The sequence below is a fragment of the Cannabis sativa genome, chromosome 1 (genome assembly GCF_029168945.1).
Source record: "Cannabis sativa cultivar Pink pepper isolate KNU-18-1 chromosome 1, ASM2916894v1, whole genome shotgun sequence".
NCBI classification, from domain to species: domain Eukaryota; kingdom Viridiplantae; phylum Streptophyta; class Magnoliopsida; order Rosales; family Cannabaceae; genus Cannabis; species Cannabis sativa.
The window spans coordinates 7,865,848-7,937,936 of record NC_083601.1 but is presented as its reverse complement, the minus strand read 5'-3'; the positions used below and the strand labels follow the sequence as shown (position 1 = coordinate 7,937,936).

The 72,089-nt window shown below is 34.1% G+C and overlaps 3 protein-coding genes across 3 annotated transcripts; 1 reads left to right on the top strand and 2 right to left on the bottom strand.

Annotated features, from left to right (window-relative positions):
* Positions 1-29,002: 29,002 nt before the first annotated feature.
* On the top strand, positions 29,003-31,156 carry LOC133034811 (probable calcium-binding protein CML10). The gene is made up of 2 exons (XM_061110231.1): positions 29,003-29,009; positions 30,828-31,156. Exons 1-2 carry the CDS (start codon positions 29,003-29,005, stop codon positions 31,154-31,156), a joined length of 336 nt encoding a protein of 111 aa, XP_060966214.1.
* A 12,852-nt stretch (positions 31,157-44,008) lies between these two features.
* On the bottom strand, positions 44,009-47,053 carry LOC133034781 (uncharacterized). Its single transcript, XM_061110188.1, has 10 exons — positions 46,906-47,053; positions 46,601-46,819; positions 46,430-46,522; positions 46,236-46,346; positions 46,019-46,131; positions 45,410-45,941; positions 44,879-45,147; positions 44,566-44,757; positions 44,363-44,464; positions 44,009-44,283 (listed from the first exon to the last, which is right to left on the bottom strand). The coding sequence occupies exons 2-10, from the start codon at positions 46,757-46,759 to the stop codon at positions 44,091-44,093; spliced, it is 1,764 nt and encodes a 587-aa protein (XP_060966171.1). The 5' UTR covers positions 46,760-46,819; positions 46,906-47,053; the 3' UTR covers positions 44,009-44,090.
* LOC133034742 (uncharacterized) lies at positions 47,051-48,562 on the bottom strand. Its single transcript, XM_061110127.1, has 2 exons — positions 47,359-48,562; positions 47,051-47,282 (listed from the first exon to the last, which is right to left on the bottom strand). Exons 1-2 carry the CDS (start codon positions 48,492-48,494, stop codon positions 47,051-47,053), a joined length of 1,368 nt encoding a protein of 455 aa, XP_060966110.1. The 5' UTR covers positions 48,495-48,562.
* Between the last annotated feature and the right edge of the window lie 23,527 nt (positions 48,563-72,089).

Below are 72,089 nucleotides of genomic sequence, written 5' to 3'. Positions count from 1 at the left end.
TTCTTTGACATAGTTCACGGTACCTTGTTGTAGTGGGAGAGTTTCTAGGAACTCAACTTCTTATGACTTGGAAGACACTAGTGATTAAAATCCATTGTGAGTTTAAACAAGTAATGGATTGTCAAGATAAGAAACTAAGAAGAAAGCCAAGAGAACTATGGTTTGATCCATTCACATGGAGTAACCTAAAGTTTTCTATTACAAGGACATGAAAGGAAGTTTTCGTTCATAAGTCTATTCAATGGACTTAACAAAACTTCCTGTTCCTAGTATTATAGGTTTGAGTTTATCTAAACCTATGGCTTGTGGTATACCTGGTAATTACTTACTCTAATGCAAGCATGAGATGCTGATGCATTTTATTTCCTATGGAAATCTATAGAAGCTTCACAACTTCTTAAATATAGATTTTATTTATCTAAGGAAAAGTATCAACTATTCGAGAAAAGATAAAGCCAGGAAAGAATTTCTTAAATCAACAGTGAGAGGTCTCAGATATGCTTTTGTATGCCTTAGACCAGACACCTGCTGTTGAGTGAGAGTAATGAGTAGGTATCAGATTAATCTAGGAGAGGAACATTGGAAGACAATCAAGTAAATCTTAAGATTAAGAAGAGGAACTGTATGTTAGTCAATAAGGGTGGTTTTGAAACTCTTAGACTACACCACATCAGATTTCGAGACTTGCATGTGTGCTAGAAAGTCTGCTGATGAGATTGTGATTACTTTGGGGGTGGAGTAGCGATTTTGGAGAAGTGTAAAAACCTATCTGAAATCTCTTGGTCTACCAGAGAGAGACTGAATGTTAAAAGTTGCAGGAAAGATACTTATTCAGTCTAAGGAAAGTTCTATACATTTGTGGCACTGTTCCAACTTGCCTTAACTACTAGGGTTACTTCCTGAATAACCAAAGAGTAGTGGCCCAAAAGTATAGAATCCAGTATCCCAAGAAAGTAGACATATAGAGAGGAATTTCACATTATCATGGATTTTATGATTAAGGAAGAGTAATGGTAGAGAAGAGGTTGTGTTTAATTCAACCTGTCAGATCCTATTATGAGGAGTTTACTACTATTACACTTGATTTGTATATCAAGGTGTTAATGATTATTTGAAATGTACTTTTTGTTTTATATTAGTGCAAGTGGGGGTTTGTTGGGTTTTATGCCCTAAATAAAACTCATTTCATATAATCAGATTTACTTATTAATAAAGATCATAAATAACATTTTATGTTGCATGGTTCACATGATTTATTTCATGATTATATGTATATAATGTATGAATTCTTTTTAAGTCCAGAACATATGTGTTGGTTAATGATTATAGTGTTGTCAGCACAGTGGAATATAATCTTTATTATATGTTCAAAAGTTTATTCCCTGATTTGTCAGAACATTGGATTTAGACTGACATGGTATAATCAGCGATACGTATTCTTACACCTTGGAAAAGTGTTATGTCCTTTCCAGGACATTGGCAAAGTTTACCAGTATCGGATGTATGGAGTATACATCGGAAGGGACCGATATTGAATTTTGATTAGATATATTAAAATTTACCGTAATATCTGTTCAATTCAATATCACCTGTTGATCCTAGATCACATGATCGAAATCCTGATATGGTTAGGCTTAATCTCAAGAGTGTTATTCGTGTTCTTTGATTTGTTAGTTAAGCCTAATTTATGGTCAGGGCAATACATACATTTTGGGAACACGGTAGTGCAATTGAGTGGGAGCGCTAACATAAATATGGAATCTATAGCTTCTATTTGGCAAATAGAAGTAAAGGATGATTTCCTTCGAGCTTAACCAAACGAAGATAAATGGTGGAGATCTCATTTCACTTAGGTGAAATATCATTTATACAGGGTTAAGTGTTTTAAGGATAAAATACATTGTAGGGTGTTACGGTAATTTAATCCCTTTACAATGTAAATCATCTATATAGAGGATCATTGATCATATTAGGGTTATAACAATGGATAACTAATGACGTGTCTATATCGTGGAACATATAGAGCGTTCTATATGACTGAGAGTGCATTTCCAAGTTCTAAGTGTGGATTCAATGAGGAATTAATAAGTTAGGGAATTTACTTGGTAAATTCGGTTCGACTTATTGAAAGCTCGGTTATATAGACCCATGGTCCCCATACTAGTTGAGACCATACTGCTTGTAAGACTCAGTTAATTGATTTTAATTAATCAATTAAAATTCTAAAAGTTAGACTATGTCTACTTTATGAATTTTCACTAAGCAAGGGCGAAATTGTAAAGAAAAGAGATTTTAGGTTTATTTATTAATTAAGAGACTTTATATGTAACGCCCTAATAATTAGGCACGCTACCCATAATACTTATAAAACCCTAATCCCCTAACCAGGATTACTAATTAAAATAGCGCAGAATTTAAACTTTTATATTAAACAGACTGAAAATAAAATTGTAATATATTTAAACTTTTCAAAATAGTTGGGATCCCAAAAATATTTACAAACTTATTACAAGTTCTTTCTTACTAGCCGACCTAAGCGGCAAAACAGAATACAAAAGTCAACACTGTTAGACCCATAACCCGCTTGGTCTGAAGTGGCATGAACATGTACATTCTTCGCCCTGCTCTTGAAACTCATGGCTGATCAGCTAATGCCTTACCCTTTCCTGCACAGTAGAGCACCCGTGAGCCAAGCCCAACAAGACAGCATAAATCATAACAAATATATTATGCTCATTCACATATGTCTGTATAGCACAGACCTGATCATTATTTCATCATGCCCATTTATGTCTACGTGGCGTAGACCTATGTGTTGCGCTCACACATCTAATTAAATCTACATGACGTAGACCCACGTGTTACTCTCACACGTCAAAATACATTAAGGCCTTAGAAGCGGTTCATCTCGGTTATGAGTACCGAGTCCAACCTGATTATGCCTTGAGCACATAATCCTTAAATCTCATTTCAATTAACATGGCATGACATTTATACACATATATCACTAGGGTAATAACCCTAGGCTATTAGACCGTTCCTAATCCCGGTTACTAAAACATTCATGCATATCATTCTCAACATAAGCGCCACTGCGCATACTCTACGTGCTAATCACTGTCTTACCTGTTGTCCCGCAATAGTAGAGATTCCAAATCCCCGGGTGCTCCTGACCAGGTGCCGGTAATCCTAGTCACACACAATACGAGATTTTCACAAATAGGGTTAACCCCTGATTTCACATTCATAAAATAAATTAATGGCATTTCAAATACAGATAATAACATAGAGCTCAAAAAGAGCTTTCCAACGGTATAAAGAACGTCCCAAACAGAGTCCCGAGTCAAAAGTTATGGCCAAAACAAAATTGAGAAAAACAGAATTTCTCACTGCCAAATCCAGTCGCGACGGCCGAAAATCCCGTCGCGACGACTGGGTTTAGAACACCCCAAAACTCCATTTTTAAGGTCTTAAACATGCTAATTTTCCATAACTTCGAACCTCAATCATACCATACCCAAAATTAACTTCTTACAGTTAAAAATCATCACAACAAACATCAATTCTAACATTAATCAACAACACCCAACCAAAGCTCCAAAGCTTGAGCAAAATCAACAAAATTCCATACCCAAAAGCTTGAATACCATGTCCAAACTCAAGCTTAGCAACAACAATAAACTTCAAAGCTTAAAACAGATTATAAACACCAATCAAAACCTAAAATTCTCTCTAGAACTCACCACAAAACAACATACTCCATTCTACTAACACAATCAAGCATAGCTTAGCTTATATGAACATAATTACACCCACATGCATTCAAGAACAAACACAATAGCATAAAACATATATCAAGTTTCACCTAACTCAGAATTTATTAAAGAGAAGATCAAAGTATTACCCAAATTCCAAGCCTACAAAGCTTTAACAAAATCCCTCCAAGATTTCCACCAAATTGAAGTAAGATTCAAGGTTAATTTTTCAAGAATTAAAATGGTTGAAAAGATGAAATATAGAGAGGATGAGGGAGGGTCGGTTAGGGCTGAGTAAAACCAGAAAAAAATGAATTTCATTTACTCACAATTCATTTTGTTAGAAATACTCAAATAGGCAAAATGACAAAAATGCCCTCTTGGGCCAAATAAAAGCTTATGCACAAAAACAAGGGCAATAAAGTCATTTCCATCACCAATTACATCTAAATAAATTTTAGATTATTCACTCAACCATAAAATGCCAAATAATCAATCCAATTTACATTTCGGGCCCGAACCCGGTTCGGCCCGAAATTCCCGGGTGTGACTATACCGCGCTAACCTGTCAGAACACACCTGAAAAGACAACACAGGCATACTATATAATAATATAGTTCTATTAAGCACGTAATTAATTTAATCTCAACAATTTACCCTTCTCGGGTCATAATTACCAAAATGCCCCTGGCTCACCAACGGGGTCTTTAATATATTAAAATTCATATAAAATCACGTATATTAAATTATATAATAATATAATTTCCTCAATTATACATAATTATCTAGTTAGGGTTTTGCTAATCCATTTCTTAATTCTGGGTATTACATTATATGTCTAAATTAATAAATATATTAAATGACAATATTATTTGATAATTATTTCCAAGTTATTAAATAATTAGAATTGACATTTAAATGGTTAAATTGGAGAATTGGCATTTTTGAGAAAATAGGAATGGAAAATAACAAAATGGGAAAGTTGCAAAGTGAGGCCCAATACCCTTTGTATGGCCGGCCTTATGCATGAGAAATACCATTTGTAGTTTCCATTATTTTAATGCCATACAATTCTAACCTAAACCTAGAGGGTTTTCTATAAATAGAAAGTGTTGGCTTGAGGAAACTAAGACACACATCTTTGATCACTTTGTTTCTCTCAAAAAAAGCCTCACACGCCTCTCTCTCTTTTCTTCTCTCTAAATTTCGAAACTTTGAGTGAATGAGTAGTGCCCACACACATCAAGTGGTATCTCAATCATAGTATGTAAGACTATGGTATTTCTGCATCAAAGAAGGAGAAAAGAAGATCCAGGTTCAGATCTTGGTGATGCTCTGCTACAGAAAGGAATCAAGGGCTAGAGATCTGAACGGAAGGAGTCATAATATTCCGCTGCACCCACTGTAAGGTTTTCTAACTTTATATGTGTTTATTTTCATTGTTTTAGAATTCATATTAGGTTGTTAATCCAACATACTTGTTAGTAAATCTGGATCCTGGTAAAATAATTTCCAACAATAGAATACATAGAAACTGGGGGAAAATAAATCATATTAATACCATAAAGCAATATCAAACAATATCCATCTAACCCTAATCAAGTGTTTAGCTACACATGTTCATGGAAGTAAAATCACACATATTAACTTTAAGAAAGAGAAGAAGATCCTCTACAGAATGCCTCCAGTATTGACTTCTGTCTCTGAAATTCGTACTCTTTATACCCTCTAAATTGCTTGCCTCAAATCAACTCCAATTCACCCTTTATATAGGCTTTCAGGGACTAAAAAGATATAAAAACTCACATGTTAAATGCTTATTCCAATTAGGAAACCACCAAATCCTAGTGAGAGAAAAATACGATTTTTGAGCAATTTAGGGGGGCGGGCCGCGGCTCCACAAGTGTTGGGCCGCGGCCCGTGTTGGAATTTCACCAGATGGCTTCGTTTCTACGGTGATTTTTCTCCTGCGTCGACTGATAGTATTTTGGCCATAACTCTCTTGATATAATCTCAGAATTGGATGATTCAAGATGTTTCGGAAAGATAAAAGAGAGATCTAGAACTTTTATGTTTTGTACTTTTTCAAAATCTAATCAGAAGATAGTCGAATTCAGGCTTGAAGTTTCAGCTTTATTTTCTTGCACAATTTTCTCTATTTTATATATCATCTTTTTGTGAGATTTTTTTTTTATCTCTTTTCCATCTTATTCGTTTGATATTTTTTAATCTTGTTCTATTTTAAATCTTAAAAAATAAAAGATAACAAGCGTGAAAATGCTCCAAACACGATTAAAACTAAATTAAAAATATACTAAATTTTATCTAAAATTAATACTCAAAATAACCTAATAAATTCCCCCAAACTAAGATTTTACTCGTCCTCGAGTAAAACACTAAATAAACATTAAACAAGTCAATATCCAAAACATGGGTAATTTTTAAGTAGTTTCAATAACATGATTACCATAGAATGCAATTAACTAACAATTAAACCACTTTATGCATGACAATTACAATAATCAATCCACTAACCCAAAATTCAATATGCTTGCAATACTTACTATTCTCCACTAATATAGATTAATGCACAACTAAGAATCAGAAGGTCTTTCTAGGCTTGTAATGTTAGGCTTAGGGTAAAGGTAGTTAAAATGGTCATTTAGGCTTTATTATACCCCAAGCTTCTCCAATCATGTCACCCAAAATATTTTTCACACAATCCCAATACCCCTTTTTCTAATTACATGAGAGATGTATTTTATTCAATAAGGTTGCAACAATTTTATATTTATCTTTTTTTTTTTATTTGACATTGGTTGTTAGATTTTTCTTTCTTTTCTCTTTTTTTTTTTTTTTCAAGTTGTTGCCAATCAATTTTTTTTTTTTTTTTATATTCTCTCAATTTTCACACCTTTTTTTCACACATACAACAAACTTCCCATCCAAATTACCCCAAACTAAAGATTTACTTATAGTATAATTAGGGTTAAATTGTAGATATTCGTGGGATTATCTTTTTAGGATCAATATGTACGTAGAACAAAGGATAGGTTAAGGCTCAAAAAAGGGTAACTAAGTGTTGCGATATTTAGCACACGCAAGTGTACGTATCGTTTCAAGTATTAGACTCACCAAGAGTGAGGTCGATCCCACAGGGAGTGGAGTTAAGTACGTTAAAATTAAACTTTCACTTCTTTTTGATTAAATAAAAGATAGGAAAAATAATGAAGTATAAGAAAAATAGTTGGAAGCAACGATTCGAGAAAATTGATAGTTAATAAACTAGGGTGTTGATTTCAATTGTTTTTATTGAATATGGCTTAATATGATTATTTCCTAATATTAATTCCTATGCAATAGCAGGCTTACTAAGGTAATTTATAGTCTTCTCAGATATATAAACCTCAATTACATGTAAACTTTCTACTCTCGTGATAAATTTAACATGCAACAGGCATTAAACACAGAAACCCTATAAGCTATCTAAACCATATAGGTACTCTCGTCCTATATCGAAATTCAGTTCTATTCTACTATAGCATATTTGACACTCACTTCTCAGATCTCGCATCAAAATCATAGACAGTTAATTGGTGATCAGGCAATTAAAAGTAATTAAGCACAAATAAAATAGAATACATAGAAATTAGGGGGAAAATAAATCATACTAAAACCATAAACAATGTCAAATAATATCCATCTAACCCTAATAAAGTGTTTAGTTACTCATGTTCATTGTAGCACAATTACACATATTAACTTAAGAAAAGAGATGAAAATAGAGAAGAGAAGAAGAGAAGAATGCTGAAAAACCCTGAACAGTATGTCTCCAGTATTGCAGCTGATCTCTCTACTCTGTATCTGAACTCTCACTTCTTCTCTCTGAAATTGCTTGCTGAAATCAACTCTCTTCTTCCCTTTATATAGGCATTGAAGGCCTAAAAATATGGAAAAAAACGCAATATTTAAATTCCCACTCGAATTTAAATTTTTGGGAAACCTCAAACGAGATATTTTTTTTCTGCTGCATTGACTGATAGTATTTTGGCCATAACTCTCTCAATATTGCTCGGAATTAGACGATTCAAGATGTTCCGGAAAGATAAAAGAGAGATCTAGAACTTTCATGTTTTAAATTTTTCCAAAATCTAAACATAACATCGTCGAATTCAGGCTTGAAGTTTCAGCTTGCACAATTTTCTCTATTTTAAATATCATGATATTTTTATCTTTTTTCCCATTTTTTTCTCTGATATTTTTCTAATCTTCTTCTATTTTAAATCTGCAAAAATAAAAGATAACAAGCGTAAAAATGCTCCAAACACGATTAAAACTCAATTAAAAATATACTAAACTTAATCTAAAATTAATACTAAAAATAACCTAACAAATTCCCCCAAACTAAGCTTTTACTCGTCCTCGAGTAAAACAATAAATAAACATTAAAGAAGTCCATATCCAAAACATAAGTAATTTTCAAGTAGCTTCAATAACATGATTATGAAAAAAAAAATTTGCTTATGCATATAATCCAGAATTTCAGTTCAATTATACCCTTGACAGATTTCAATTTATTTTCATTTAGCTCATAAAACTATATAATGCAATTAACTAACAATTAAACCACTTTATGCATGACAATTACAATCATCAATCCACTATCCCAAAAGTCCATATGCTTGCAATACTTACTACTCTCCACTAATATAGATTAATGCACAACTAAGAATCAGAAGGTCTTTCTAGGCTTGTAATGTTAGGCTTAGGGTAAAGGTAGTTGAAATGGTCATTTAGGCTTGTCTATACCATAAGCTTCTCCAATCATGTCTCCCAAAATATTTTTCACACAATCCCAATACCCCTTTTTCTAATTACTTGAGAGATATTTAGTTTTTTTTTTCAACAAAATTGTAACAACTTTATATTTATTTATTTTTTCTAGATTTGACACTGATTGTCAGATTTTTCTTTTCTTTTCTTTTTTTCAAGTTGTTTCCAATCAATTTTTTTTATATTCTCTCAATTTTCACACCTTTTCCACACACATATAACAAACTTCCCATCTAAATTCTCCCAAACTAAAGATCTACTTATGGTATGATTAGGGTCAAATTGTTGATATTCATGGGTTTATCTTTTTATGCTCAATATGTGTAGAACAAAGAATAGGTTAAGGCTCAAAAAAGGTAACTAGGATAAAAACTACAAGGATGGCTTGAAAGGCACAATCGATCCAAAAATTGCCTAAATCACTTTCCTAGTCATGCATAATTTATTATTTCGCCTCAAATAGCAAGCAAGCAAGTTCTAGAATTTACCAAACAACTTTCCACATTCCACAATCAGCATACATAAAATAATTCAATTACTAGCAAATTACCTAATATGATTCCATGTTCTTTCAAGTATAAAATTGAAATTAGTTAAGAATGTAATATCGCCAAGCACACGGATTTTTCGAAAAATAAATAAACTTTTCAAATCATGCTATCTACCTACTTTCAAATCAACTCACATTAAGCAAATTGACTCACAACAATAAAAATTAAAAATTAAAAGACATAAAACTTAAAAACTCAAAATAAAAATTAAGTCACTCCTCCCCCCAAACTAAAGTGACACATTGTCCCCAATGTGACATTAAGGAAAAAGGAAAGGAAAACTTACCTGGGTGCCACATCAATAAGCGATTGACGCCCATAATAAGCGTCATGCAAGACAACTTGAAAATTGTTATTGTACTTGCCTTCAAGCTTGGCAAGCGATGAGTTTGAATCAAAGTCAGCACCAACAACATAAAACTTTGGATGATGAGCTTGGGGAGAAGCCTTTTGTAGCTTGTAGAGGATATAATATGGTGTTGATGACATGTATGGATCCATTGGTGGTTTATTAGTCAATATCATCGATGAAGTCGAATCAATGATGCCATGTTCTTTCTCATCCTCCAATGTCACAGTATCTACACTTTCATCCAACAACCCTTCTTCTTGTTGCTCACTCTCCACTTGGCTATCCATATCCTTGCTTGTGATTTCATATTCAATGAGTTCTTCTTCACAAGGATCTTGATCTTCAATTGTAGGCTCATTATCTTCCTTGTATTCAACTAATGACTCTTCTTCATTGTAGCAAGAACTCTCATAACTTTCATTATTGGAGTTATTACATTCTGAATCATGAGCCACTAAATTATCACATAAGGATCTCACCATGTCTATTAAGCAATTAATCTCTCCTGGAAGTGATTGTAAAAGTGCTAGTAGTTGCTCCTCTTTTTCAGTTTGTTGGGATGAATTTGGGCAATAAGGTGGGTATTGGTGACTCCAACCCTGAAGTGATGGATCCCAATGCCAGTCGTAATCAAAATCGGCCATATTATTCAACAGATTTATTACATCATAGCCTCTCATTAATAGAGGCGCTCCAGTTGCCTCTGCTCCATAATCAACCCAGCTTCTTGTTTCATCATTAAGTCCATTATAAAAGAGCCACGTAAAACACCCACTTGAGAAGGTGGGATAACATCTCTCTCCATACTCTTTAAATCTCCTCCAAGCAGAATAGAATGGCTCATTATGTTGTTGGGCAAAATCCTCAAGATATAGCATCTGGGTTTATCTTGCAGGTCAAACTCATAAGTAAAACATTAGTAAACTTAAAAAAATAAAACTAAATTAATACTAAAAAGCTAAAAATTTGAAACAAAAAAATTAATACTAAAACTAAAAAGAAAAACCAAATTAGAACAAAATTTAATTTTTAATAATATTAACTATCATCACTGCAAGAATCCGCGCCTAAAAAATTTGTTGCGATATTTAGCACACGCAAGTGTACGTATCGTTTCAAGTATTAGACTCACCAGGAGTGAGGTCGATCCCACAGGGAGTGGAGTTAAGTACGTTAAAATTAAACTTTCACTTCTATTTGATTAAATAAAAGATAGGAAAAACAATGAAGTATAAGAAAAATAGTTGGAAGCAACGATTCGAGAAAATTGATAGTTAATAAACTAGGGTGTTGATTTCAATTGTTTTTATTGAATATGGCTTAATATGATTATTTTCCTAATATTAATTCCTATGCAATAGCAGGCTTACTAAGGTAATTTATAGTCTTCTCAGATATATAAACCTCAATTACATGTAAACTTTCTACTCTCGTGATAAATTTAACATGCAACAGGCATTAAACACAGAAACCCTATAAGCTATCTAAACCATATAGGTACTCTCGTCCTATATCGAAATTCAGTTCTACTCTACTATAGCATATTTGACACTCACTTCTCAGATCTCGCATCAAAATCATAGACAGTTAATTGGTGATCAGGCAATTAAAAGTAATTAAGCACAAATAAAATAGAATACATAGAAATTAGGGGGAAAATAAATCATATTAAAACCATAAACAATGTCAAATAATATCCATCTAACCCTAATAAAGTGTTTAGTTACTCATGTTCATTGTAGCACAATTACACATATTAACTTTAAGAAAAGAGATGAAAATAGAGAAGAGAAGAAGAGAAGAATGCTGAAAAACCCTGAACAGTATGTCTCCAGTATTGCAGCTGATCTCTCTACTCTGTATCTGAACTCTCACTTCTTCTCTCTGAAATTGCTTGCTGAAATCAACTCTCTTCTTCCCTTTATATAGGCATTGAAGGCCTAAAAATATGGAAAAAACGCAATATTTAAATTCCCACTCGAATTTAAATTTTTGGGAAACCTCAAACGAGATATTTTTTTTCTGCTGCATTGACTGATAGTATTTTGGCCATAACTCTCTCAATATTGCTCGGAATTAGACGATTCAAGATCATCCGGAAAGATAAAAGAGAGATCTAGAACTTTTATGTTTTGAATTTTTCCAAAATCTAAACATAACATCGTCGAATTCAGGCTTGAAGTTTCAGCTTGCACAATTTTCTCTATTTTAAATATCATGATATTTTTATCTTTTTTCCCATCTTTTTCTCTGATATTTTTCTAATCTTCTTCTATTTTAAATCTGCAAAAATAAAAGATAACAAGCGTAAAAATGCTCCAAACACGATTAAAACTCAATTAAAAATATACTAAACTTAATCGTAAATTAATACTAAAAATAACCTAACAAATTCCCCCAAACTAAGCTTTGACTCGTCCTCGAGTAAAACAATAAATAAACATTAAAGAAGTCAATATCCAAAACATGAGTAATTTTCAAGTAGCTTCAATAACATGATTATGAAAAAAAAAATTTGCTTATGCATATAATCCAGAATTTCAGTTCAATTACACCCTTGACAGATTTCAATTTATTTTCATTTAGCTCATATAACTATATAATGCAATTAACTAACAATTAAACCACTTTATGCATGCCAATTACAATCATCAATCCACTATCCCAAAATTCCATATGATTGCAATACTTACTACTCTCCACTAATATAGATTAATGCACAACTAAGAATCAGAAGGTCTTTCTAGGCTTGTAATGTTAGGCTTAGGGTAAAGGTAGTTGAAATGGTTATTTAGGCTTGTCTATACCATAAGCTTCTCCAATCATGTCTCCCAAAATATTTTTCACACAATCCCAATACCCCTTTTTCTAATGACTTGAGAGATATTTAGTTTTTTTTTTCAACAAAATTGTAACAACTTTATACGCAAGTGTACGCAATCAAGTAGTATCTGACGCAAGTGAGGTCGAACCACAGGGAATTGGATTAAGTACTACTAAACTATACTTATGATTCTATTCGGTAAAATAATAAGATTGCAATTTAGAAAGTAAATAACTTAGAAATTAAAGAGAAAATAAACGAAGATTAATCAAGATGGGAGATTAGGGAGGTGAATCCTGTTGATAAGCTACCTATGTTAATACCTAATTGCTATCCTTATCTCAATGTGAAAGACAGATTATAAATTAACCTAACTCTTTTCAGATCTTTTAGGTTCTAAATAATATGTTCTTTAATTAACTTCTTAATTAAATCAACACAAATTCAGCATTAAGCAATAATCTATTAGTCACTAAGGCTATGTAAATACTTTCGTTTTACATCAGAACCTAGACTATCCAAATTTTAGCATTCTCAATTCTCACTTTTCAGATTTCGAATTGAGATCATTAAACATGTAAAAGGTGATCAAGCTTGCACATGGAATTAAACACAAATAAAGATAGTATTCACACATAAGATGAAGGAATGACAATTATTTATTAACTAGGCATAAACTTAAACAACAATCATCATCCTCCCTTATTGGGAAATTTAGTTCATAATAACTCTAAAGACATCCATGATTAATTCAGAAATAAAAACAAACATAAAGAAGAATTAAAAGGGTAAAAGAAAGAAACTAGAAGGTGGTATCGCTCCGGGTCTTCAAGATAGCTTCCTCTCCACTTGCCTCCACTATTAAGTCTGTTTTTGCTTCGTTCTGACCTTCAATGTCGTATTCCTTATGTAGGGATGAGTGGTGTGCCTCCAATTGAGAGAAAAATCAAAATTAGGTCAAATCTGCGATTTCCGTACCTAGTCGCGACTAGCATTTAAGCTGGTCGCGACTACAGGCAAAACTCGAAAAACCGAGTTTCTGCCAATTCTCGAAGTCGCGACCAGGGTCGCGACCAGGAAAAAGGGTCGCGACCTGGCTCTCTGGAGGTCGCGACTACTGATGCGTCTGGAGCCGAATTTTCCAATTTTTTCCAAGTTTGTCCCAGTTTTTCGCCATTTGACTGAATTCGAACTTTAACACCCCGGGAACCTAAAATAATGAAAATCAAGCATAAAACTGCTCCAAAAGACACCAATAGACGAGATAATGGTAATTTTGAAGACCCGAAACATAGGCTAATAATAACCTAACACTAGGATAAAAATTACAAGGATGGCTTGAAAGGCACAATCTATCCAAAAAATTGCCTAAATCACCCACTTAAGTCATGCATAATTTATTTATTTCGCCTTAAATAGCAGGCAAGCAAGTTCTAGAATTTATTTCAAACAAATTTCCACATGTTCCAATTAGCATAGACAAACCAATTCAATTACTAGAAAATTACCTAATATATTTTCATGTTCTTTCAAGTATAAAATTGAAATTAGTCACAAGTATAACATCACCAAGCACACAGATTTTTCAAAATAATTAATTTTTCAAATCATGCTATCTGCCTACTTTCAAATTGACTCACACAAAAAAATTAATTTTAGAACTAAGAAAACAAAAAATTTAAAATTTAAGTTCACCCCCAAACTAAAGTGACACATTGTCCTCAATGTGACATTAAAGAAAAAGGAAATGAAACTTACCTGAGCACCACAACAGCTAGCGGTTGACGCCCATAATAAGCGTCATGCAAGACAACTTGAAAATTGTTGTTGTACTTGCCTTCAAGCTTGGCAAGCGATGAGTTTGAATCAAAGTCAATACCAACAACATAAGACTTTGGATGATGAGCTTGGGAATAAGCTTTTTGTAGCTCGTAGAGGATAATGTGGATCCATTGGTGGTTTATTAGTCAATATAAATGATGAAGTCGAATCAATGATGACATGTTCTTCTTCATCCTCCAATGTCACATTATCTACACTTTCATTTAACAATCCTTTCTCCTTGTTTCTCACTCTCCACTTGGCTATCCATACCCTTACTTGTGATTTCATATTCAATGAGTTCCTCTTCAAAAGGATCTTGATCTTCAATTGTAGGCTCCTTATCTTCCTTGTATACAAATAATGACCCTTCGTCATTGTACCATTAACACTCATAACTTTCATCATTGGAGTTATTACATTCTGAATCATGAGCCATTGAATTATCTCATAAGGATCTCACCACGTCAGTTAAGCGATTGATCTCTCCTCGAAGTGATTGTAGAAGTGCTAGTAGTTGCTCCTCTTTTTCAGTTGGGTGGGGTGAGTTTGGGAAATAAGGTGGGTATTGTTGACTCCAACCCTAAAGTGATGGATCCCAATGCCAGTCGTAATCAAAATTTGACATATTATACAACAAATTTATTACATCATACCCTCTCATTAATAGAGGCGTTCCAGTGACCTCTGCTCCATGATCAACCAAGCTCCTGGTTTCATCATTAAGTCTGTTATAGAAGAGCCAAGTAAAACACCCACTTGAGAAGGTGGGATAACATCTCTCTCCAAACTCTTAAATCTCCTCCAAGCATAATAGAATGGCTCATTGTGTTGTTGGACAAAATCCTCAAAGTATAGTATTTAGATTTATCTTACAGGTCAAACTCATCAGTAAAATATTACTGGAATTAAAAAATAATAACACTAAATTAGTACTAAAAAAAATTGAAACAACAAATTAATACTAAAATTGAGAAGAAAAACCAAATTAGAATAAAATTTAATTTTTAATAATATTAACTAACAATTCCCGGCAACAACGCTAAAAACTTGTTGTGATATTTTGCACACACAAGTGCACGTATCGTGACAAGTAGTAAACTCACCAAGAGTGAGGTCGATCCCACGAGGATTGTACTTAAGTACGTTAAAATTAAACTCTTACTTCTATTTGGTTGAATAAAATTTAAGAAAATATTAAAACTAAAAAATAATAAAAACAGTGAAAGAAGAAGCAATTAAACTGATAAGAAAGTTAACTGTTAATAAAAACTAGGGCTTCCTATTATCAATTTCTATAAAATAGCAGGTTTACTAAGGTAATTTCTAGTCTTTTCAGATATATAAACCTCAATTACATGCCAACTTTCTACGCTTGTGATAAATTTAACATGCAACATGCATTAAATACAGAAACACTATAAGATATCTAAACCATATATCTACTCTCGTCCTATATCGAAATTCAGTCCTATTTCACTATAGCATAATTGACACTCACTTCTCAGATCTTGCATCAAAATCATAGACAGTTAATTGGTGATCAGACAATTAAAAGTAGTTAAGCACGAATGAAATAGAATACATAGAAGCTGGGGGAAAATAAATCATATTAATACCATAAAGCAATATCAAACAATATCCATCTAACCCTAATCAAGTGTTTAGCTACACATGTTCATGGAAGCAAAATCACACATATTAACTTTAAGAAAGAGAAGAAGATAGAGAATAAAATAATGCTAAAAACCCTCTACAAAATGCCTTCAGTATTGACTTCTGTCTCTGAAATTTCGTACTCTTTTTTCCCTCTAAATTGCTTGCCTCAAATCCACTCCAATTTACCCTTTATATTAGGGATGTACAAAAAAAGTTTAAACCGTCCAAACCAAATAACCCGCCCTAACCGAACCAAAAAAACCGATAAAAATTACAAACCGAAATAACCCGAAAAAATTACAACCCGCCCAATTTGTTAATTGGGCGGGTTGAAAATAGGTCCAACCCGTCCAATTAAACAGAATAACCTGACCAATGCGACTTTGGCTTTTTTTTTTTTTTTTTTTACTTTTTAGTTTTTATTATATATAACATAAATGATTAAATATATAATAATATAAAATTGTATACTTAATTGTTGGTTTCAAAGTCATATATATTGTGTTGTGCTTTGGTGGAATTTGATATTTTTAATTTATCTATTTAATTTTTATTGACTTTGAAACCCAAAAAAAAAAGTTTGGCCGGTTTGGGCGGGTTAACCCGACCAAACCGCCCAAACCATTGGTCGGTTTACATATTTTTTTTAAATTGGGCGGGTTGCACTTAAATTTTAGCAACCCAAACTTTAGATTGGGTTAGAAAATATATAGGATGAACCGCCCAAACCGACCGAGGTACAACCCTACTTTATATAGGCTTTCAGTGATTAAAAAGATATAAAAATGCACATGTTAAATGCCTATTCAAATTAGGAAACTACCAAAATCCACGTGAAAGAAAAATACGATTTTTGGGCAGTTTAGGTGGGCGGGCCGCAGCCCGTGTTGGAGTTTCACCATATGGCTTCGTTTTGACGGTAATTTTTCTGCTGCGTCAACTAATAGTATTTTGGCCATAACTGATATTGCTCAGAATTGGATGATTCAAGATGTTCTGGAAAGATAAAAGAGAGATCTAGAACTTTTATGCTTTGACCTTTTTCAAAATCTAATCAGAAGATAGTCGAATTCAGGCTTGAAGTTTCAGCTTTATTTTTTTGCACAATTTTCTCTATTTTATATATCATCTTTTTTGTGAGAATTTTTTCATCTTTTTTCCATTTATTCCTTTGATATTTTTTAATCTTTTTCTATTTTAAATCAGCAAAAATAAAAGATAACAAGCGTAAAAATGCTCCAAACATGATTAAAACTAAATTAAAAATATAATAAATTTAATCTAAAATAAATACTCAAAATAACCTAACACTCATCTAGCTTAGCTCAACATAATAAAAATCTACATTGTTCCTTATATAAATTCTCATAAGGGTTCATGCCTACACTAGCTCAGTATTTGTTGTTATAAGTGGATTTCCATTAATGACAAGTGTTCTCCCCAACAATTTGCAAAATCCAAAACATAAGAACAAAGCATCTCTTCCAAAGTCTCTAAGGTCTTCTCAGGCTGTCCATCTTTTTGCAAATGATTGAGGATCTCTATTAGAAAAAATGCTTAAGGGAACTCCATGTAGTCAAACTATATTGTCCACACAAAGTTGAGCTAGTTTGGCAAGCTTATAATTCTTTCTAATTGGTATAAAATAAGAAAACTTACTGAAATGATCAATAATCACTAGACAATGACATATCTTAAGGGTTTGTCAATGGTAACCAAGGTACAAAGTCCATAGTGATACTATCTCATTTCAACTCTTGTATAGGCAAAGGCAGAACCAAACCTGAAGATCTTTGGTGCTCAGCAATACCCTGCTGATAAACCATACTCCTAGCAACAAAGCTAGCCACATCCTACTTCATACTTTCACTTTATTATTGCCTCTTCAAGTCTTGGTGCATCTTTGCACTACCACGATGCACAATAAACCTTAAGCTACATGCCTCAATCATAATAGACATTCTATGATTTTAGGTATTTGCAATGACTAATCTTATCTCTTGGTATAAGTACCTTTTTAGTATTAATTTTCTATCCATCTAACTTTTTATCATCCTGGATTCAATTCTAGATTAGTTTTAATTTCTCAGCTTACCACTGTGTTATTTAACTTACTGAAACAACATTAACATAGTCCTCATACTAGAGACACAAGCAACAATGTTTCCTTTGTAGTATTGTAAGTTATAATCATCCAACTTGATTACTTCTTTTTCGGTCCTCATGAGCCAAAGATATCAAAGTACCAGGAGGTTTCCTACTTAGTTGAACTTATACCACATAATTCCTTTCAAGATGATACTACAAGGTAAGACCATAATCTTCATTATACTCAAATATATTTGTAGCCTAAAATTCATGTCTTTTAAGTAAAGAGATACTTTAAGCTTTTTTGATAAGGGTATAATTCTAACTCTGCACCATACAAGTAGCATAACAAAACCCACACATAATAAAAATTTTGGAGTAAGTATTAATTTGAGTGTCGGGTAATCCTTTTCATGCAGTTTTAATTTTTGAGAAGCATAGGCAAAAAACTTGTCATACCCCTAGAGAATTCCTCCTATCTTGTACTTGAAGCATTAGTGGATGCAATATATGGTTCCTCACTATTAAGCATAGGGAGAACAAATTTTGTGTTCAATCTTCACTTAAATTCATAGAAATATCCTTCACCATTCTCATCCCACACAACTTTACTTTATTCCATGTCTACTTTGTCAAAGGCATAACAATCAGAGAGATATTCTCTACATAACAACAATAGTAGCCTGTTGTTGTCGGAGGAATTTTGACAGCACCAAATATAAAATAAAGAGTTGATATTTAACTAAAAAACAATGAGTACTCAACCTAAAATAGAGAGTATTCAAATGAGGTTGCCTACACAATAGAAAAGTAATGAAAATAATGAACACAAGGAAGTATAGTGGTTCAGACGGATCACGGTCTGCTTAGTCCACTGTTGCAAGGGATTTTCTGACCTCAACAAACCCATCTTCTCTGGCTTCTTTCTTCAACGGTAACGCCTCAAATATCTATGGCTTCAATACAGTTATTAGAGATTCTCCAAGTTATGCTTTAAATGGGGCTTGCTAACCCATGATCAAAGCATTTTCTTTGAATCTCCAACTTTAGTTAAAGACGGCAAAGGTAATTTTCACCCTATGTATGGCGTATGGCTAAGAAGTGATGCCCAAGAAATATCCACATTTTCCACACCTTTGGCCAAATGGTTGCAGGACTGGGTTCTCCAAACGCGTCTAGGCAAGGATCTCATCCTCCGCAATCAAATGAAAATTCATAAGGCAATTTAAAATAGCGATTGTGATGAACTCCAAGAATGTCACATGCAATTTTTGGCAAAATGAAGAGTCGTCACGGATGATGATGGTGGTGCCAAGGATCCCTTGTCTCGACAGGTTATTAGAGAATTTGCCCCTTTTAGTAATAATTTAAAAACGGTATACACCCAAGACCTGAAAGATGCTACACCCATTGATACAGGGACTTCATCCAATAATATTGCCAGCTCCAATACGTCCTATAAGCATAATGACTCGTAACACAGGCTTACGAATTCGAAGGTGATTGAGACTTATGACAGGAGTTCCTTTTCTGGTGAAACATCGAAAGCTAGTAATTTGATTCTAAGGGATATTGGCTCGAATAAGAAGAAGCTTACAAACTAGTCCCTTCCAACCCCAATCAATTCTGATGCTAATAACCAATCCCTCAATCCAACTATTCATACTGCTACGTCTAAGGGCCCTAATACACCCTACACTGTGTCACTGCTTGGTACCCAGGCCCAAATCGTGAGTTGGCCTTCCAAGGAATGTTGGGCTGAACCTAAGGCCTGTGACTTACTTGTGGGCTCGCTTACTGTGGATAAGTATTACAGGGAACCCACACTTTTCCACCCGTTATTGGACATTGAGGACTCTAGAGTCCATGAACATTTAAATGGACCTAGGAAACGTGTCACGGGCTCACCTTTTCAGGCAGCAGAACACCCGTGCGGCACCTTGACTTCTCTAAGCCAAGGTCAGCCTTCCAACCATCCGAGTAACAATGGGCTCATTTTTCGCACGACCGTGTGCCTCGTGCACACTTCCGTCTCTCGAACAACTCCCGCCGAGTCATGCTCGCAAGCATCCATGAGTGCATCCATGCATCTAGACTCTCTAGCCAAGATACTCGCACGGTCCATAGGTTCCCATCATGGGAAGGCAAATCCCAACATCGACGCTCACCTCGTCACTCGAGACCAAGGTAGCATGTGTGGCTAGATGCCAACACCAAGCCAACGCCTCTATCATGCCCCATTCGATACTGTCCGAATAGTCTCTCTCGTCGCCCAAGGACTCCCATACGTCCATGGACCAATCCTCAAGGCACCATGCCTCCACGCATGTTGGCAGGCCCTCAAGACAAGCCACCAAACCAGTTGCATACATTAGACCTTAGTCCCTTTCCAACATGGTGCATCCGTCCCATGCGCGTATGCAAACTAATCCACGAATGACTACCCGTGTCATCTCGTGTTGAGACTCGTGGTCTAGGCGCACCACAACATCTCTTGGAGGATCTAGGCCACGTCCCGTGCAAGCGGCATACCGGCAAGCCAAGGGAAACGTACCGTTGAACCTCTGGCGGCATTCTTCGACGCACTACCGGGTCGGCCCGATAATGTCCATGAGTACTCCAACTCATGGAGACATATGAGTCCCCTCGTGGTCCTCATATGCCCGCCCTACTAGTCCCCACTGGCTAGTAGTAGCTCACTTAGCACCAAGGTGCAAGGGGTGGTGGAGAGCTGACACCAGAGTATCCCCCCTTAAAGAGCATTCTGAGCTTTTAGCCTTCTACCATATACCAAATCACCTATTTTCGCCAAGCCGATTGCACCATTCTATTTGTAGACCCAAATAAATGGTGAATACCAAGTCCCGTCCCATTCCGGACAATATTGAAGATATTTACGAAAATACCCCTGCATACAAACTACGCACCAGCATGCCACCTGCATGCACCACAACATGCGCCACCACTTGGCCAACTTGTGGGCATCACTTAGCTTGTAACGTGCCATCATAGACTGCACGTAACATTCTCCCCCACTTCAACATGTCGATGCCCTCATCGACGGACCGCAGGCAAATCTCCCTGATCTCGACTCCTAAGCTTACCCCACGCTTCTCCCAACATGAACTCCTCTGAGTCCATCACGATGTCCCTCCAGTCAACCAAGTAGCCCTTGCAACACTGACCCTGAAGCTACCACATCCTCTGATTGCAGCTCACTCGCCAATCGTTCAATGCATACTCCTTTCGACAAGGACAAAGTATGGTGCACCCCTCAGGGTGAGGTTCGCAAACCAACCGTTCCCAACGGCACCTACAAAACACGCTTCCACTGAAGCCAAGTCCCTCTGGACAAGTCCCTTCGGAAACTACACACGCCAACTCTATGGCACACCATCCTCCTGATGGCAATCGAGCAAGACACTCTCATCGCAGGATAAAGTTTGGTGCGTCCCACCTGGACGAGGCTCGCAAGTCAACTGCACCCAATGCAGCACCAAGTGCACTCTTGCACCCAATTTCTTCGCGAAGTTCACAACATTGGCCCTTCGGCCCAACCGCATACCCACGGCTTCATGCAAAAGGCCCCACTGACCCATTGCACACTCGCTCCTCTGAGCTCCTGCTTGTGTCGGCTGCCAAAATACTGTCACAAGTTTATCTCCCAAAATCAACCCTGCATCCTCTGATGACTCGCTAATTTTTGATAAACTTGATGACAGCCAGTCTTACTCTTAAGACTTGAAGTCATCCCAATCCGCTATCTCCCATCGGCATATATTCTCTGAACCATTCGGCTTACAGTGTCCCATACAACACCAGTGTCCCATAAACACAAAACATGCCCATAACATGCCGCAAACTAGCTCAGTCTCGATCTCAGTCTACGCCCTTGCATATTGTCTATCTGCAGCTTGCAGCAATCATGCAAGTCTTCACCCTGAACAACCAATCTGTTGTAGTGTTTCTCTCTGGATTCACACACCAAAACTGAACAAGTACCCTGATTCTTCAAACACATGAATTAGTGGGCTCCCCCACTTCAACTTGGGAAGAACTTCTCTATAAGAGGAATACCTCTCAAGGTACAGCTCGCAAGCTAACCGTATACTCGCATACGGTTCCTCCACTCCACATTTCACTTTGATGAAGATGTTGAACTAATGCCTCGATCATTCTGACTCTTCGCCCCTCGACATTTCATTGTTGCCTTAGTACCCTAGTCCTCCTGACTTTTGCCTTAGGCCAACATTGCCATGGTGTTATCTTAGTACTTGAGTCCTGCAGACTTTCACTCTAGATAACTGGCTCTGCCTGTGTCCTGAGTCTTCTTGACTTTACATCCTGAACAACAATTAATCTCCATGATACTCATCTCGATGCTTGTAATGAATAACTAGTCTTGTTGAGTGAACCGTGAAGGTCTCTCCCCCACTTCATCTGTTGGCGTCCTTGACAACATGCCCACACGCAAATGCCTGACCGCCCCAACTCTTCATGCACACCATGTCATCTAAAAGTGCATCCCGCAGGATGTGACTCTCGAGTCAACTATCTCATATAGCACCCCTGTCGATTTCCACAGGCATGCAATGTCCGCTCAACCATCCAACTAATTCACACTTGCATCGCGCCCTTCTGGATCCCACGGTACACTAAGTTCCAATGATGCAGCCCTCTGGCCATCATGCAAACTCTTGCACCCTTCTCAACCTTCGCAGGCTCACATGACTACTAAGTCTCACTGGCACGACCCTCTGGCCTCCACACAAACTCTAGCGCCATCTCAACGCTTGCGCTCGGTCTTCTCAGCCCTGCTGGCTTCCTTGATGCCTTTATTTCACAACTCCGCATTTCTATCGATGTCTTTGTGTGACTTACGCCCTATGGCGATTTAGCAAGCCAACGCATTCCACTCAACTGCCTCGGCGTTTCCATATGAATCAAATAAAACTCGCATGCGAACACCTCCAAGTACAACCATCCTCTGACGATTGCGGCCTCTGCCTGCCTTGGTCTCCATGTGCATCCCTCTCGACACACAATGTAGCAACTGAAGCATTCCATGTCTGTCCCCATCTGAACCATCTCGGTTATCAACTCTCGACCTATGTCGTGACTAACAAGAATCTGACGGTCCCTGCACTACTTCCACACTCCTGCCAGCAAGCTTCCTTTTCAACAAAAGCGCCTCCTGCGGCTTACACTGTCACTCAGGCAAACTTGGCCTAGTGTACCAAGCATACAACATGGACTATCCCCTCAACCTTTTCCTATGCCAACGAGTTTCAAACATTTTGTTGCGCCCCTCTATAGTTTCATGTGGTAGTTGTCTTTCTAGCATCCCTGAACTTGACTCGAAGCAACCATCCATGTCTCCTCTTTAGGATGTCCAGTATTCCCATGAAGAGAAGCAACCAAGTCTTAACTCCATCTCAGCCTACTGACCCTCTTTAAAAGACTAACTGGCTCAACGACGTATTGTTCCAACATTCGGACCATCTCGATCCGTTCACACGCCTACATCCTCTCTAGGATAGGCCAACCAGGTTCACCTCCCACTGAGATGAACTTGGCTCTGATACCAACTGTCACGGGCTCACCTTTTCAGGCAGCAGAACACCCGTGCGACACCTTGACTTCTCTAAGCCAAGGTCAGCCTTCCAACCATCCGAGTAACAATGGGCTCATTTTTTGCACGACCGTGTGCCTCGTGCACACTTCCGTCTCTCGAACAACTCCCGCCGAGTCATGCTCGCAAGCATCCATGAGTGCATCCATGCATCTAGACTCTCTAGCCAAGATACTCGCACGGTCCATAGGTTCCCATCATGGGAAGGCAAATCCCAACACCGACGCTCACCTTGTCACTCGAGACCAAGGTAGCATGTGTGGCTAGATGCCAACACCAAGCCAACGCCTCTATCATGCCCCATTCGATACTGTCTGAATAGTCTCTCTCGTCGCCCAAGGACTCCCATACGTCCATGGACCAATCCTCAAGGCACCATGCCTCCACGCATGTTGGCAGGCCCTCAAGACAAGCCACCAAACCAGTTGCATACATTAGACCTTAGTCCCTTTCCAACATGGTGCATTCGTCCCATGCGCGTATGCAAACTAATCCACGAATGACTACCCGTGTCATCTCGTGTTGAGACTCGTGGTCTAGGCGCACCACAACGTCTCTTGGAGGATCTAGGCCACGTCCCGTGCAAGCGGCATACCGGCAAGCCAAGGGAAACGTACCGTTGAACCTCTGGCGGCATTCTTCGACGCACTACCGGGTCGGCCCGATAATGTCCATGAGTACTCCAACTCATGGAGACATATGAGTCCCCTCGTGGTCCTCATATGCCCGCCCTACTAGTCCCCACTGGCTAGTAGTAGCTCACTTAGCACCAAGGTGCAAGGGGTGGTGGAGAGCTGACACCAGAGTACCCCCCCTTAAAGAGCATTCTGAGCTTTTAGCCTTCTACCAGGAACATAGATGATTTTTGCTCTGTAGACATATGGGAAGCACCATATACCAAATCACCTATTTTCGCCAAGCCGATTGCACCATTCTATTTGTAGACCCAAATAAATGGTGAATACCAAGTCCCGTCCCATTTCGGACAATATTGAAGATATTTACGAAAATGCCCCTGCATACAAACTACGCACCAGCATGCCACCTGCATGCACCACAACATGCGCCACCACTTGGCCAACTTGTGGGCATCACTTAGCTTGTAACGTGCCATCATAGACTGCACGTAACAAAACGCAAGGCATCTGATGGGATTCTATTTACTCCTCCATCAATCTCCACTGGCCTACACTAGTGTAAACCTCAGTTGTCCAATATTTTTGCACAAGTTCAAAATGCACGATGACACTAGGATGGCACCCCCTCCCCAAACCTTGACTACTCCTACACGAGTGGAAGGGTCAAACTTCACTCTCAACTCAGGCAAGTTTTCTACTGGCTCCAATGGCAACCCAAGCTTATCCAAACAGAAAGGAAGACCAAGGGGAAAGAAAGCAATCGCAATTAATGAGAATTGTAAATGCAAGAAAAGAGGCAGGCCACCAAAAAAATCAACCGGGCATCTTGGCCACACCTAAGTCCTTCAAAGGGAGCAAGCCATCCAAAAATGGTACTAGAAGCTCTTTCTTTACCCAAAGTCATTGGGAAGGTAGAATTATTGATCTAAAAGTGGATCTAAATAACCACTTTGTCGTGATTGAAAAGCATCAAAAGTTAGAAGGAAGTTGTATCATCAAAGAGATTGATGATGAATTGTCGAAATCTCAAGAAAGCAAGGATGGAAGGAACACGAAGGATTTTTCTTTTGGGGCTACGGAGAGTTGACCAAAAAAGTCTCCACGGTCGCCATGAAAATCCTACCTTAGAACTACCGTGGTCTAGGGAGCACCACGATAGTTCGTCAATTGGCGGCCCTTGTTCGTCAACAAAAATGTGAGATGCTAATCTTGTCTAAGATTAGACTACCTTCAAAAAAATTGCTAGAACCTGTAACAAACTCAAGTTTGAGGAAATGCATTATGTCTCTCCTGAGGGACTTTCAAGAGGCCTATGCATGTGCTGGATGAAGGGGTCCAATGCAAAATCCTATCCTCCAATAAGTATGTGATTGTTGGAGAAATCACGTCTGATCCTCTGAGAGAATCTTGGTTGTTACTAGGCATATATGGGCCGCCTCACCAGGGTGACAAAGAAAAGTTTTTGCTTCACATTGGCGAGATGGCTCTCAATGTCGCCTCACCAATTCTGTTACTAGAAGACATGAAAGGAATGTTGAATGACTTGAAATACTTCAATTATGAAAAACAAGGTAACTCCTCTCGATACGCTTTTGACTTTTTCCGTATGGTTCAACAGGTTGGTTTGGTTGATTTGAGTTTCTAAGGCCCTAGTTTTACCTGGGCTAAAGGCGGTAGAAATTCTAGTAAAGGAGGCGCAATGAAGAGAGCTAGATTGGATCGTGGTCTTGTCTCAACTAAATAGCGCATTCTCTTCCTGAAGGCAATTATTAACCACCTCTCCTCTACGGCCTCTGATCATCGGCCCTTGCTACTGGATACTACAGGTGGAGTTAATTGCGAAGGTAGGACTTTCAAGTATGAGAATATGTGGGCCAGAGACCCCCATTATTTTTTGGTCGTTAAGGAAGCTTGGATCACGAGACTACATCACAATCCTATGATCAACATCCATAGGAAAGTGAAACTTACTTGTCGACAACTTCAAAGTTGGAACAAGAAGCAATTCATGGATGTAACTCGACAAGTGAAATTAGCTACATCAAATCTTGAGGAAACTGAGATTAAATGCCTTGATGACTCTGATGCAATTAACCATGCAAAACAACAACTATCAAAGGCTTTTCTTAGGGGGGAGATTCATTGGAAGAAAAAATAACAGGTTCAATGGCTACAAGAAGGCGATATGTGCTTTAAGTTCTTCATGGCCACAACGATAATAAGAAGACAAAAGAACTATATACAATGCATCAAAGCCTCCTCGCAGGGGGATTGGATCCGAGACCATAACAAGATTGCCTATTATTTTCTCCAAAAATTTAACAAACTGTTCAAGAAACAATCACATTACAATCAACCTCAGCTTGATGGCTGATTCTCCAAGATGTTTTCTGCCCAAGAAGTCGAAATACTAAATGCCATTCCTATTGTGGAGGAAGTGACCGCAACTTTATCTGAGATGGGCAAGAATAAGGCTATGGGGCCTAATGGGTTACCCCCAAGCTTCTACTCTCACCATTTGAACACTGTACAATATGATTTCCTTGAAATGATTATTCACTTCTTCACTCGGACAGAGCTGGCTCATTTTATTAACGACACTTCCATTGTCCTGGTCCCAAAAAAAGATTCTCCAACTTTTGTTAATGACTATAGGCCCATTGCGCTTTGAAATGTTGCCTACAAAGTAATTTCCAAGTTTTTTGCCACAGATTGAGAGCCTTATTGCATAAAATTATCTCACCTAACCAAGCGACATTTGTAAAGGGAAGACACATAGCAGAAAACACGATGATTGCTCGTGAAATCTTTCATTCCATGAAAAGAAAGAAAAGGTAAGAGAGGCTTCATGTTAATCAAACTTGATATGGAGAAAGCCTATGACAAAATGGAGTGGGAATTCATCATCTTAGTGCTTCATCAACTCAGTTTCTCTAGTACTTTTACTTAGTGGATAAGGGCTTAGATTTTGGTGGAAGAAATTAAACTTCTTTTAAACGGATCCATTGTGAGGAAATTTAAACTGCAACGAGGGCTGAGACAAGGAGATCCCTTATCTCCTTCGCTATTCATCATGGCTTCTGAAATACTATCCCGCCTTCTCATTAACAAGGAACAGAAGGGATTAATCAAAGGCCCACCTCATGTTTTCTGACGACATAATCGCATTCGGGTAGGCAACTTTGCGAGAAGCTAGATCATTCCTAGATTTTCTTAATACTTATTGCAGCCGGTCTGGGCAATTTGTAAACATTCAAATATCCTCAGTTTTCTTATCCAAATGAGTGTCCAGTAGGAAAGCGCAAACTATATCACAGTTCTTGGGGATAAAAGGAATGATCGGGAAGGCCACCTACCTAGGACTACCTTTGTTTAGATCCATCAAAAGAAACAGAGGATACCCAAGATATTGTGGATCGTGTTCTTAAGCGAGTCCAAGGGTGGAAGGCCAAGTTACTGTCAAATGCAAGGAAAACTTGTCTGGTTAAGGCCGTGGGTACAACTTTATCAAACAATGTTGCATCCTCTGATGTCATTCCTACCTCGACAGCTAACAAACTTGACAAAGTTCTACAAGATTTCTAGTGGGGCGATACTGATGACAAGAGAATGGTACACACAGTTGTGTGGGAGAGGTTGTGCCATCCTAAAGTGCATGGGGGTCTAGAATTTCGCTCTACGAAGGACATCAACAAGGCTTTCCTTATGAAAGGGCATGGAAAATTCTGATGGATAAATATAGCATGTGGAGTGATCTTATGGAAGCAAAGTATATTAAAGATCAAAATTTCCTTGACATGGAAGAAAAATATTCAGACTCACTCATTTGGAAGGCAATCCTTCATTCTCGCAGCTACCTCACTAAGGGCCTTTGTCGCAAAATTTGTAATGGAAATTCCACCTCCATTTGGTTTGACCCTTGGGTCCCTGGAAATAACATTCAACCTCGTTCTGAAGTATCGGTAGGGATGAGTCTAGTTAGCAACTTCATCTCTCAAAACCAATGGAATGAGGAGTTGATAAGACGCTGGTTTTATGATGATGATGCTAAGAGAATACTTAATATCACCCTTCCTAACCGGCCCTCTAAGGACTCATGGCTTTGGCTTTCGAAATCCAATGGTGTCTTCTCTATTAAATCAGCTTACAGAGTTATAAGAAATTTAAGAAATAGAGCTACAATCGAGAGAAAGTGGAGAATCGTATGGGGAGCTAAAATTCATAAAAGACTCAAGATGTTTTGGTGGAAAATTCTTTCCAACTGCCTTCTTACGAGGGAGAAATTAAGATCCTTCCTCCCCATACCCGACTACCATTGCCCTCTTTGCTCTTTGGCATTGGAAAGCTCTCTTAATTTGTTTCGGGAATGTTCTTTTGTAAGGGCTATTTGGTTCGGCTGCTCATGGAATGTGAGAACAAGTGAGGCTAACTATCCTAATTGGGATAGTTGGTTGAATTGGTTTGTCATGGAAGATAATCGGCCCGGCCGTATTCATTACCACATATTATTGGGGGCTGCTGGGGTTTTTGAGAGTATATGGAAAGAGAGAAACAGCCTAGTTCATGGCGGAAATTCAACTCCCCTCGTGGTTATACTCACTCACATCAATCGTAGATTTAATGAACTTGCTAAAGCCCATCAACCAGCTGGTTCTATTCAACCCAACTGGCTCCCGCCTACTACAGGGTGGCTAATGTGCAACACTGATGTTGCAGTAGGGGAGTCTCACACAGCGGGGGCAGGGGGGTTTTTTAAAATGAGGATGGTGCTATCATAAAAATATATACTTTTCGAATTGGTTACCATGATCCTTTGGCAGGGGAAATTGTGGCTCGTTATGGAGCAAAGATGGCAGGTAAGCTAGACTATAAGAATGTGATTCAACGAATGCGATGTTCGCAGTGAAGAGGAAGTACCATGAGATCAAATCCTTACACCACAACATCCAAGATCTAGTTCACAACTCTCTTTCTTCAATTGGCAATCTTAACCTTTGGGAGGCCGTTTGGATATCAAGATTGTGCAATGGTGTGGCCCATGTTGTGGCGCAATGGGCAAATCGTAACAACAATTTCGGGTTGTTTGATTTGGCCAATTTTGACAGCTCCCTGCTCGTTGGAGTAGCAAATGGCTGTGCCTCTTTTTCTGGTGTAGTGTAGCGCTTTTTTTTGCCCCTTTGCTGGTGTAGTTTTATGGTTTAGTTCGTGTTGCTGTTTTGTTGTAGTTTTCTGTGTTTATTTCTTATGTTTGTTCTGTTCTGATGTAGTTTTTTGGTGTTTGTTCTCTTCTTGGTGGCTCTATGAGGCTCCAATCATCAAAAAAAAAAAAAATCTCTATCACCCGATATACATAAAGCTCTACGTATCCACTGACAAAATACATGGCGCCATCACCTGTGTTAAAATCATCCTATTTTATAATTCAATCAATGTTATTATCAATTACAAAACAGGATCATTACGAATTAATGGATAATGCATTCATTTAATAACATTTTCATTACTTCGAATCAATGAGATCGAATTATATGATTTCTCTATTCATATATTCATAAACTAGGGTTGTTCATATAAACTGGGAAATCGCGGTTTAAATTCGAACCACTACAATCCGAACCATTGTAAACCGTAACCGGAGAAACCGTTTTTGGTGGTTTGGTCAATCCGGACCGTTTACGTCGTAATGGTTCAGTTGCGGTTCGTAATAAATAATTAACGGTTAAACCGGACCGGACCGTTTATAGTAAATAATTAATTTATATACTTTTTATATATGACTATATGTATAATTTAGAACTTTTTTGTGTGTCAAGTTTTTTATTGGATGAATTTTAGATTTTTATGTTATATTTGACTTTTGAGAATGTTTTTTATATCATTATTTATATCTTATAGATCTATTACTTATCATGTTATATATGTATTTTGAAAAATAAAATTAAAAACTTAGAAAAAATAGTACAATTACTAAAAAAAACATGAATAATTATCAATTCCACATAAACCGTGGTTTCGAACCAAACCAAACCGTTCTTAATAGTTTGGTTTGGTTTGGTTTGAGAAATTTTTTGGTCTGGTTTGGTTTCTAATATTGAAAAAACCGTTATACTGGTTTGGTTCAAAAACTATAAAAATCCGGACCAAACCAATCTGTGAACACCCACATCATAAACTACAGATAATGCAGTGCATTACTCATTTTAAAAGTAGGGATTTGAAAAAGTTGCTAAATCAACACGCAAGGTAAGAATCTTTAACATATATATTGTGAATATGTCTCTTTTTCTGATGTTGAAAGATCTTTGAATATGTGTCAAAAGGAAGCCATGTTACCCTGCCCTCCACCACCACCACCCTAGAATTTATTATAAATGAGAGGTAGCTACAAAGAATATGAGTACAATAATTATCTATAACCTTTCTTTTTCTTTTTATTGATATTTGTCTTTTTTTTGAGTAATAATCTATTACCTAATATCTAGTGGCCTAACTTTTAGGATTCCATGTCTAAAATAAATAAATAATAAAATATAGAAATGCATATTCACAATATATAAAGGCCTTAGCATTAGTTCCCTGTTCCCCAAGCTGATCAAACAAATATACAAGAAAACGAACATTAGTAGTACTAGTTCAACTCATATTGTTCCCTTGTTAAAACATACTGCATACAGACTCAAGCCAGATGTATGGTCCTACGGTTTATCAGAAGAATATTGCAGGCAACTGCTGTGTGATTGCGACCAACGGTGTCAAAGCAGTCCCATACAGCGAAACGCAATTAAAAAGCAAGTTTAGACTGAGCGACGCCAACGGCGACGGTCGTCTCAGCAAGCAAGAGCTCAGAAATGCTTTCGCGAGTTTAGGCTCTTTTGCACCCGGCTGGAGGGCCTTTCGTGCCCTCCGCCGCGCTGACAAGAACCGAGATGGCTTTATTGACGAGGAAGAGTTAGATAAAGTGGTCAAATATGCCGCAAAACGTGGCTATACCATTAGAGATTAGATACATCTACTGTTAGACTGTTACTATAATTTCCTACCTGTTCTCTTGTGAACAGAGTATCTCTGTTTTTAGTTCCTTAAAAGGTTTTTTTGTTTTTCTTTTTTTCAGTTTGGAAGGTGTGTAACACTGTATAGACTAGGGTATGTAATTTACATAAATGGACTATAACGAAGTTAATGTAAACTATTTGTTTCATATTTCACTCTTAAGTAGAAAACATATATGTACTTTTGTAATTGTTTCTTTCTTTTTTCCTTTCTGCTACCTAACTGCTACTTGAAATAATTATTATTAGCTGCTTTTTTAGTTTTGCAGATTAAAATAATTTTTTTTGTATTTTTATGGAATTCTATATAGAAACTCTTATTGCAACTAGCGCTATAATCTAAATCGCAGCAAAAAATCGTATAGAAACCCTTATTGCAACTAGTGCTGCAGCCATTTTAGAAACCTAAACTGCAAATTTAAAAAAAAAAATGAAAAAAAACAGTATATAAAATAATTCCACTTATTATCATCGGTTTTATAAATAAGTATTACAAACATTCAAATAATTAATAAATAAATAAATAACTATTAAAACTTTCTCTTTATAAATTAAAAAAATTAATATAAAAGAATTTTTTTTATTTTAACATTTTAAAAGTAATTTATTTTTTATTTTTACCAAAATTCTCACAGAAATACAAAAGTTACAGCTAAAATCCACGTAACAATCTACGTAGAAACTAGCATAGCAACACAAACAGTAAATTAAAAAAAAAAAATCTACAAAATAATTTCTCTAATATTAAACCATTTAAATAAAAATAATACTCTTATTTTATACACTCATTTATCAAAACGATTTAAAGTAGATTTTGTTTTTTAATCACCGCTCATTCTTATTACCATTCAATAAATAAATAGAAATAACAACAAATCACCTTCCATCTAATTATAAGGTAAGTTAATGTCAATTTTTCTTAGACAAATATGGTAAATGGCTTCTTCAAAATTGTATGACCTATTTATTTCCAAGAAAATATTCTTCACCAAAAGCCTCCACTTTTATCTCTTCCATTTTTTTTGGGGGGTATATTACGCGGGTTGGCCCTGAGTTGAAATAGGTTGTAGGCAAAAATTATTTTTTTGGACCCTTACTATAAAGATAAATGGTATTTTTAAAAATTATTAAATACATATATTAAAATGTTTTTTTTTTAATTTGGACCTCTAAAATGAGTAGACCCTAAGTGTGGGCCTAGTTCGCCTGTGCCCAGGGCTGACCTTAATATTACGTCATACACATTTCAGAATTCAATAATTTGTATTCTATTTGATAAAAATTTTTATGTTTTTTTTTAATTGGATCACTTATTTTTTTATTAATTATTAATAGATTCGTAATATTTATTTATTAGAGTGTGTTTTAAGAATATCACATAGCACAAAATAAACATCAAAATAAATATACTAAAAATTTAAATTAATATTTTATTCTATTATTATAATTTAGAGAAAAAAATAGAAAAGGATGAAAATTTTCTTAGTATATTATTTCAATGGGTGTTCTCCTGTTTATACACATATGAGAGTATTAGGAAACTAAGAAAAAATGAATATTAATTACAATTAATGGTAACAAATAAAATATTTGGACATCCATATGTTTATTAATATTTATAACACTCCCTTTTGATGTCAGGCTATTTACAAAAATATGGGAAAATGAAGATATGTTTTGATATATATGGCATAAAAACTTAATTACCCTAAATATGACATTTTTTTAAAAAAAACTTACAAATATGAGAAAAAGTCATGAGGAATGCCATAAAAAACTTTAAATTTGTGTTTCTTTTTATTTATTTTTTCTTTTTAAAAAAAAAAATACTAAAATAAATAAAAAAAAATAATCTCAACTGTAGATGTTGTTTTTTTTATTACAGAAATTAAACTTGTTTTTTTTTTTTATTTAAACTATTGTTTGTTTTTTTTCTTTGTTTTTTTGTTAAAAACTAATTATTTCATTAAAAGTAGCAGAAAAAAAAACCAGTTTCATCAACATCATTCTGAAAAAAAAAAACAATTTTAAAAAATATTATCTAAAAATAATACAAGCTTTAAAAATCAGTTTCATCAACATTAAAATAAACTAATAATTTCATTGAAAGAATAAAAAAAAATAGTTTCATTATGTTATTACAAATTTTTTATTTTAAGTTACTTTTTTATTATTTTGTTTCTAGGCTCGAAACTTACACGTATATTTTGTTTTTAATATTGGTATGCATGGTGTGTTGTTTTGATTATATTTGTTATTAGTATTTTTGTGTGTGTGTATTTTTTTTATTTGATTATTTGATGAAACTGGTTTAAGTTAACTTTATAGTTAATATTTATATTTTGTTATGGTTTTTATAGCGTCAAAACTGATTTCACAGGTTTTAACTATTCTGTAACGGGGTTGCTCCATTTTTATGATATTATTGTATTTTTTTAGTTTGTATAAAACCAGATTTATTATTGTATGATATTTGAACAACAATTTTTATTTTATTTTAAATAATCAGTTTCCGACACACATATTGCTTTATTATTTTCATAACTGGTTTTTTTTAAGTAACTAGTTTTCATAACTGGTTTTTTTTTTATTGTTGTTCATAATGGAGTTTTAAGTTTCAATTTTTTATTTGATTATTTCAAGAAACTAGTTTTTATTTGTTTGTTTTTATTTTGGCTGTTTTACTAACTGGTTTCTCACATTCCACTGTTTTTTTTTTGTTATTCTTTTATGGTTTTTATTGCATTTTCGTCTCTTTAATTTTCTTTGTTTCTTTTTTTCTCTTTGATTTTAATTTCTGTTTCTCTTTGTTATATTTGCTACATAATGTATGTTTAAATCAATTCTATTTTTTGAGCAAGCAAATAAAAATTAAATGCCAAAATAAAGAACGAAATTAGAAGTTTGGTTATTAGGTATTCATATAAAATTTATATGTTCAAAACTAGATTTTAAATTTAGTATCGTTTGTAAAAATTTAGTTATTAGGCATTGTGTATTTTTCATTATGTTACTGATGAAACTATTTTTTTTTTTTGCCTCTTTTAATGAAATAATTAGTTTCTTTTAATATTGATGAAACTGGTTTTTAAAGTTAGTATCGTTTTTAGATTGTAATTTTTTTCATTATCTTGTTGATGAATTTTTTTTTTTTATTCTTTTAATGAAATTATTAGTTTCTTTCAATGTTCATGAAACTAGTTTTTAAAGTTTGTATTCTTTTTAGATTATGATGTTTTATATTGTTTTTTTTTTTCATGATGATGTTGGTGAAACTGGTTTTTTTTCTGCTATTTTTAATAAATAATTAGTTTTTAGCAAAAAAACAAAAAAATAAATAAAGAATAGTTTAAATAAAAAAAAACAAGTTTAATTTCTGTAAAAAAAAATGAGATACAAAATGTACACTTATTATATATATTTTTATATATACAAAGAGAAAAAAAATAGTTTGAGAAAAAAAATTAAAAAAAAAAAAAACAGAGAGGCACAAAGAGAAATTAGAAAGAAAAATAAAAAAGAAAATTAGAGAGAGATAAGAGAAAGAAAGAAAAAAAAAAGTCAGCAACTGACTTAGAAAATGAAAAGAAAAAAGAGAGCCAAAATTGACTAAAAATATATATATAAAAAAGACGAAAAAAAAAGCTTTTTAAAGCTTTAATATATAAAAGAAAAAAAAAATTAAGAAAAGTATAAATGTAAAAATTTCTTTGTCAAATTATAAATGCAATGCTTGAAAAAAAAAAGTTTGTATTTGGTATAAATTTTCTAAATAGAAAGAAACCTTAAAATGTAAATGTAAAATAAACTAAAAAATAATAAAACTAAGGGAAACTTACAAAAATACTGGATTTTAACTTACTCTTTACAAAAATACTGCCACACGGCAAAAATAACTTTTATACTGCCTTGAGACTTTTTTTTTCTTTTATACTGTAAACATCAAAAATAAAAAAATGAGGTCTTTTTTTTTCCACACCCGCAGACAAAACTACTACAACAACACCAGAACAGACAGAAAACAACCATTAAATTCGTTTAGATGAAGCAAAAACATTAAAACCATTAATATTGGGGTTGTCATGGTTTTTTAATGTTGTTTTTGGGTTGTTCTACTATTGTTTTGTATGTTTAACAAATATTGGTTTTAAATTACACAAGTTAAACTAATTACTGAATATTTATTTGAGGTAACCAGAATGAAATAATCATGGACAGTAATAGTCTTACCTTCTATTAAAGTTGTGAAATCTAGAAGACCAAAAAAAAGGATTGAAGCTGGATGGGAAAAGAAACAACATAATAAATGCAGCAAATGTAGGGAGTTGGGGTACAACAAAAGAACATACAAGAGAAGACAACAAAAATGAAAAGAAACAGAACAACTAAAAAACAACAGTAGAACAACAGAGGAAAACTGAACATATATTAGAGCATATGAGAACTGAAGAAAATAACTTACATACAAATTTCATTATTCTCTATTACTATTAAAAATAGAGCAGTACAATAATATTTAGAAAAATGTGATAAAAATTGAAAGAAAACAACAGTAAAACAACATTAAAACAATAATAAATCAATAACAAAATAAGTCATAAGAGTTATCAAACGATACAACAACACCACTCACAAAACCAGAGCTAAACTACAACCCCAAAAAAGAAAAAATAAATAAAGAAAAAAAGAGAATTTTTTTACTTAGAAAGTTTGAGTTGTCTGTTCTTCTTCTTCTTCTTCTTCTTCTTCTTCTTCTTCTTCTTCTTCTTCTGTATTGTTCTTCTTGAAGATATTCTCACGAGATGGACTCTCTTCACCAAGAGAGCCTCCACACTCCTTCATCAGTCTACTCTCGTTTCAAGTTTTTTCTATCTCTCTCTCTGAAACACACCCACAAAAACTTTCTCTATACAGTAGAACCTCTATTTAAGAATACTCTATTCAAGAATAACCTCTAATTTGTTATAAAAAAATCAAGTCCCGATTTGGGCCAGTTATAAATAAGAATAACCTCTAAATTGTAATTAGTTATACATTTTCTAAGTCTCGTATTAACAAAATATACCTCTATATAAGAATAATTACATCTTAATAAAATATATACATGTATTTTGTAAATTTATTTATGTAAAATTAATAATTTTATTTTAAATTATAATACATGTATGAAATTATATTTACTCTAAAATATTTCTATTACGATATAGTATTAATGATTATTTATTGTTATTATTATTACATTGATATTTTTTAATTTTTTAATTTTTTTTTTCTAGTGTAACTCTATTTAGTTATAACCTCTCAATTAGAATATAATTTACTTGGTCCCAAGTGTATTCTTGAATAGAGGTTCTACTGTATATATATCTTGATTTTCTCTCTCAAAACCCAAGTAATAAAAAATAAATGAAAGGAGTGAGTTTTGTAAATTTCTGAAATAGTGAAGAGTGGGAAAAAGGATTTTATCTAAAGTCCTTAGTTGATGGTCTTCATCTTAGACACTAATCTCAATAAATTTTCTTTATGCAAGACACCAATCTCAAGAAATTTTTAATAGATACCAACCCACAAAAAGAGATAGAGAGAGAAATAGAAAATATATGTAAAGCCTTGGAATTAATGGAGATCACGTGGGTGGGTGGGTGGGTATTTCACTTTTTCAAATTTAATTAAAAAAAATAGTCAAAAAAGTGATGTAAGTCATCAATCACCAAAACACATATATAAATTTTAAAAAATGGGACCACATGTTGGACTTAAAATTTAAATTTAAAAAAAATAAAATAAAAAACAATCAGTATATTAAATAAAAAAACTTGACATGAAAGGACATAAAAATCATCAATCAGTACATTAAATAGGTTTGAACAAAATTTAAAAAAAAAAAAAAACAGTATACACAGTAAAAATATAATAATTGCCGTGTAACAGTAAAAAAGAAATAAAATGAGAAATATCAGTACAGGGTGTAAATTTCCCTAAAACTAATTAAGTTAGAAACAAAAACATGAAATATGGGTTTGGATAATAGGTTTACAAAAATATGGCATCTCAAATACCATAAAAAATCTTAAATGTGAAAAAATGCTATAGAAGAGTGGCAAACCTATAAATGCCATACTTTTGTAACTTTTTTACAAAATCCAATATTTCATGTTATTTTCACTTTGATGTCTATAATAACTGCCTCATTAAAAATCTTGTCGAGAAAATCCAGTGGAACGAAACTCGGTCAAAGAAAAAAGAGCACAGTATCAAAATTACTCCCCCTCTTTTTGGCATTCATGGAGATCTTTTAATCAACGTAATCCATTCTTGTAAACCATCTTCTCTAAAGTTGATGTTGGTAATGACTTTGCGAATAAGTCTACATGATTATCACTTGATCGAATTTATTGAACATCAATATCACCATTCTCTTGAAGATTGCGTGTAAAGAAGAATTTTGGTGAAATGTGTGTAGTTCTATCTACTTTAATGTACCCTCCTTTATGCTGAGCAATGCAAATAACATTATCTTCATAGAGAACTTTTGGTACTTCCTTATTGGATGTTAATCCACATATTCCTCAAATATGTTGTGTCATGTATCTTAACCATACACATTCTCGACTTGCCTCATGAATTACAAGTATCTCAACATGATTTGAAGAAGTAGCCACACGAGTTTGCTTTGTTGACCTCCAGGATATAGCTGTGTCACTGCAAGTGAACAAATATCCAGTTTGAGATCTAGCTTTATGTGGATCAGATAAATATCCTATATTTGCATAGCCAATAAGTTGTTACCCACAATTATTAGAATAGAACAATCATTTATCAATAGTACCTTGGAGATAGCAAAGTATGTGCTTAATCCCTTTCCAATGTCTATATGTTGGAGCAAAATTGAATCTTGTTAACAAATTGACATAGAAAGCTATATTAGGTCATGTACAATTAGCAAGATACATCAATGCTCCTATTGTACTAAGATATATATGCTACTTCTGGACAAATGCGCTCTTCGTGTTCTTCTCTAGGTCAAAAAGGATCTTTTTTCACATCAAGTGATCTAACTACCATTGGGCTACTTAATGGGTGTGATTTATCCACATAAAATCGTCTCAAAATCGTTTCAGTATAAGTTGACTAATGAATACAAATTCCATATTTTAAATGCTCAATTTGTAAACCAAGACAAAATTTTGTTTTTCCTAAATCTTTCATTTCGAACTCTTTCTTTAAATATTCCACAGCTTCTAAAATTTTTTCAGGAGTTCCAATAATATTCAAATCATCAATATAAACAACAATGATAACAAACTCAGAACTTGAACTTTTTATAAAAATATATGGGCAAATAGAATCATTTGTATATCCTTCCTTTAATAAATATTCACTAAGTTGATTGTACCACATGCCTCCTGATTATTTTAATCCATACAATGATCTTTGTAATTTAATTGAGCACATTTCACGATTGCTTAAATTATATGCATCAGGCATCTTAAATCCTTCAAGGATCTTCATCTAAATATCACTATATAGTGATCCATATAAATAAGCTGTGACTACATCCATTAATCGCATATCAAGTTTTTCACTCACAACCAGGCTAACCAAATATCTAAAAGTTATTGCATCCACCACAGGTGAATATGTCTCTTCATAATCAATACCCAGTCTTTGAGAAAGACCTTGTGCTACAAGTCTTGCTTTGTATCTCACAACTTCATTTTTCTCATTTCTTTTACGTACATGCCCATTTGTATCCAACGAGTTTCACATCTTTAGGTGTTTAGGCTATAGGTCCAAATACTTTACGCTTAGCAAGTGAATTCTATTGTAATTGAATTGCTGCTTTCCATTTTGGCCAATCTTTTCTATTTTGACATTCTTTGGCATTCTTTTCGTTAGCAAGTGAGCGTTTGTTAGGATTTTATGCCTTAAATAAAACCCATTTCAATATAATTAGATTTGCTAATTAATAAAAGATTGGAAATTATTTTATGTTGCATGGTTTACATGATTAATTTCATAATTATATGTTTAATGTATAAATTCTATTAAATCATGAACATATAGTTATTCACAATTACAGTGATGTCATCACAGTAGAAAGTAATTGTGATAATATGTTTTAAAGTCTTTAGTCCATTGATTTATCAGTGCACTAAATTTACACTGACGTGATAATTAGCGATAAAGTTTACTTACACTTGTATAAGTGGTATGTCCTTTTCAGGGCATTAGTAAAGTATACTAGTATTGAATGTTAGAGTATAAATTAGACTGGACTGATATTGACAGTGGAATAGATATCATAAACTTATCGTTATATATTTCTATGTTAATATCAATTAGTTGATCTTAGATCAATAGATCTTAATATTGAGATGGTTAGCTTCTAGCTTAACTATATTATTTGTGTTCTTTGACTTGTTCGTTAAAGTTGACAAAATGGATCTTCCCAATACTTATATCTTAGGAACATGGTTGTACAATTGAGTGAGAGAGCTAATAATAGATATGGAATCTATAGCTTTTATAACTATATATAGAAGTGAAATAATGATTTCTTTTGAGCATGGCTTAATAGACATAAATAGAAAAGCTCTTATTTCAATAATTATATTAGTTTACTGAAATATCATTTTTAAGAAACTAAGTGTTTTAAGGATAAAATACATCGAAGGGTAGAATGATAAATTTATCCCTACTTTATGTAGATCATTTATAGAAAATTTTTGATTATTTGGATTAAAACAAAGGATAATTCATAGCGTATCTATATTTGGAACACATAGAGCGTTTTATGTAATTAGGAGTGCAATTTCAAATTTATAGTGGAGTGAGTTAATAAGATAGAAAATTTACTTGGTAAATTTTAGATCTACTTATTGGGAGCTTGGTTACATAGGCCCGTGGTCCCAAATTGTCAGAGATAATATTGTCTTGTAGACTCAATTAATTTGTTTTAATTAATTAATTAGAGTTCTAAATAAGACTATATCTTGTTTATGAATTTTCACTAAACAAGGGCTTAATAGGAAATAGAGGATTTAGGGTTTATTTGTAAATTGAGAGACTTTGTAAGGTATAATTAAGAAATAAGTTAAATTCAATTTTATTTTATAATTAATTATAATTATTAAATAAATAGATTTGATATTTATAGGATTAGAATTGAAATATGACTTTTGTGAAAGAAAAGATAAGTTATTAAATAAAATGGAAAAATTAAAATCTGTCGAACACACATAAGGTTCGGCCAACAAGGTTTAAATTAAGTCATTATTTTATCTTTTTTAATTCCATATAATTCAAATCTTAACCTAGATGAAATCCTATAAATAGAAAGAGATGCCTCTTATTTTCTAACATAAGCTTTTATCAAACTACTTTGTCAGACAACCTAGAAAATAAAGAGAGCCTCTTATATATTCGAAATTCTCCTCTTTTCATCTTCTAATTTCCGAATGCCCTATAGTGAGTTGAGTGATTTCCCACACGATTCAAGCCAACACTTAGGCCTTTGTGGAAGATTGTGAAGAATTCCAACAACAGAAGGAGATCGAGGTTTAGATCTTGATCATACTCTGCGACAAAGGATCAAGGGTTAGAGATCTAAACGGAAAGAGAATTATATTTCGCTGCCACCAATATAAGGTTTTCTATAACATTATATGTGTTTATTTTATTGTTTTAAGAAATTCATACTTAGGATGTTAGATTATAATTTATAATATTACATACATGTTAGTAATGTAGATCCTGATAAAATAAGTTCCAACAATGCTTCCCTCAGCCAAATCCCATCATGGTGGGTAGGCTCGAGTTGCCTCAGTTGGCTTGTTGAGCTTTTGTCTCGTGACAAGCTCCTTCCGTGTTCATCTCCAGGGGTGTGCTATTAGTAGATGGTTTACATTCTCGACTATTTTCCAATGTCTACCTCTAAGCAAATCATCGAGGTAAAATACTTGCTTAGGTTGGGTAGCAAGTATAAATGGGTCATCTTTGTACCATTCACCACTAACATTGATGCTAATGATATTATTCTCAATGATTGTTTTCTTCCTCCGTGGATTGGTATAAACCATTTACACCGAAATAATGTCACTGAATACACACCAGAAAAAGTTAACATCATCAGCGTTCCAAAATAATTAAATCCTTTTATTCCCACCGTAGAGACACCGCGATTTTGTGTAGTACGCTTCTTATCACGTTCAGCTACCATGTAACGAACACCGTTCACTACAACCCCTTCATAATATGTTACTAAGTGATATGACCCACATTCTAAAGCTAGCAACTCTTCACCGGTATTGGTCTGCCGCTAATGAGTTTTGAATGGGATAGGCGAGATTTTTTCTGCACTTAATATCCCTGCCCTATTAGCGGCGAGCTATCCGGCAGTATTAATAAATGCCCGCCGCTAATGAGTTTTATATTTATTTTTAAAAAATAATACAGAAATACACAATAATACCGGCGGGCCCCCACATCCGCCGGTATTAATCCCATTATTAGGGGCAGATGTGGCCTACCGGTATTGTGTCCGCTGGTATTAATCCAAATTATTGTAGTGATTTATTATGTGTAGTATTTTAGAGATTTGCATACAATGTAAAATATTATTTATTAATTCAAGTCACTAATTAGTATTGTTGTTTTTAAAAATTATTTTAATTATTTATTTTTTAGTTAAAGTTTTTATACATATTCAATATAATTATAAATATAAAAATTAGATTTATTAATTATTGCAAAAAAAAAATGAATGAAATGTAATAATTTTTTTTTAAAAAAATGTGAAACACCTACATTGGATAAAAGGTCACGTCTTTTAAGACCTCTTATCCCAGTTTTTTTTATAAAAACTGGGATGGTACCTTTTATCCCGATTTTTTCAAAGACTTTTTATTCCACTGCAGGCATATATCCTATTTTTCATTTTAACGAAAACCAGGATAAAAGGCCTTAAAAACTGGGATTAAAGGCCTTTGTTTGTAGTAGTCTTTTTTTTAAAAAAAATTTACGGTTAGGGTTGCTCCAGTAGTTTCTATGTGGGTTGCTATATACGGATTTTGATAGTGATTTAGGTTGCTCCGTTAGTTGTTAGTTGCTATAAAGGTTTCTGTGCGGAATTCGGTAAAAATGCAAAAAAAAAAAAAAAAAACTTTTAAAAGTGCAAAAATAAAACTTAGATTTTAAATAAAAATTTTAAAAATTGGTTATTACACAAAATGGTAAAGCTGAAAAAAAGTCATAGGAGACTCCTATGAAATAACATGTTGTCATAGGGGCCTTATGTGACAGCGCTTATTACATAATAATCGTCGCCATAGAGTTCTTCAAGGCTACGGGTTAGCGACCCTTAGAACAACAACGGTCGTGAATTTCTTCAAAACTAACGCTATATGTTCGAAAAATTGCTTCTAAAGCCCAATTTTATAATATTGGTGTTTCAAGTTCCCTTGAAAATCTGAATCAACTACCTTGATTCTCAGCTCAAATCCCCTTCAGATTGATTAGAACAGCTCATGACTTGTTCTTTAATGGAGTAATAGAGCTCCAGACTCGATGTCAATGATGGGGTTCATGCAAAACACAACAGAAATAGTGAAAAATAGTATACGAGAAATAGTGAAAAAGGTAAACACAGTTCCATTAATTTGTTTTGCTGGCATGGACAAGTCACTAAAAATATCTATTCTATATAAATTGTGGCTATATAACAGAATTTTTAGTTTATGAGAAATTATTCGGTGACTTTTTTTTTTTTAAAAAAAAATAAATTATTAGATATTGTCACGTAAAGGGTCGGCATCTATCAAGTTAGTTAAACCTAAATATAATTAATTCACCTAAAGTGTTGCAATTAATAATAAATTTGTTCATATTGTTTATTTTTTATTAAAAATTATTTTTAAATTTTGATATTTAGAATTAGTTAAATTTTAAATATTATTTTAAATTAAATTTGAATGTTTTGATAGTTTAGTATTTTCGCGAAGATAAATTTAGAACGAATAATAATTTTTTTTAATTACTATTACAAAATATAATAGTAATTTTTGTTTTTATTTAAATGACTATTATGCTTTTAAATTTCAATAATTATCATTACATTGAATATTATTAATTTTAATATTATCACTACTACAAAAACACCCTTTAGAGGCGGTTTTTAAGCCCTTTAGGCGTCGGTTTTCGCGAAATTCGCTACCGACGCCTATCAGGGCGACGCTAAAGGGTTTATTTGAACCGACGCCATATATACCCCTATGGCGTCGGTTCTTAGCTAGGAACCGACGCCATAGGGGTACATATGGCGTCGGTTCCTAGCCAATAACCGACGCCATATGTGGCGTAGGAACCGACGCCAAAACTCCTCAGATTTCAGTTTTTTTCATTTTTTTTAATTTAATTATATTATTTTAATTTTATATTTATTAATTTATATACATATTTATTTAATTTAAATTACATATTTATTTAAATTTTAAATTACATATTTATTTAATTTAATTATATATTAATTACATTTTAAATTAAATAGTAATTAAATTTGGGTAAAAACATAATTTGATTTCATAAAAATAATTAAATATTACACAAACATGTAAAATTAGTTAAAAATATTAATAAGTTAATAAATCTAATTACAAGTTAATCTATAAAAATTACATAATGAAGAAAAATTCTTCGACCTTTGAACCTCAATCGTCACCGTGAATCACCGCCATCAATTGTTCGATCCACTTTCGCTGTAGTGGTAAAATTTCTGTTTTTGGATCGTATTGCTTCTTTACCCCCAAACTGTTAAAAAAATTAAAAATTTATATTAGTTTATGTATATGTATATTATATATTTGTTATTATAAAATTTATATACTATGATCAATAATTAAAACTTACAGCTTTTTGATCTTCTATGTAACGGTTGGGGTTGGCACGTGCGACGATGTCAGTCATATATTTCAAAACATAAAAACCGCATTCTTGGCTTTTAGGTTGTCTTGGACAGTTTGCTTGTGCAATTCCTTGCCACGGGCCAAGATACTGATGTGCGTCCCCTATATACATGAATGCCCTGTTTGGAAAAATTATATTAGCATTTCAATTCGTTAGTTAATTTAAATTCGTTACATAAGAAGTCATTAAATAATTACCTTCCGATCATTTGTTCTATTTCTTCGGGAATTGGGCGGCCTTTTAGAGGGTTTAAATGGATAATTTTCTTTGGCGCAACCACCACTAGCGTCCAATGCATCCTAGAAAATTATATTGGAATATAAGTAAGATAGTATAAAAATAATTTGAAGACATAATATAGAAATGAACAATTAGCACTAAAGAATTTAATAAAGTTTACCCGATATTCCAAGGAATAAAGAACATTTGGTGGTTGCTGTTCATTAATGATAACCAATTAGCCAATCGTCTTGCCGCATCGTCAAAAGACTGACTCTGTTCTTCATCGGCCGATCCCATGCCTTTGTGAGAAGCTCTGGGTCGTAAAACTTGAAAATTTTTCTCGTACCGTTGATGCTTTCTCCCATATGTGCTGCCAAAAAAAAGTGTTATTGCCTTATAATAATTTAACTATAATTTGATATAAGGTTAATTAGATTAAAGAAGAGTATACATCATTCCAAACGGCATTCCACAGTTGCCGATGTAGTTACACGTAGCAACTCGCTCGCAAATCCTCTCCAGATAAAATGATCTGGGTACGCGGTGCAATGAATCCTCGGGGGACAGAAATTGTGATTATATCACGTTTATCTTTGAGCCTTAGGAATTCATGAATCATCCATTTCAGCGAATTAGGGATCAACGCCATCTTCTCTTCCGTGAACAACTCATCTTCCCGTGCACCACGGCTTTGTGGAGAAAGCATCGGAGCTTTCCCCTTTGACGCATCACGTCTTGAGGGCGGTTGAGCGAGTGGACCCTAAACAAAACAGAACATAATATATATATATCAAATTTTATCTAATTTCTACCGAAATTTCGGCAGCATAACGGTTGTAATTGAATGATCCCAAAAATTTTGAACATGGCTGTATAACGACAAATAACACATATATAACAGTAGTTTGTTCATCCATCCCACCGCAAAGACATATATTCGCGAACCTACTTCACTACGGATGAATATTGAAGATATTCAAACTCCACTAATCATTAATAATTAATTTCAGTTGAGAAGTTACCTCGGTTGTTAAAATTAAGTGTTTAGGCCAAGGAAGGAACATCTGGTACACGTCCCTAACATATCTGAACTCTTCAAGTGGGACTGGGATTTCAGCGTCCTCTTGCAGGATTTCCGAAACCATGATCCGAGCATGTGAATCATCGTAATCCTTGCAGTGTACTTTGATCTCACCCACATGCTCGTACAAATACCCTCGGGCCACAATATTGTCGATGTTGTCAGAGCAGAGATGTACTTGCTGATTAAGGGCCGCATGGTCATCAAAATTGTATAGGATACCTTGGTCGTTGAGGGAAATGAACTCCTCAGCATAAATTTGTGGTTGTACCTCATCCTGAGGAGCGTATGGTTGTGGAACATACGCCTCACCAGCCACCTCTCCTTCTTCCTCTTGTTCGGCAGCGTTCCTCTGCTGCTTAAGGGATTGGACTTCGGCTTTTAATTGTTCAATCTCCTTCGCTTGCCGAGCCACAACATCAGACACTTCCCTTTTCTTCCTGCCGAACAGTTGAGATGCCACAGTCGGGAACCTACAAATCATAAAATGCAAATTAGCAACGATTTCATTTGTGTAACTAAATAAATAACATTTGAAGTAATAGCATACCCGGCGGCCACGACACGTCCAGGATGCTCTGGTGTCCCGAGCGCCTGCGTGAGGATATCGTTTTGGCCCTGGACCTGAATTTGTCCCTGACTAAGCTTCTCCTCTAATTGAGCCTAATGCACGCATATATTCAAGCAATTAGTATATGAATTATATACACTAACTCTAATTGAATTATATATTCAAGCAATTAGTATATGAATTAATATATACTTACTATCTTCTCGGCAATTTCCTTGTCGTAATCAGTGACAAGTTTTCTACTCTTGGTGCGAGATTTAATCCAAACACGGTGGCGGGGAGGATCTGCAACTTCGAGGTCCTTTTTCTACATAACGTTATAACAATGAAATGAGTACCAATTAAATTGTATAGCACATTATAGCACATTAAATTTTTAGTATTACTTACCACAGCTTCCCGTACGTTCACCATCCCACTCCGACCACTTCGATGTCTGGATTGAATTTTTGAGGAACGTTCACGTTGCACCTTACTCAATTCCTACAATGCCAAAAAAATACATTAGATACATGTACTTGTATTTAAGAGTTTATCTTAGTGTTAATATAATTAGCGTACCAGAAATTCAGGAGTTAGTCTACTTTCAACAAATTTGCACCAATCAGCAGCGTCGATCTCCGGGTGCTTTTCAGGGACTTGTGCCAGTCGTCCCAGATCATTCTCTTTCAACGCGGGCATTATGATGTCTTTTGTCATCCTATTCTTGAAGTCTTTCATTAACTTCCCAGCTAGGATGAGACAATCATGTTTGAAGGTGTCCGGCACAATGAACCCCGTCTATTTTGAAGGAAAACAAACACGGTTAGAGTCAACATTTGGAGTAATAGAAAAACAAATCAAAATTCTAACAAATAATAGCTTACCTGAATGTCTTTCCAAACTTTATTTTTCAGAGTCTGGTTGACTTCTTTCCAATTTTTATAAGCCAACCCTATTGTCTGCCGACATCTGACTCCCAGAGTGGATACGAGCTTCGCGTAGCTTTTTCCACAGTATTGACCTTTATCATTAACTTCGACATCTGCCGACAATGTACGCTTCATGCTTTGCAACCGCAAAAGTTGGTCCAAGGGCAATACGACTCAACACATCAGATACTCCATGATTCGGTTCGTTCAACTTTGCTATAATGGTATTCCTTAACCACCCAATGAAAGTTTGACGATGTTGGTCTGCAACCCATTTTTGTTTATTTTTTTGATTTCTTGGAACCATTGATTGTAACAGCTCCATATGGTCACTGTAAAACAAGTAAGATAAATCAAGTTATTGTTCATCGTGACTTAAGTAATGTTAATCAAACAAAAGGTACTTACGTTATATATGGTTGAACCTCTGCGTTATTGTTCATCACGACTAATTGAGCTTGATCTAGTTCAAGCTTGGACACTGTCACCATTGTCCCTTTGCCCCTTAATCCTCTATCAACATCATCTGGGTCAGTTCTTGGTTTGCTAATTCCTATTGCCTCAACTCCAGCCATGTACTCTGAACAAAATTCCACAGCCTCTTCAGATATGTAGCACTCAACCATACATGCTTCTGGCCGATAGTGGTTACGCACATAACTTTTAAGTACCTTCATATTTCTTTCAAATGGATACATCCATCTCGCCCACACCGGCCCACACAGCCTTGCTTCTCTCACTAGATGAACCATTAAATGGATCATGATGTCGAAAAAAGATGGCGGAAAAAACTTTTCCAGGTTGCACAATGTTTTGACTACATGTTCATGTAATGCATCTAACTTATCCAATTCTAATTCCTTCCCGCACAGCCTATTAAAGAAAATGCAAACATGTGTCAAACACTCTCGAACATTTTTTGGCAAGACTGATCTAATGGCAATTGGAAGTAGATGTTGCATTAACGCATGACAATCATGTGATTTCAGACCCATTAGTTTCAATTCAGTCTCATTCACCAAGTTTTTGATGTTAGACGAGTAACCATCGGGTACTTTCATATTTGCAAGTGATTTGCAAACTGTTTGTTTCTCTTTTTTGGATAAAGTGAAACAAGCAGGAGGCAAATATAAACGTTCACCTTTCTTCTCAGGTGCCAGAGATTGTCGTATACCCATTTCAACGAGATCTAAAAGACTATTTAGACCGTCCTTAGTTTTGCCGGGAATATCAAGTAAGGTACCAATAATACTCTCACACACATTTTTTTCAATATGCATGACATCCAAACAATGTCGAACTAGTAGACTTTTCCAATATGGAAGACGAAAGAAGATTGACTTTCTTTGAAAACAACCATTAGTTTTTTTATTTTTTTGCGTCTTTCCATACTTAAAATCTACAAGTTGAACTTGTTGGAGAATTTGTTCCCCAGACAGTGGCAAAGGAGCCATATCACCCTCTTCAGTACCATCGAATGCTTTCTTCTTCCGTCTATCAGGATGATTTGCAGGCAAGTACCGTCTGTGACCCATATAACACATCTTGTGTCCATTTGCCAAGCGACGAGCCGATGTGTTAGTGCAACAAATCGGACAACCTTCGTAACCTTTTGTGCTTAAGCTGATAAATTACTATAAGCGGGAAATCAACGACGGTCCACAACAACACGGCTTTCAGATTAAAAATTCTTTTTAAAACCATCATAGACACGAACCCCGTTCTCATACAATTCTATTAAATCGTCAATCAATGGTTCCAAATATACATCGATATTATGTCCGGAGTTGTTGCGGGCCTGATATCATTAAAGAAAGCATGTTAAATTTCCTCTTCATCACTAACCAGGGAGGAAGATTGTACATAACTAGGAAGACGGGCCATGAACTATGACGACTACTTAGAGATCTATGTGGATTTACTCCATCCGCGTACGTACCGAGACGAATGTGTCTTGGTTCGATTTGAATTCGTGGTTTATGTAGTTCACTTTTTCCAAGCTTGGGAATGCGGGATGTCTAAGTTTTCCATCTTTCACTCTCTTGGTCTCATGCCAAATCAAATTTTCAGAATGTTCTGCACTACGATATAATCGTTTCAGTCGCGGAATCAAAGGCATGTACCACATCACTTTTTGGGGGATAAGTTTCCTATTCTCCTTACTCTTGTTTACTTTATGGCGGGATAAACCGCAAGTCGGGCAATAATTCATGTCTGCATATTCCTTACGATATAAAATGCAATCGTTCGGACATGCATGAATTTTTTCATACTTCAATCCTATAGAATTTAACGTTTTTTTCACTTCATAAGTAGATTCGGAAAGCAGTTGGCAAATGGTAAGATATCTTTAAAAGCAGCTAAAAATTGAGTAAAACATTTATCGCTCACTCCATTTTCTGCTTTTATGTTGTAAAACTTTACCATTGTTGGTAATCTTAGTTTTTTACAACCATCGAACAGAGGTTTATCAGCATCACTAAGAAAATTATCGAATTTCTCAGGATCATTAAGAAATTCCTCCTGTGCTTCGTTAAGCAAGTCCAATGGATAATCATCCAAATCATTACCCTCGATATCATCTACCCCCCGCTTTCCTAATGGATATGGATCATTAGGTAAATGTTCGCCATGGTAATACCAATTAGTATAACTTCTATTGAAACCTCGTAAATACACATGGTCCTTAATCATTGTAATATTCCCTTTAGATACATTACAACAATCTACACACGGACAATGAATACGATCGTGATTTGTAGAATTCTTTAAGGCAAACTCTAAAAATACATCGAACCCTACTTGAAATCGCAGTGTGTCTCTCTCCTCACGCATCCATGATTTATCCATAACAAAAATCCTATCCAAAAAAATTCAGTATTTAGTAACTACTTATAGCTAGTTACTAATTACACAATGTAACTAACTAAGTTTCTCACAATTTATTCATATTAATTTATAAATTACTTAAATTCTCGTTTTAGATTAGTTCATATTATTAGGTTGTTTTGTTGATTAGAATGTTATTAAAATGTTAAATATTTTTAATAAATAAAATTGAGGGGAAAAATTTTTGGTAAAGCAATAAAGGTATTAACTAATATTTTCCCCTTTTAATTAACTTTTGCTCTTTATTTTCTTTGAAAAATAAAAATCCACATTGAACCTCTCAAATGAAAGAAAAAAAATAAAAAAAGAAGGATTTTATATGTTTATTTTGTTAATTTATTTAGTAACTAATTATATCTAGTTACTAATTACACAATGTAACTAACTAAGTCTCTCACACAATTTATTCATATTAATCTAAAAATTACTCAAATTTTCGTTTTACATTAGTTCATGTTATTAGGTTGTTTAGTTGATTATAATGTTGGTAAAATTAAAAAGTTTTCATAAATGTGAATATTATTATTTTTTATGTGACCTAACTTCTTATTACTATGTTATAATTAACTATATTATGAATGGTTTTAGTAAGATTTATCCTAATTCTACCGAAATTTCGGCAGCATAACGACTGTAATTGGACGTTCCCAAAAATTTTACAAGTGCCTAAAATAACAAACAAAACAGATAAACAATACAAAATTAATCCACCCATCCGACCGCAGTACATGTATTCGCAGAACCTACTTCACTACGGATGAATATTTAAGATATTCAAACTCAACTAACATGCATTGATAATTAATTATATATTAAGAAAAAGTTAGTAAAAGTATATACCTATAATTGCAAGCCCAAATACGCTACACACAAAATTATGCCGAACCCCTATAATATAAAGAAATACAACGAAATTACAAAATTAATTATTTCATAACTTATAACTAGTTATAAAAAATTGTAACAAGTTACTTGGTTACTAAATTATACATACATATATATAATCAATTATATCTCACACTATTATCTCAAAAAAATAAAATTATATCACACACTAATTCCATTTTAAAATTTTTATTTCTAAACTAATTTTTTTTTTTGAAACTAATAAAATCCCTCCAATGTCATTTTATTCACAATAAATATACATTGCAAAAAATATATAAAATACAATTACAAAATTTATTTTCATAAAAAATATACACACACTATATACACACACAATATATACACACATTATATACAAATATTCAATAAAATATACAAATACATATATATACTACATTGTGGTATAAATTATTACCTAATAACCGCAATCCGACGACCACCGTAAAAAATCCCGACACTATACACATAAAACACAATAATATTACTAATAAAATAAAAAAACTCAAATAATAATTTACAAAAACATAAAATAAAACAATATACATAATACAATAAGAATAGAAGCAATATTTATACCTTAAACGAGGTTGAGATTGAACAATTTCTCAACAAAAATGGGTGGCCGGATTTCACACCCAAAGTTTACTATTTGGGTTCGGATGACACTTAAAGAGGCTAAAAAATTAAAACTTTTTAGGTGTATGTTATTAAGTATCGAAAATGGAGGATTTTAAAAAAAAAAATGGGCTAAAAAGGTTAAGAAATGGGGGAGATAGGGTGGGGAGAAGGGGCTGCGGCGAGGGTTTTTCTGGGTTTGGTCGAAGCTCTCTGGTTTGGTTGCTGAGTGAAGTGGGAAGGAAGAAGAAAGGTCGAAGAGTATATGCTACGATCGACCACTATGCGAGTCCGGTTCCTTTATAGGAACCGACGGCATAGGGTACACGTGTCATGATCTCGTGTACCCTATGCCGTCGGTTCCTATGAAGGAACCGACGGCATAGGGTAATTCAGAAAAAAAAAAAATAATAATTTCCAACCGCCTCTAAATGGTATAATGCAATTTTATACCTACGGTTTTTATCAAAAAACCGCCTCTAAATGTCAATTTCGAACATAGCGGGTATTTTCACACCCTTTAGCTTCCCTTTTTATAAATGGGGTTGAAAAAACTGCCTCTAAAGGCTAACATTGTAGTAGTGTATGATATTAAAAAAAATTAACAACTAAAATAAATTAACATACTAACATCTATTTAGTATTTGTAGATATGACAAAATGTATGCCAGATGTAACTGGGAGATGATTTGCCGTTATATGACACAGTGGTTGTTAGTTTCAGTTATATATCTCATATATGTATATATTATACCTAATGTCGTTCTTTTTTTGCTTTGTGTTTATTCAAGATCTTAAGAAGATCTTAACTTAAAATATAGTAAATCACAACCTTCCAAATTCTATTGCCTATCAACGGGTAAGATAGAATCATATGTGTGTTGATACTGATATTTATTTTTATAACGTGTCAACTTGCTAATAGATAAAGATGCCATATGTGTCCATATCTTTATGGGTCCTGCAGCAATCTTATATATATTGTATGTGAAATTATATAAGTTTAAAGGGATTGTATAAAGAATATATATGGAGTGGAGTGTGTAATTACTACAATATATTATATATTACAGTTATGTGAATCTTTTCATTTTTTGAGACAATATTGCGCATCGTGTAGTGGCGACTAATATTCCATCTAACCTAAGAGTACAAACTTTACCTGAGTTAATTATAAGATACATTACAGACCCAGTCAAAGAGTATTTAATTTACTCTCTGTGCCTCTATTTAAATCCTTTCCCATCTCAAACTACTATAATATTTTTAGCTCTTTCTGCTTTAGATCAATTCTGATAAATAAGCCTTTTCGAATGGGTTTTAATTTTAAGGTTTTGACTCATCCGTACGACGACAAACAGTTGAAAGGCATTTTTGAGCGATACGATGCCAACGGAGACGGTCGGCTCAGCAAAGAAGAGCTCAAAAATGTGTTCAAAAGTTTTGGTTGTTTTGCTCCTGGCTGGAGAGCCTTCCGAGCCCGACACTTTGCCGATAAGAACGGAGACGGGTTTGTAGATAAGGGTGAGTTGGATTACCTAGTCCAATACGCTGCCAAACACGGTTTAAGTATTAAATAATTGTCTTAATTTGCTTAATTACTATAATTATTAAGTATGTATATACGTAGCGACTTTGAAATAAAGTGGAAAAACTACACGTACTAGCTAGATAGATGATGATGATGATGATGATGGTGGGGGTCTCTGTACCACTCCCTGTTTCTTCTATATATAGTTAGGTTTTTATATTATGTATGTTCGTGTTATATAATATGCATTAGGATAAGTAGTAGTACGTATGGGCCAAGTTCATTATTATGTACTAGCTAGTGCTACGCCGACGTACTTTGCTTTGTACCTCACATGTATTACATGAAGTTTTCATTTTCGGTTTCTGTACTAAATCTGCCGCTTATTCTACTTTGATCTGTCTCTACCATTTGAAAACATCTACATTGTTTTTCAGTTAAACTTAATTATACACTATAACCCAACAACTTAATGAGCTCCAAATTATATACTCATTCCAACAAAGACTGAGTACCCTATATACCCATAAAACAAAGAAATATGACACCTCGAGATAAGGGGACAGAAACAACAATATCACTGCTCAAGAACACCAATTAATTAATTGATACAAGTTAGTTTAGTGAGATTTAATAAAATTTAGCAACAAAATAATATAACATATATTATTTAATCCGTAGAAAATAAAATAACACATAGTATTTAATCCATCAAAAAAAATGTGTTAAGCGTATGCAATTGAAAAGATATAATATTTATGCCGCAAATAATGCTGAGCAAAACATTGAGTCTTAGGGATTCAAATCTTCTGTCCCAATTCCTGTCTCATTTTCTGTCCCAACCAATTACATTTGCCACTTAACTAAAATTTTACCAATATATTTAACAGAACTTTGTATCAAGTAGCTCAGTTTGTTGATTTTTATTTAATTTTTTAATGAAAAAAATATCATCATTCTCTCTCTCCTTTCTCTCATCATCTCTTTCTTTTTTCCTCTAATTCGCGATACTCTCATCTGTTTCAATCTTTATTTCTTTTTCTTTTTCAATATCTTGCTTTACTGAAGGTGTTTAATTATTATTTTTTTATAAATCAAAACTGTGTATTGCATCAAACAATCATTTACAATCTATACAACACCTCTAAAAAAAAAGTCTAGTGTGCAATTTAAATTTAGTAGTCTTTTGGGTTTGCATTAGTTTGTCTCTGATTTTTTTTTTTCTGTAACAAATCTCAACTACCATTTGCATGTATAGTTGCTCTCAAATTGTTTAGAAGAGTTTGAGTTTTTTTCTAGAACCAGATCCGTGAATTGATTTTCTACAAATTGACTCTTTTTGATTTAGTTGGTTTAGTTAGATTTTTAGTAGATAAATTATGTTAAAAGTCATAATTCTAATTATCATGTAATAGAGTAGATATGTTCTATTGATTGATTACTAATTTCTTTTATAAAATGCTAGTAGTAATGACAGTTGCGATGCTTAGTGAGCCATTAAAAAGAGATGTGAAATGATAATTAATTAAAAAGATATATATTTTTTTTGAAAATAATTAAAAAGATATATATTAAATAATAGAAAAACAAAGAAACGGAGCTAACTGATGTAAGTCTCTGTTAAATATACAGATGGAATTTTAATTGACGTGGCAAAATACAATTAGTGGGACAGGAGATGAGACAGAAATTAGGGACAGAAGATTTGGATCCGAGTCTTAGCACCTCAGTCAGTGTTTACTACTAGTTAAAGAAATGAACAAGCTTCAATTTGGTAATGAAGACTGATCATGATTAAAATGATAATTAAATTTGGAAAATTATGCTCTAATTACCAAGTATAGATATCTGGTCGTTATATGAGTAGATAAGGAAAGACAATTGTTAGTTGTTGTCACATCTGCATAAAGAGGCAACAGAAACCTAAACTTTATTCCAATAATGTTATCAATTATTAAATGCCTTTTTTGAATGAATATATTCCCTTGAACATGGGAAGCAAGTAATTAAATGGAAATATACTTGGCTTCATGGCAAAGCTAGCATACAATTTGCCTCGGCAAGTAAAGGTGTCGATCACTGTCAGAAGGCCCAAAAGGATGGTCCAATTGAGTTGGGTCCTGTTGTAATACATGAGCATATGGGAAGTTGGGAGAGGGACTCGGGTCAGCCTACTGATGAAGACCAAATGAAAGAAGGCACCTGCAACATTACAACTTAAGAGAACGACAGTACCAGCAGTAAAAGAGAAGAAGAAATAGCATGTAGCAAGAGAGAGCGAGTGTGTCCTCAACTACAAAAAACAACTACTTTTAGTGACAACTTTTTAGTCACAACATAAATTTTTTTGTGACTAAATTATGTGACTTTGAGTTATAACAAAATGTTACTTATGACTAAAACATAACATTTTGTTATAAGTTGTCACTAATTTAGTTTTAGTCATAAAAACATATTTAGTCACAACAAATTGTAATTTTTGTAACTAATACATTTAGCCACGGATCTTTTAGTCACAACATAAGAATGATATTTTATAATTAATTAGTTACAATTTTTTTACTTTTAGTCACAAATTTTATCGTGACTAAAAGTAAGAATTTTTGTAGAGCTTGCTTGATGAGAGATCTCGTGATGATGCTGGAACATTGAGGGATTGTGGATGTGTACCCAAATTCAGTCAGCAATAGTTTGTTAGCAACTCAATATAAATAAAAGTTGTAAAAATTTTGAGAATTATGCTGAATGAAATTGCAGTTTTGCATAAGGAGACTAGCTCAATCTCGAAAAGAGCCTATATTATCTAACACTGGTGCTTTATTTGATTTTTTCTTGCTTAGGACGAACGAGAAAGACCTTGATGCGATTTCGCAAGCTATGGATCTAAAATGGGAGCAGCGAGCTCAATCGAAAATGGCGGAGCTCAAATTGATCCTCGATGAGCATTTGGCTTAGGCCTTTTCTCCATTGTTGTCTGACCATGATGGGGTGAATATCGCAAGTCATGAGAATACTCGAGTGTTAGGTAGAAGATTTGATGTTGTAACGAATTGTCGAGACCTTATTTCTATTCTCAAAACTCTCAGAGTAGAAGTTCCTCAATTTGACGGGTCTGAGATGGATGAGTTGGTTTACAAAATCAACAAATTCTTTGATCTTCATTGTGTTGATTCGGCTATAGATCAGACTTTTAGTGGTTGCTTTCCGTTAAGATGGGGTACCATCTACATAGTTTCAATGGATGGAAATAGGGTATAGGATTTGTAGAATGTGATTAATTTATTCAAGTTTATCAGTCCCGTTTTGGTAATTCCATTTATGATTATCTGTTGGGCCATATTTTGAAGCTTACTCAGACCTTTCAAAATTTCGTGATGAATTCAAATCATTATTGCTGAGAATTTTTGGGGTAACAGAATCTATGTTCTTGAACTTCTTTGTTTGGGGTTTAAAACAAGAATTTAGCAGGGAGTTACTATGGTTGAAATCGAGGCACTGTTGGGTTTTATGCCCTAAATAAAACTCTATTTCAATGTAATCCAGATTGTTCAATATCAATAAAGTAACAGAAGTATTTTTCATTCATTTGTGTATGTTTTGGTTCACTTAATCAATTGTTTGTCTATTTGATTTATAAATTCATCCAAACCCCTTTCACATACTTGATCATGTTTATTGTGTTGTCAACACAGTGGAAAGTAAACATGACTATGTGAATAAAGGATTCCTAGATTTATCAGAACACTGAGTTTTACTGATATGACAATCTACAACAGACTTTACTTGCATTTGGAGAAATGCTATGTTCTTTCCAGGACATTGGTTAAAGTAAAGCTCAGGTTAGATGCATGGAGTATGCATTGGAATGGACCGATATTGAACTTTGAAATAGATTTATAAAACTTACCGTAAATATCTATTCAATTCAATATCACTAAGTTGATCCTAGATCACATGATCGAAATCCTGATATGGTTAGGCTCAATCTCAAGAGTGTTATTCGTGTTCTTTGATTTGTTAGTTAAGCCTACTTTTGGGTCAGGGTGATACGTACATTTTGGGAACACGGTAGTGCGATTGAGTGGGAGCGCTAACATAAATATGGAATCTATAGCTTCTATCTTGCGAATAGTAAGCAAAGGGTGATTTCCTTCGAGCTTAACCAAACGAGATAAATGATGGAGTACTCATTTCACTTAGTTGAAATATCATTTATACAAGGTTAAGTGTTTTAAGGATAAAATACATTGTAGGGTGTTACGGTAATTAAGTCCCTTTACAGTGTAAATCATCCATATAGAGGATCATTGCTCACATTAGGATTATAACAATGGATAACTAATGATGTGTCTATATGGTGGAACATATAGAACATTCTATATACTGAGAGTGCAATTCTAAGTTCTATGTGTGGATTCAACGAAGAATTAATAAGTCAGTGAATTTAAGTAGTAAATTCTAGATCTGCTTATTGGAAGCTCGGATATATAGACCCATGGTCTCCCCACTAGTTGAGATAATATTACTTGTAAGACTCATTTAATTGATTTTAATTAATTAATTATAATTCTCAAGATAGACTGTGTCTATTTGAGAATTTATCACTTATTAAGGGCAAAAAAGTAAATAGAGATTTTGAAGGGCATATTTATTAATTAGAAAACTTTAATTAGTTTTATTATTAATAAAATAAATGACAATATATTATTTGATAATTAATTTTAATTATTAAATAATTATATTTGACATTTATGTGGTTGAACAAAGGAATTGGCAGTTTTTGACAAATAGGAAACTATCAATGTAGGAAAAGGAAAGTTGGAAAAGTGGCAAGCCTTGTTTCCACAATGCCTAGGCCGGCCACTTAAGCTCCCCTTTTCTCATTGATTTTTCAATTTTAAATGTCAATTAATTCAACCATAGCCCTGGGTGGTCTTCTATAAATAGAAGACAAAGGCTTCAGTTTTGAACATACATTATTCTGACAGAATTTTCTCACTCAAAACTCTCTCTGAGCTGCCACCCTCTCTCTCTCTATTCCTTCATTGTTTCGAAATCTATAAGTGTTAGAGTAGTGCCCACACACATCAAGTAATACCTCAATCATAGTGAGGAAGGCTGTGTAGAATTCAGAAACAACAAAGAAGGACTATCGGGCTCAAATCTTGATTATACTCTGCGACAGAAAGGAATTAAGGGTTAGAGATCTGAGTGGGAGGAGACATATATTCCGCTTCACCCAATGTAAGATTTCAGATACTTTTATGTGTTTAATTTTCCATCGTTTTAGAAGTTCATATTTAGGTTGTTAAATCAACATACTTGTGAGTAGATCTAAGTTCCTCGTAAAATAACTTCCAACAACTGGTACCAGAGCCGTGGTAATTGATTTGCTTGCAAGAAATTTGGACTTAAAACGATTTGTTTGTGTTTTGGATGGTATCATGTTGCTTTGTGTGTCATATTGATGTTTGATTGTTGTTTGTGAATTCTGGGAAAAATAGTTACTTTTCTGTCTCTATAATTGTTTTTGTTGGATAGTTTGGAAAATTCTAAGCAATTTACTTTTTTACAGATCTTGATTTCGATTTAATTTGAATTAGTTATGAATTTTTGAAAATTGGAAAAATCGGGATGATGAACCTCATCACACGCGCGCGGAATGGCTGCATGCAGCCTCCCCGCGTCGTGTGAGCTCGGCCATTCCCCCTTAGAACGCGCGCGGATGGACATGCCTGGCATGCCATCCGTACAGTTCATCCAATTTTTCAATTTTTTCGATTTTTCATGCTATTTCATGGAATTAAATTTCGATTTTTTGTGTAGTTTTGTATATTGATTTTTGTTTTTCAAATTTCAAATCTAATTATCAGAAATAAATTAATTTTACTTTTTAAAATTAATTTTAGATATTAGTGTAATTTGATTTTGAAAATAGGAAAAATCAAGTTTTGCTTACCTCTTTTCTTATTTCCTTTAAAATTTGATTATTTTTTTTTTAAGGTCAGATATTATTTTTTTTGGTAACTTGACCTTAATTAGAATAAGATCAAAATAATCATGATATTTTAAAAGAGGAAATAAGGTATTTTTGTTAACTTTTAAATTTTGTTATTCTTACTTAAATTAAATTGTAAAATAAGAAAAGGGTATGTATTTACCATTTTTGTTTTATTATTTAATTTATTAAATAACATGAAATTTAAAAGGAAAGTTAGCAATTTATTTTGAAATGACATTTAGGTTACCCAAAACCTAATTTTTCAAAATGGTAGGTTTAAAAATTAAATAAATCCTACATCCAACTATCCAAATCTAACTTGTTGCAGGAGTATGTATTTTAGATTGTTTGTAAGTTTTCTAAAACCTATTATTGCTTGATCTAAATTGTCATGGTTAACTTGTTGACAGATCCAATGATCTGATTTTGACCAATGGTCCAATTGATGATAGATCAAGTAAATAATTTGAAACATGTAATTTTAACAATCTTCTTTCATTTGTGTATGACCTAGTAACATGATAGGATCCATCCAAATGTGTGTGCTTGTGTGAGCCTATATGTTTAATTTCTGTTATAGATACATATAGGTTGTTGTTGCTAAATAAAATATCATCCCTGATAGATTTTATTTAGGCTCATTTAGTAGTGAGTCTATTCAATTAATAACAGTTGTTCATTTTAAGGTTAAATTCCTCTCTTTTGGGCCTTGTGTGAGAGTTGGGAGCCTTAGAAGTGGGTACGACATACTGGACCCAGCCCCCCCTCACATGAACAACCCCAATTGTGAAGGCCCATTTGCCTGATTTGGATAACTGTGCTAGGTTAATTATATTAGTGTGACCTAATAAAATTGATTAGCAACATAATTAATTTCATTCTTCCTTGAAATTAATTTAAGAAAAGCATAGTTTGAATAATTATATTCTAGAAAACTATATGTATTTTTCTTGTGTTTAATTAAATATGGAAATATAACCATGTAAATTCTTTCTGAATCTTAATTTTATAATTTCATTAAATATTCCTATTTAAGTTGAGATTTAGTTAAATCTATCAAATCAACTTAGATTTGAATATCTTTTGAATTTCCTATTATAAATTAAGTTGAGGAATTTTAGGAATTGGTTATTAAGATTTTTTAGATATTTTTTAAGTTGATATTTTATAAATATGGGAACTTAAAATGGAATATCTTCTAAATTAAGTGGTTACTATTTAATTGGTAATATTTAATTAAGTCATTGATTGAAGAATATTTAAGTTGGATATTTAGATTTTTCTAAAAAACTTAAATAAGATATTTTTCAAAATTATTCCATTTTGAAATTTAATTAAAGTTTTTACTTTAATTTGTAATATTTCATTATTGAGATATGGAATATAAATGATTAAACAAAATACATATTTTTAAATAATGAGCTTTAATCAAGAGAAATTCGATCTCCATTGTTGGTTTTACATAGCTATTGTTTTAGTGAGTAATCCTCCCTAATGGAGGAACGTTCATTAGCAAGTTAGCGCCGTTTAATCTCGAAAGATAAGTATTCTTATAAATTTTTTATATGGTTTATGACCACCCTAATGGTGGCGACTGTATAAGACTTACAAGAGTATGAAACAATGGTAGAAGCTCATAAGATAGAATAGCCTTGACTCTCGCCTAAACGGGACAACGCTGAATTCCAATCTTGATCGAATAAAAGGTTGCTAGAATGTTTGACATTTTAGATGAATTGACAACTCTATTCAATGGATGATGCTTTGACTCTCGCCTAAACGGGACACTGTATCAGTTCGTTGGAAACCTTGGAAAATAAATTATGTTAGATTTAGTATTTTTATAACATATGTGATTATTTATTTTCTGAACTTGTGTATGAATTTATTGAACGAAAACCTTACTTCTGTTAATTGATATGTTGTAGTGCCAATATGAATAACCCTCATCCCGATCCACTCCTAGTTAGTATCTTTGCAAAAGAACTCAATAGTGTGAAAATGTATCCTGGTAGTTGCATTAACTCGCACCTATTGTTGATGAATCTGAAATTCCAAAAGGCAAATCTACTACGAATTGATTTGTCAAAGGAACAATGGGTACGACTCATACTTAATACTCTTCCTCAGGAGTATGATAGTTTTGTTCTATATTACTTATTGAACAATCCTCACTCCTCCGACATGGACAAACTCGAGACTGAGTTGAGGGCCCATGAGCGGAATCTGATTGCAATGGGACCTCCTGGTATTGCAAACTTTAATCAGAGGAAGAAGATTAAGCATGAGGGCTCTAACAAAACTGCTTCTTCAAGTACAATTATCAGACATCATGTTCTATGTGCAAATTGTAATGGAAAGGGACATAAAGAAGAACAATGTCCCACGTGTCTAGACTATTCAAACGAAGGTGATGCTTTTGTCTTTGAATCATGTGTTTTAGAGAATGACAAATCCACCTGGATTGTTGATTCTGGATCTACTAACCATGTATGTTCTTCATTGCAGCTGCTTGAAACTTGGGAGAATCTTCACCCAGATGAGTTAAAGCTTAAAGTTGGAAATGGCGAGTTGGTATCAGTTAAAGCAAGAGGAACAGCCCGAATCAAGTTTCATTCAAAGAAGTTTGTACTTTTAGAGAATGTTCTATATATTCCCAATTTTAGTAGAAACTTGATTAGTGTTTCATGTTTACAAACACAATTTTATATATTTAATTTTTCAAGTTCAAATTGTTCAATTTCTCGTAATGGATTTCATATATGTGTTGCTAACATGGAACAAGGGCTTTATGTTTTAAGACCTGATACTCAAATCTCACTAAATACTGAACTTTTCAATGTAGCTAAACCTAGATCCCTTAAGAGAAAAGAGATTGATAATGATGATCAAACTTATCTATGGCATTTACGTTTAGGTCATATAGGCTTTGATAGACTTAATAGGCTAACCAAAGACGGTCCATTGAAAAATGTCGTCTTAGGAGAATTGCAAGTATGCTAGTCTTGCCTAGAAGGAAAAATGACCAAACGTTCTTTCTCTGCAAAGGGAGAGCGTGCCAAACAACCCCTAGGGTTAGTGCATTCAGATGTTTGCGGACCTCTGAATGTAAAAGCCCGAGGTGGTTATGAGTATTTCGTCACTTTCATTGACGATTTCTCTAGATACAGTTTTCTTTACCTAATGCAAAAGAAATCTGAAACGTTTGAAAAGTTTCAGGAATTTCATGCTTTGGCTCAAAACCAATTAGGTAAAACATTAAAGATCTTGCGAACTGATAGGGGTGGAGAATATATGGATATGCAGTTCAAAGATCATTTAACTGAACTTGGAATTGAATCCCAATATACTGCCCCAAGCACTCCACAGCAAAATGGAGTTGCAGAAAGAAGAAATCGCACTCTCTTGGAAATGGTTAGGTCTATGCTGAGTTATTCAACTCTGTCTACGTCCTTCTGGGGGATATGCTATTCAAATGGCAAACGACATTTTAAATGTTGTACCATCTAAAGCAGTCCCTAAGACACCCGTCGAACTATGGAATGGTCGTACACCTAGTTTACGCCATTATAGGATTTGGGGGTGCCCTGCTCACGTCTTGAGAAAGAAAGAAGGCAAACTGGAATCGCGAACTGAAGTTTGCATGTTTGTCGGAAATTCTAAAGAGACTAGGGGTGGACTATTTTATAGTCACAAAGTGTTTGTTTCTACAAATGCTACTTTCCTTGAAGATAACTATATGAAAGACAACAAACCGAAAAGTGAAATTGTATTAGAGGAAATGCTTACAGATACTGTTCCTTCAAATGTTCCATCCTCTTCTACTCAAGAAGAGGAACATCCCACTCCCTCAGTTGTAGCAACTGAGAAAACTACTACCAAAGCTCCTGTTCAGAAGGTCACCGCTCCTCGTCGTAGTGGGAGGGTTTCTACAAAACCATCTCGTTATGGCTTGGATGGTGAAATCAATATGGTTGTTGGTGACGGTATTGATGACGACCCATTAACCTATAAACAGGCAATGGCAAGTCCGCAACGGAAGCGATGGTCAGCCGGCATGGATTCAGAAATGGATTCCATGAAAAAGAACCAAGTCTGGGAATATGTAGATCCACCTGATGATTATCGTCCAATTGGATGTAAATGGGTCTACAAGAAGAAAAGAGGCGCTGGAGGCGAAGTCAAAACTTTCAAAGCTAGACTGGTCGCCAAGGGTTATACCCAAAGAGAAGGTGTGGACTATGAGGAAACTTTTAGTCCGGTTGCCATGCTCAAATCCATCCAAATTCTTCTCTCCATTGCTACCGCTTTAGATTATAAATTTGGCAAATGGATGTCAAGACAGCTTTTCTTAATGGGCTTCTTGAAGAAACCATCTATATGGTGCAACCAGAAGGTTATGTTCTTCCTGGGAAGGAGAATAAAGTTTGCAAATTAAATAGGTCCATATATGGACTTAAGCAAGCTTCTCACTCGTGGAATAAAAGGTTTGATGAGATCATTAAAACCTACGACTTTCATCAGAATGAAGATGAACCTTGTGTTTACCAACTCAAGGAAGACCAAGTAGTAGTATTCCTGGTCCTTTATGTTGATGACATTTTGATCATTGGTAACAATGTCAAGAAAATGACTCACATCAAGGAATGGCTTGACACTCAATTCGACATGAAAGACTTGGGTGAGGCAGCCTATGTTATAGGTATTCAGATTATCAGAAACCGGAAGAACAAATCCCTAGCTCTCTCTCAGACAACTTACATTGACAAAGTTTTAGAGAGATTCTCCATGACTAATGCCAATGGGGCAAATATGCCTTCTAGATATGGTATTCGTCTATCTAAGGAACAGTGTCCTACTGATCCTCAAAAGATAGGAGACATGGCAAAAGTTCCTTATGCTTCTGCAGTTGGAAGTCTAATGTATGCTATGCTATGCACTAGACCTGACATCTGCTACGCAGTTGGAATCGTGAGTAGGTATCAGTCAAATCCAGGACGGAAACATTGGAATGCTGTTAAGTATATTCTGAAATACTTAAAGAGTACTAGAGATTATGTATTAGTCTACAAGGGTGGTGCTCTGAATCCCTTAGGCTATACAGACTCAGATTTCCAGGGATGTCTTGAAGACAGGAAATCTACATCTGGGATGGTGTTTACTCTTGGGGGTGGAGCAGTGGTTTGGAGAAGTGCTAAACAAACTGCGATTTCGGATTCTACCATGGAAGCAGAATACATAGCTGCGGCTGAAGCAGCTAAAGAGGTTGTCTGGCTTAGGAAGTTCTTCACCAGTCTTGGTGTGGTTCCTGGAATGGAAAAGCCTCTAGTCCTGCTTTGTGATAACAATGGAGCTATAGCCAACAGTAAGGAACCTCGGAGCCACAAGAGAAATAAGAATATAGAAAGAAAATATCATATTATCAAAGAATATGTGGCAAGAGGGGATGTACTGGTGGAGAAAGTGGACACGCAGGACAACTTAGCTGATCCATTCACCAAAGTCTTGGCAGTGACTGCATTCGAAAAGCACCGTCAGAATTTAGGGTTAATTGAAATGTACTGATTTGTTTTATATTAGTGCAAGTGGGAGTTTGTTGGGTTTTATGCCCTAAATAAAACTCTATTTCAATGTAATCCAGATTGTTCAATATCAATAAAGTAACAGAAGTATTTTTCATTCATTTGTGCATGTTTTGGTTCACTTAATCAATTGTAGGGTGTTTTAAGTGTTTTAAGGATAAAATACATTGTAGGGTGTTACGGAAATTTAGTCCCTTTACAGTGTAAATCATCCATATAGAGGATCATTGATCACATTAGGATTATAACAATGGATAACTAATGATGTGTCTATATGGTGGAACATATAGAGCATTCTATATACTGAGAGTGCAATTCTGAGTTCTATGTGTGGATTCAACGAAGAATTAATAAGTCAGTGAATTTAAGTGGTAAATTCTAGATCTGCTTATTGGAAGCTCGGATATATAGACCCATGGTCCCCCCACTAGTTGAGATAATATTACTTGTAAGACTCATTTAATTGATTTTAATTAATCAATTAAAATTCTCAAGATAGACTGTGTCTATTTGAGAATTTATCACTTATTAAGGGCAAAACAGTAAATAGAGATTTTGAAGGGCATATTTATTAATTAGGAAACTTTAATTAGTTTCATTATTAATAAAATAAATGACAATATATTATTTGATAATTAATTTTAATTATTAAATAATTAGATTTGACATTTATGTGGTTGAACAAAGGAATTGGCAGTTTTTGACAAAACAGGAAACTATCAATGTAGGAAAAGGAAAGTTGGAAAAGTGGCAAGCCTTGTTTCCACAATGCCTAGGCCGGCCACTTAAGCTTCCCTTTTCTCATTGATTTTTCAATTTTAAATGTCAATTAATTCAACCATAGCCCTGGGTGGTCTTCTATAAATAGAAGACAAAGGCTTCAGTTTTGAACATACATTATTCTGACAGAATTTTCTCACTCAAAACTCTCTCTGAGCCGCCACCCTCTCTCTCTCTATTCCTTCACTGTTTCAAAATCTATAAGTGTTAGAGTAGTGCCCACACATATCAAGTAATACCTCAATCATAGTGAGGAAGGCTGTGTAGAATTCAGAAACAACAAAGAAGGACTATCGGGCTCAGATCTTGATTATACTCTGCGACAGAAAGGAATCAAGGGTTAGAGATCTGAGTGGGAGGAGACATATATTCCGCTGCACCCAATGTAAGATTTCTGATACTTTTATGTGTTTAATTTTCCATCGTTTTAGAAGTTCATATTTTGGTTGTTAAATCAACATACTTGTGAGTAAATCTAAGTTCCTGGTAAAATAACTTCCAACAGGCACTTTGCAAATGTAATGGAAAAATCCAAAGTGTTCGAGGATTGCTATAAAGATAAAAGTGTTGGGATTTTATACCCTAAATAAAATTCAATTTTAATGTAATTTTATATTACTTATAAATGATCAAAAATTATTTTATTACTTGTGTATATTGCTTGGTTCATGCTTATATGTTTAATATATAAATTCTGCTCAATCTCGAATATATGACTATTCATGATTATAGTATTATCAATACAATGAAAAATAATTGTGATCATATACTTCAGACACATTTACTCTTGAGATTTATCAGTGCACTGGATTTACACTGACGTCATAATCGACGATGTGTTTACTCACACTTGGCCAAGTGGAATGTCTTTTCCAAGGTATTAGCCAAGTAATCTTGTATCAGATGTAGTATTCGCTTATACATTGAACTTGACTAATATTAACACTGGAAAAAATATCATAAACTTACTGTTATATCATTTCTAAGTCAATATCATTTCATTGACTATAGTTTAATTGATCTTAATCTTAAAATGGTTAAGCTTTAGCCTAATTGTAGTATTTGAATGCTTTTATATATTAGTTACCAGCTTACCTACCTGTCTAGCCTACACTTACATCTTGGAAACTCAGTAGTGCAATTGAATGAAAGTGTTAATCATAGATATGGACATCTATAACTTCTATGTTTGTTTAGGAGTGAAATGATTGTTTTCTTTGAGCTTGGCTAAATGTGATAAACGATTGAGCACTCATTTCAATAATTACATTAGTTTACCATCATATCATTTACAAGGATCTAAGTATTTTCAAGATAAAATATATTGAAGTTTAAAACATTAACGTTGACGGTGAGAACTCTTCTATAAAGTTATGGTTGAAAATCAAAGGTTTTAGGCGAGATTGTATTAAATTGTTTTATTAGTAATCAAGAACATGAAAAAATTGTGGAGAAGTAATGGAGAATATGAAATAAAAATTCTATATTTCTCTCAATTTGCCTTTCTTATAGTGATTCCAACCCCATCCAAATCTAAAATGGGGGTATTTATAGGTGAGCAATATTGGCTCTCATTTACAATATAGTTTCCTAGTTTTCTAAAGGTGACATATGAAGGACATCCTACCTTTGCAGGTGGTAGCTATAGGAGGTGGTCTTGTGCCATGTACTGTTATCAATTGTCAGGTTGTCCTAGGGTATATGGTAGTGGCTGCAATATACTCTTTTTCGGGTCGTCAGGGCTTGCAAGTGAGGTGTCTCCACTGTACTCGTTCTCTCATAATGTCCAGGTTTTGTAGGTAGCGTGGCCATACCCATGTGTGATATCCTTTTGATTCTCTTCCTTACAACTTAGTAAGTGTTGGCCATCTCCCTGAGAGATGTGATCACTAATTGGAATTACCCAATGTGTGTGCACTGCCGAGATGCATGCATACAAGATGTCGTCGAGAGGAATGTATGCATGCTGTCGAGAGGCATGCATGCAACGTGCCCAGAGGCTACAGGTGAATGAGTCGAGAGGCGCAAAAGCATGTAGTTGAGTGGCATGCACACATGTCGTCGAGAGGGTATGAGAGGCCTTGTTGCAAGAGACCATGGTGCGAGGTGCTTGCTACGAGAGGCCATGCTGCGATAGGCCATTCTACAAAAGTTTTGCAGCGACATGTTATGCTATTAAAGGCCTTAATGTGAGAGGCTTGATGGGAGATGCCTATTGAGAGAGGCCATGCTACGAGAGGCCCTACTGCAAAAAGGGGCCCTATGAAAGGGTGCAGTGCGAGAGGCATGTGTTGAAAGGCCTTGCTGCGAGAGGCCATAGTGTGATAAGTCTGATGCGAAAGTCCCCGCTGTGAGAGGCTAATTGCAAGAGACCTCGCTCTTGGAGGCCTGCTACGAGAGGCCTTGCTTGGTGAGGCTTTGCTACGAGAGGCCTTGTTGTGAGAAACCATGGTGTGAGAGGCCTGTTGGGTTTTATGCCTTAAATAAAACTCTATTTCAATGTAATCCAGATTATTCAATATCAATAAAGTAACAGAAGTATTTTTCATTCATTTGTGTATGTTTTGGTTCACTTAATCAATTGTTTGTCTATTTGATTTATAAATTCATCCAAACCCCTTTTCACATACTTGATCATGTTTATTGTGTTGTCAACACAGTGGAAAGTAAACATGACTATGTGAATAAAGTATTCCTAGATTTATTAGAACACTGGGTTTTACTGATATGACAATCTACAACAGAGTTTACTTGCATTTGGAGAAATGTTATGTTCTTTCCAGAACATAGGTTAAAGTAAAGCTCAGGTTGGATGCATGGAGTATGCATTGGAATGGACCGATATTGAACTTTGAAATAGATTTTTGAAACTTACCGTAAATATCTATTCAATTCAATATCATAAGTTAATCCTAGATCACATGATCGAAATCCTGATATGGTTAGGCTCAATTTCAAGAGTGTTATTCATGTTCTTTGATTTGTTAGTTAAGCCTAATTTTTGGTCAGGGCAATACATACATTTTGGGAACACGGTAGTACGATTGAGTGGGAGCGCTAACATAAATATAGAATCTATAGCTTCTATCTGGCGAATAGTAAGCAAAGGGTGGTTTCCTTCGAGCTTAACCAAACGAGATAAATGATTGAGTACTCATTTCACTTAGTTGAAATATCATTTATACAGGGTTAAGTGTTTTAAGGATAAAATACATTGTAGGGTGTTACGGTAATTTAGTCCCTTTACAGTGTAAATCATCCATATAGAGGATCATTGATCACATTAGGATTATAACAATTGATAACTAATGATGTGTCTATATGGTGGAACATATAGAGCATTCTATATACTGAGAGTGCAATTCTGAGTTCTATGTGTGGATTCAACGAAGAATTAATAAGTCAGTGAATTTAAGTGGTAAATTCTAGATCTGCTTATTGGAAGCTCGGATATATAGACCCATGGTCCCCCCACTAGTTGAGATAATATTACTTGTAAGACTCATTTAATTGATTTTAATTAATCAATTAAAATTCTCAAGATAGACTGTGTCTATTTGAGAATTTATCACTTATTAAGGGCAAAACAGTAAATAGAGATTTTGAAGGGCATATTTATTAATTAGGAAACTTTAATTAGTTTCATTATTAATAAAATAAATGACAATATATTATTTGATAATTAATTTTAATTATTAAATAATTAGATTTGACATTTATGTGGTTGAACAAAGGAATTGGCAGTTTTTGACAAAACAGGAAACTATCAGTGTAGGAAAAGGAAAGTTGGAAAAGTGGCAAGCCTTGTTTCCACAATGCCTAGGCCGGCCACTTAAGTTCCCTTTTCCCTTTGATTTTTTCAATATTAAATGTCAATTAATTCAATCATAGCCCTGGGTGGTTTTCTATAAATAGAAGGCAAAGGCTTCAGATTTCAATACAACTGATACACAACATTATTCTGACAGAATTTTCTCTCTGAAAATTCTCTCTGAGCCGCCACCCTCTCTCTCTCTATTCCTTCACTGTTTCGAAATCTATAAGTGCTAGAGTAGTGACCACACACATCAAGTAATACCTCAATCATAGTGAGGAAGGCTGTGTAGAATTCAGAAACAACAAAGAAGGACTATCGGGCTCAGATCTTGATTATACTCTGCGACAGAAAGGAATCAAGGGTTAGAGATCTGAGTGGGAGGAGACATATATTCCGCTGCACCCAATGTAAGATTTCTGATACTCTTATGTGTTTAATTTTCTATCGTTTTAGAAGTTCATATTTAGGTTGTTAAATCAACATACTTGTGAGTAGATCTAAGTTCCTGGTAAAATAACTTCCAACAATTGGCACCAGAGCCATGGTAATTGATTTGTTTGCAAGAAATTTGGACTTAAAACGATTTGCTTGTATTTTGGATGGTATCATGTTGCTTTGTGTGTCATATTGATGTTTGATTGTTGTTTGTGAATTCTGGGAAAAATAGTTACTTTTTTATCTCTGTAAATATTTTTGTTGGATAGTTTGGAAAATTCTAAGCAATTTACTTTTTTACAGAACTCGATTTCGATTTAATTTTAATTAGTTATGAATTTTTGAAAATTGGAAAAATCGGGGTGATGAGCACCCTCATCACGCGCGCGGAATGGCTGCAAGCAGCCTTTCTGCACCGTGATTCCTCGGCGTGCACCCCAGATACGCGCGCGGATGAGCATGCATGGCATGCCATCCGTACAGTTCATCATTTTTTTTCAATTTTTTCGATTTTTCATGCTATTTCATGGAATTAAATTCCAATTTTTTGTGTAGTTTTGTATATTGATTTTTGTTTTTCAAATTTCAAATCTAATTATCAGAAATAAATTAATTTTATTTTTTAAAATTAATTTTAGATATTAGTGTAATTTGATTTTGAAAATAGGAAAAATCAAGTTTTGCTTACCTCTTTTCTTATTTCCTTTAAAATTTGATTATTTTATTTTTTTTAAGGTGAGATATTAATTTATTTTTGGTAACTTGACCTTAATTAGAATAAGATCAAAATAATCATGATAATTTTAAAAGAGGAAATAAGGTATTTTTGTTAACTTTTAAATTTTGTTATTTTTAATTAAACTAAATTGTAAAACAAGGAAAGGCTAAATATTTACCATTTTCTATTTTATTATTTAATTTATTAAATAACATGAAATTTAAAAGGAAAGTTAGCAATTTAATTTTGAAATGACATTTAGGTTACCCAAAACCTAATTTTTCAAATTGGTAGGTTTAATTTTAATTTTTTATTTTTCGAAATACATGTTTAAAATTAAATAAACCCTACATCCAACTATCCAAATCTAACCTTGTTGCAGGAGTATGTGTTTTAGATTGTTTGTAAGTTTTCTAAAACCTATTATTGCTTGATCTAAATTGCCTTGGTTAACTTGTTGATAGATCCAATGATCTAATTTTAACCAATGGTTCAATTGATGATAGATCAAGTAAATAATTTGTAACAGGTAATTTTTACAAACTTCTTTCATCTGTGTATGACCTAGTAACATGATAGGATCCATCCAAATGTGTATGCCTGTGTGAGCCTATATGTTATAGATACATATAGGTTGTTGTTGCTAAATAAAATATCATAACTGATAGATTTTATTTAGGCTCATTTAGTAGTGAGCCTATTCAATTAATAACAGTTGTTCATTTTAAGGTTCAATTCCTCTCTTTTGGGCCTTGTGTGAGAGTTGGGAGCCTTAGAAGTGGGTACGACATACTGGACCCAGCCCCCCTCACATGAACAACCCCAATTGTGAAGGCCCATTTGCCTGATTTGGATAACTGTGCTAGGTTAATTATATTAGTTTGACCTAATAAAAAATTGATTAGCAACATAATTAATTTCATTCTTCCTTGAAATTAATTTAAGAAAAAAAAAGTTTGAATAGTTATATTCTGGAAAGCTATATGTATTTTTCTTGTGTTTAATTAAATATGGAATTATAACCATATAAATTCTTTCTGAATCTTAATTTTATAATTTCATTAAATATTCCTATTTAAGTTGAGATTTAGTTAAATCTATCAAATCAACTTAGATTTGAATATTTTTGAATTCCTATTATAAATTAAGTTGAGGAATTTTAGGAATTGGTTATTAAGATTCTTTAGATATTTTTTAAGTTGATATTTTATAAATATGGGAACTTAAAATGGAATATCTTCTAAATTAAGTGGTTACTACTTAATTGGTAATATTTAATTAAGTCATTGATTGAAGAATATTTAAGTTGGGTATTTAGATTCTTCTAAACAACTTAAATAAGATATTTTTCAAAATTATTTCATTTTTGAAATTTAATTAAAGTTTTTACTTTAATTTGTAAAATTTCATTATTGAGATATGGAATATAAATGATTAAACAAAATACATATTTTTTAAATAATGAGCTTTAATCAAGAGAAATTCGATCTCCATTGTTGGTTTTACATAGCTATTGTTTTAGTGAGTAATCCTCCCTAATGGAGGAACGTTCATTAGCAAGTTAGCGCCGTTTAATCTCGAAAGATAAGTATTCTTATAAGTTTTTTATATGGTTTATGACCACCCTAATGGTGGCGACTGTATAAGACTTACAAGAGTGCGAAACAATGGTAGATGCTCATCAGATAGAATTGCCTTGACTCTCGCCTAAACGGGACAACGCTGAATTCCAATCTTGATCGAATAAAAGGTTGCTAGAATGTTTGACATTTTAGATGAATTGACAACTCTATTCAATGGATGATGCTTTGACTCTCGCCTAAACGGGACACTGTATCAGTTCGTTGGAAACCTTGGAAAATAAACTATGTTAGATTTAGTAT

What these genes read in the sequence shown, in the direction of transcription:
- LOC133034781 (XM_061110188.1), bottom strand. Translation starts at nt 46,759, where the DNA reads ATGAAAGACTTCAAGAATAGGATGACAAAAGACATCATAATGCCCGCG. An exon ending in TTTATTCCTTGGAATATCGG is followed by an intron (nt 44,465 to 44,565) that starts GTAAACTTTATT and finishes ATAATTTTCTAG; the next exon opens with GATGCATTGGACGCTAGTGG. An exon ending in ATAGAACAAATGATCGGAAG is followed by an intron (nt 44,284 to 44,362) that starts GTAATTATTTAA and finishes TTTTCCAAACAG; the next exon opens with GGCATTCATGTATATAGGGG.
- LOC133034742 (XM_061110127.1), bottom strand. Translation starts at nt 48,494, where the DNA reads ATGTGTTATATGGGTCACAGACGGTACTTGCCTGCAAATCATCCTGAT. An exon ending in GAGGTTCAACCATATATAAC is followed by an intron (nt 47,283 to 47,358) that starts GTAAGTACCTTT and finishes CTTGTTTTACAG; the next exon opens with TGACCATATGGAGCTGTTAC.